This window comes from Salvia hispanica, chromosome 1 (genome assembly GCF_029641045.1).
Source record: "Salvia hispanica isolate PSC_SH4W2 chromosome 1, Shi_PSC_v1, whole genome shotgun sequence".
NCBI classification, from domain to species: Eukaryota; Viridiplantae; Streptophyta; class Magnoliopsida; order Lamiales; family Lamiaceae; genus Salvia; species Salvia hispanica.
In genome coordinates, this window is record NC_142692.1 from 62,589,562 (window position 1) to 62,661,650 (window position 72,089).

General features: G+C 36.1%; 4 protein-coding genes across 7 annotated transcripts; 2 read left to right on the top strand and 2 right to left on the bottom strand.

Annotated features, from left to right (window-relative positions):
- Positions 1 to 23,453: 23,453 nt before the first annotated feature.
- Positions 23,454 to 30,981, top strand: LOC148934332 (protein ESMERALDA 1-like). 2 transcript variants are annotated; one of them, XM_089068950.1, is made up of 10 exons: positions 23,456 to 24,007; positions 24,624 to 24,693; positions 25,777 to 25,844; positions 25,938 to 26,026; positions 27,372 to 27,569; positions 28,157 to 28,361; positions 28,442 to 28,609; positions 29,314 to 29,481; positions 29,593 to 29,783; positions 30,224 to 30,981. In XM_089068950.1, the coding sequence occupies exons 1-10, from the start codon at positions 23,651 to 23,653 to the stop codon at positions 30,393 to 30,395; spliced, it is 1,686 nt and encodes a 561-aa protein (XP_088925076.1). In that variant the 5' UTR covers positions 23,456 to 23,650; the 3' UTR covers positions 30,396 to 30,981. The 2 variants fall into 2 exon arrangements, with proteins under 2 accessions (XP_088925078.1, XP_088925076.1); XM_089068952.1 differs by lacking the exon at positions 30,224 to 30,981 and having other exon boundaries at positions 23,454 to 24,007; positions 29,607 to 29,777.
- A 100-nt stretch (positions 30,982 to 31,081) lies between these two features.
- LOC148934333 (uncharacterized) lies at positions 31,082 to 33,382 on the bottom strand. 2 transcript variants are annotated; one of them, XM_089068965.1, is made up of 4 exons: positions 33,071 to 33,382; positions 32,701 to 32,982; positions 31,878 to 31,957; positions 31,082 to 31,453 (listed from the first exon to the last, which is right to left on the bottom strand). In XM_089068965.1, the coding sequence occupies exons 1-4, from the start codon at positions 33,159 to 33,161 to the stop codon at positions 31,154 to 31,156; spliced, it is 753 nt and encodes a 250-aa protein (XP_088925091.1). In that variant the 5' UTR covers positions 33,162 to 33,382; the 3' UTR covers positions 31,082 to 31,153. The 2 variants fall into 2 exon arrangements, with proteins under 2 accessions (XP_088925091.1, XP_088925088.1); XM_089068962.1 differs by having other exon boundaries at positions 32,701 to 32,985; positions 33,071 to 33,375.
- Positions 33,383 to 36,984: 3,602 nt separating this feature from the next.
- LOC125211027 (uncharacterized) lies at positions 36,985 to 40,772 on the bottom strand. 2 transcript variants are annotated; one of them, XM_089068970.1, is made up of 7 exons: positions 40,622 to 40,772; positions 39,769 to 40,038; positions 39,593 to 39,648; positions 39,424 to 39,502; positions 39,199 to 39,337; positions 38,411 to 38,524; positions 36,985 to 37,497 (listed from the first exon to the last, which is right to left on the bottom strand). In XM_089068970.1, the coding sequence occupies exons 2-7, from the start codon at positions 39,936 to 39,938 to the stop codon at positions 37,291 to 37,293; spliced, it is 765 nt and encodes a 254-aa protein (XP_088925096.1). In that variant the 5' UTR covers positions 39,939 to 40,038; positions 40,622 to 40,772; the 3' UTR covers positions 36,985 to 37,290. The 2 variants fall into 2 exon arrangements, with proteins under 2 accessions (XP_088925096.1, XP_088925092.1); XM_089068966.1 differs by lacking the exon at positions 40,622 to 40,772 and having other exon boundaries at positions 39,769 to 40,615.
- Positions 40,773 to 50,752: 9,980 nt separating this feature from the next.
- LOC148934334 (kirola-like) lies at positions 50,753 to 51,636 on the top strand. The gene is made up of 2 exons (XM_089069499.1): positions 50,753 to 50,962; positions 51,215 to 51,636. Exons 1-2 carry the CDS (start codon positions 50,791 to 50,793, stop codon positions 51,484 to 51,486), a joined length of 444 nt encoding a protein of 147 aa, XP_088925625.1. The 5' UTR covers positions 50,753 to 50,790; the 3' UTR covers positions 51,487 to 51,636.
- Positions 51,637 to 72,089: the final 20,453 nt, after the last annotated feature.

A 72,089-nucleotide genomic window follows, 5' to 3' on the forward strand; every position in this document is an offset into this window, starting at 1 on the left:
TTTCAAAGAGGCTAGATGTGTTGCTCAGACGCTAAAAGATTTTCAAGGACGTTGCTCTGATGTTCGGGGCTAAGTGGCATAGTCCAACGAACTACATTATTGCAAGTGATGACGTTTGGGCTCGGATTATGAAGGTATTTGTAATTTACTATACATTCTCTTTGTATTCGCTTTGCCTAACAAGCCTAGGCCACTAAGGGTCGACAATACATATCTAAATTTGGCCAAAACCAATTTTTTCTGCAGTATAATTGGTTTGCGGGGGCATACTTTTAGAAGGTAGAACTTGAGTACGACCGACTCGAGTGCTTATTCGCCATGGCTGACGTAAAGGTTTTGGAGCAAAAGCATGTTATTGTGCTCTCTGATAATACGGAGAAGCTGCCAACCACAACCTTGAGGTTTATGAAATAGAGGTAGATAATGACGAGGTGAACAACCCGATAGTATTCACCCCACCTACTGTCCGGCATAAACTTTCGACGATGACTTACCACCGCCACCTACAGAACGAGAATCAACAAATGATATGGGGGTACGCTTCATTGACTTGAACCCAGATGGCCAACTTCGACCTAGGTATGAAAAGGGTCGAGACCTGCCACAATCCCAAAAAATTTAACCTCCCTAGTTCGCGTGCGAATCATGATGTTGTTGGGTCGTCAACTAGGTCGGCATATGGAAGCTCAGTTGGTTCGAACTCACCCATTGGGTGGTTGCCGAATGTGCCAAACTGAACCATCACATCTTACCTTAAGGGGGGTGCTAGTCCATATGTAACCACGTAGCATATGGATGGTGGACTAGTGTTTTTGGTGTGTTGAATCTCCTCTTAAGAAGCTTAGTTTGTGCTAGTTAACCACATAGTATATGGCACAAGAAGAAGGGATTTGTTCGTGTGATCCAAATTTTATGTGAGCTCCACTCAGAATGCCCATGTTGTTTGTACTCCCTCCGTCCCCAAAGAGTATGAACTATTTCCTTTTTCGTCCGTCCCGAAAAAGTATGAACTTTCTAATTTTGAAAAATTCAAACAAACATATTATCCCTACACATCATTTTATTTACATCTTATACCATTTCCATTAACTTTTATACTATTATAATCATGTGGACCCCACTGTCCACTAACGTTATTTCAACTACCCTTTCTCTCTCTCTCTCTCTCCCTCTTTTACTTTTCCCCTTATTTATCAAAACATGTGCCGAACCCAAAGTTCAGACTCTTTGGGGATGGAGGGAGTATTTTATTTATTGAAATTCAAGACTTATGGTTTATGACTTGATAATCCGTACGCAAGGCCTTGACTGTTGGACATGAATAAAAAGTTTTACACAAATAATTGTTGCAACAAACTTCTAATACAAAATACACACATATATAACATTCATATGGAAGCACACCCAAAAAAGTTATGGGGTATATACGTGGTACAACACATACGCTGCATAACACATTCCAAAATATAGCACACTACTTTTGGCTGCATTACACACCGAAAAAGCGGTCACTAATAGCTATAGTTGAAATTTTTTATACATAACCAAACCCAATCGCAGCTCCAACCATCAATTGATGACGCGATGTTGGCTCAACCGCCTCTTTAGGTACCCCAATCGAGCATGAGGAGGCATGTTGATGAAGACCCCTAAGTGCTACGGTTTGTCACCTAGTATGTTGCATGGGTCATACCTTTCCTCAAGAGATAGTCCTTCAACGATCCCAAGTTTGTCGAATACCTCTTGTCGTGCCTTACCCAAATCAAACTTATATCTGATATTTGAAACCACCAAATCGAGACGGGAGTTTTTGTCTAAATGCGCTTAGCCATAAACTCCATCATCCCCTCGTCGCTAGTCACAACTTTGAGCTTATTTCCAGTGCACTTGGTCGTAGATGTCACTCTATCTTCATTGGCAGAACCGTCGTCGTGAAGGTCAGTGTAGGCGGGGCCTCCATGGGCCTCAGAATTTGGAACATCATCAGCAGAGGGTGGGAAGTTGTTCTCATTGCACTCACTCATAGGGAGTCGTTGTGGGCACAATTCTGCAGAAGCTTTGTCAACTTCTTCAAACCCACTTCCGCGAGCTCGATCTTCGAAAAATCACCGGCCATGTTCCCCATAGTGGCCACCATTTGGTCCGCATGTTCCGTGCATTCTTATCGACCTGTCAGTCATGAAATGATTACTTCGTTAACCTATTAAAGCACTCCCAAGATCTAAAACATAACTATTAAGACACCAAATACAAACAGAAACAAAACCATGACTATTTGCACCCATTACTCATCACCGCAATCGATCTTACAAGTGTCATCGTTGTGGAAACCAACCCCGGTTCTTGCAAGGATGTTGCGGAAACTGGTGTAACTTTTCTTCCAAGCAGAAATCTTGGAAGTTATATGTGGAGTACCCTGGATGTTAGTTTTTGGGTATTCAATGCGGAAGCTGTCCTCAATTTTTTACAGATAGCCAACACGAAAACCTTTGTCTGATTTCCAGCCACCAGCAACAAGTTCAACCGAACAGCTAGCCAAAATCTCCTCTTTCGGTGGTGTCCACATTCGGCGCGAACGATCTCCTTTACAAAACTTTTGTCGCGGTGTGGCATTAGCCCCTATTGACTCATGCTAAATTTGCAATCAATATGTCACCCACAAGTGTATGGGGTATGTAGCACGTGGCAAGTTGAAATTATCGATCCTCGAATACTAAATGCCGGCTTGAGTACTACGATGCAACTTTGAACACTATCTAGACTAATAAAATGGGTTTTTGGTTTTTCTTAAACTACGAACTAAGAACAAAGAACAAGTAAGCAAATAAGAGCAAATAAGGAAACTAAAGTAAATAAAAGGTAGTTTTCACACGAATTAGGAAAGGTAGAGATATGGATCTGTTGGTATGGATCACGGGTGTCACCTAGGGATCATGCTCATCTATTGGGTCTCATGTGTGGCTAGGAAAGTCGGGTTAATTGGTTAGACACCCTCTCGGGTGCATCTAACGCATTGATCGGCCTCTAATGTCGGAGTGTCCTCCCTACACTTCAAGACCGACTCCTAAGACTTACGGACCCAAGCCCTCTCTCTAGCTATGCATCTCTCGATAACATAAAACGCACAGAGTTGTTGATTATTTAACAATCTAATCAAGCATTTCTCAATGGCAATAATTAGAACAAGACATATCTAATTGGTAGCTAAGCAATTAGAGAATGAAAAAGCCCAATAACCAACAAAACCATCACAAAAGAGATAGATAAGCACAAATCAAGGTTTAACCCATGGATTCCATACAAACTTCACCAATATCCCTAATAAAGACTTAGCTACTCATAGTGAAAGCTATACAAAAGTAAATACAAGAACAACAAAGGAAAACATAGTAGGAATGGAAAATAGAACTGCCTAAGGTGGACTTGATGTTGGGGAGAGTCTTCTTCTTCAATCTCTTGAAGATGGAAGCCTCCTTGCCTTCAATCCTCTTGAATCTCTCGATTTCTCTCTCAATTTTGCAGTGGGGGAAGTTAGGGTTCAAAAATTAGTGATAACCATTTTATATTCGGAGTAAAAATCAGGATTAAGTGAGCAAGTATTCAAAACACCCGGCCGGGTGATCCATAAGTAAAGAAACACCCGATCGGGATTTTCTTCTGGAGCTCGCAAATCTGCTACAAAACACCCAACCGGGTTTTCTGGGAAATAGGAAACACCAGGTCGGATTTTTCTTCTGGAGCCCGCAAAGTAGCTACAAAACACCCGACCGGGTTTTCCGGGAAATGGGAAACACCCGGTCGGGTTTTCTCTCTGGAATCCTCCTCAAAATTCAACTTCGGCTCGTTTCAACCTGTTTTCATCACAAAACTACGACAAACCTATATTAACCACCTTAATCATAAAAAACACTCTCTAATCACCTATAAAACAAGCCTAAACTATGAGTTTGTCACCTACACAAGGAAAACAGAATTGAGGTGAGCAGTAGTCAAGCTTAACCATTGGCGTATTTGAAGTAATATAAACAAACCATCGGTGGTAGTCCCAATTCCTTGCAAGGTAGATGGTGGCTTTAGGTTCGACATAACCTATGAACACATCAAATACAACAAACATTTGAGCATACGAGAACGGAGCAACCACTGGGAATCCTTGGAAACATTAGGAAACTATTAAATTATTCTTGTCCATATCATCTAGGAATAAAATATATCCATAGATATGGTCAATAATCTAAATATTCCTAAAATCTAGAGAAATCATCCCAAAATATTTTATTTCCATTAAATAATAATATTTTAATGATATCTTTTAATTTAGGAATCAAATAATCATTAAAATAATATTTCATCAATATCTCGTTGATCGTGGATGACACGAATCGACAACGACGAAAATCTACCGGCGATCATCTCACCGGAACGGTGATTTCGCCGACCAGCTGCCGCCGGCAGCCCGCGTTACGCGCGGCTGCTTCCTTCTCCCTCTCCGGCACCGAAGCGCCGCGACATCCCTCCGTCGATGTCGCCCATTGCGCGGCGTCTTCCGCGCTACTCCGGACGATCATCCATCTCCAGCGATGAGCTCTTGGAATCCAGCAGCCATCGCAAGGCGTCGCCTCTCCGGATTTCCCGTCGCACAGTCTGGAAGCAACTAGAGTTAGGGTTAGGGTTTCTGGGCGGTAGAACCGCCGCTGCTCTCAGACGAGCAGCGGCTTCTGTCAACCATCGCCATCGTCGACTGCCGTGTGTTCCGAGGAGAGGGACGCTGAGGTCTTGCCGGCGGCGTGGACGAGCCTTGCTCGCATTCACGTCGCCGCATGATTGCACCTTAACTCCCACTCAATCGGAGCGATTCCTTGGAGTTCGCCGGTACCGGTGGTCACGCCGGCGGCGCGCACATGTCCACCCTCGTCCGTACGTCGCCGGTCGATCACCATCCGTACTCCCACTCGCTCGACAACCCTAATTGGATCGCATGTAGTGCGATTCGTCTCGGCGCAAGCGCCGACGAATCGCACGTCTCGTGCGTTCCAAATATTTGTGTTCTTTGTTTCGATTGTTCTTGAGTTCATCATGCATAAAAAAAATAACAACTAAAAATAAGAACATGCTTCGAAAATAAAACGCATGCATACATGAATTTCGCGAAATTTAAATCCAAATAATCAGAGCCAAAGACTGGCTCTGATACCAATTGAAGGGGTTGGCAGCTGAAGCGCTCATATAAATCAATTACATAATAATTCTGATCTATTTAGCGGATTATTTAGACAAATTCTATTCGCGCAATTATCACATGTATCATGCTCATAACTCAAATAAATCATGCTTTAAATTAATTAAATCCTAAAACATGCTTTTCTACCGTTTAGCTATTTTACCTTGATGATTCTCCAAAGAATTGAAGATAGCTAGCGCCTTCTCCACGTGAAGATCTTTAGTATTAAACCATGGATCTTCTGTCTGGTTGCCGGGCTGTGAACTGATATCAGGGTGGGCTGATCTCACCAGTATACTAGGACTTAAATAAAGAAGACGGAAAACCTTTCTCACGGAGGAGAAAAATCGTCCCTCACATTATAGGAGAGGGGGGCGAAAATTTTTATGAAAAAGAAGTGTGTTTTCTGTCTCCTTTAGTCTCCTATTTATATTAAGTCACATATTGGGCCCAGACAGGGATCTATGGAAGGTTTTGGATATGAGCTCCTCCAATTAGCTTTTTACTAATTAAATTAAACCCGATTTAATATAAGCTTATAATTGGAATATTACGAGCAGCCACTACAGAAGTAATATTGCACTCCCCATCCAAATTCGAAATTATAAGTACTCCGGGTTTTCATTGCTTGATATTTATTTCCCACGCTTAAGATAGAAACATCTATTAATTAATTATTGTCTGCTATGAACTTAATTAATTAATATCTTATTTATTCCAAGAGTGGTCTCAGCAATAAATTCTTATTTATTATTCATAGAGTAATCAAACTCCAATTAGTTAGGTTCCGAATAATAAAACCTTATTTCAAGCTCCTTCTGAGGATGTTATCAAACGAGACTCACCTCGCGCACGATTCAACATAATAGCAATCCTAGCACCGCTAGATATTAATCACCACTACCCAATATACCAGGTTTATTGGGTTGCGAAAAACCCGCACCATTTGGTAAGTCAAAGTAGTGCATAATCAATACCGTATGCTCAATGCTAACGTACATTGATTAAGAAACAATAATTTACAAGACCTCGTCTTTCAATAGATAGCATAAAGACTGTCTCGCTGTTAGATCCATTCAGTTCTATACCACACGAACGTCATCTTATTTCAGTAAGGCTTAGAAATAATCGGACTGACATTGAAACCTTTCACGATAGGTAGTCTAAGCCTATCTAGGTTGTGAAATTCTTCGTTTTCTTTGTTCAGAACTGACCGTGTTAACTTAAAGTGAATGACGCCCACAACCGGTCTACTAAAACAAAGACTTAGACTTTGTTAAGTTACTTATACATTTAAACACATAATATGATGGGGTTTGGAGCCCCTTGCACAGCGGAAGACTTGTACAAAACAAATAAATCAGACGTAGGATCTATTTGACCGATTATGCGATTAATCAATTCACATGTTAAATAGATAATTGCATGCTAGAACGCAAATAATTCATGCTTAGAAAATATAAATTCTAAACATGATTTCTACGGTTTAGAGTTACCGATTTGATTCTCCAAAGAATCGTCGATTGCTCGCGCCTTCTCCACGATGATTTTCAATACTAGACCACGGATCTTCTCTCTGGTTCCCGAACTGTATCTCGATATCAGGGTGGGCTGATCTTATCAAAATACTAGAACTTGAATAAAGAAGACAGAAGAAATCCTTTTGGGAATAGGTGAAGAATTCGGAATCCTCCACAACTGGAGAGTTCGAAATTTTCGAAAAATTTGAGAATAAAAATTGTAATCATTCTGTCTCATTTATTCTCCTATTTATATTAAGTTCCTTTTGGGCCCAGACAGGGATCTATGGAAGATTTTGGATATGGGCTCATCCAATTTACTTTTTACTAATTAAATTGAACCCACAATTTAATATAAGTTATAATTGAAATATTACGAGCAGCCACTACAGAAGTAATATTGAACTCTCCCCATCCAAATCCGAAATTACAAGTAATCCGGGTTTCCGTTATTTATATTATTTATTTTCCGCGCTTAAGATATAAATGTCCATTAATTAATTAATGTCTGCTATGGACTTAATTAATTAATATCTTATTAATTCCAAGAGTGGACTTAGCAAGAAACATTGGCCAATTTTCTGAATAATAAAACTTTGTTCGAGCTCCTCTTGAGGACATTATCAAACGAGAATCACCTCGCGCACGTTTAAACATAATAGCAATCCTAGCACCGCTAGATATTAATCACCACTACCTAATATATCAGGATTATTGGGTTGCGAAAAACCCGCACCATTTGATAAGTCAAAGTAGTGCATAATCAATACCGTATGCTCAATGCTAACATATGTAGATTAAGAAATAGTATTTTATCAAGACCTAGTCTTTCAGTAGATAGCATAAAGACACGTCTTGCTATTAGATCCGTGCAGTGCTATACCACACCAATGTCATCTTATTTCAGTAAGGCTTAGAAATATGCGGACTGACATTGCAACCTTTCACGACAGGTAGCCAAAGCCTATCTAGGTTGTGAAATTCTTCTTTTTCTTTTGCAAAGCATTGCATAGATCTGACCGTGTTACCTTAAAGTGGACGACGCCCACAACCGGTCTACTAAGCAAAAGGCTTAGACTTTGTTTACTTCTTATGCATTTAAATGTTTGTAAAACATCTTATAAATGCACAAGCAAACACAATGTAATAATAATAGTGATTCTATTCGTTCGAGACTGCTCGAATAATACTGAATCGGGTTAAAAGTGGATTGTAGAGTTTTACGTATACAAGCAAGATTCTATTCTCGCGAAACTTGCTCGAAACATGTTTTTCAGTATACCAAACCTAACATAATATACATCCATTAAATGTAAAACATAGCAACATTATGACAAAAATAATCTGTTTATTCCTTTGGAAAATAAAATAAGAGTTTTAATAGTATTCAATCACTCGAAACGTGATTTCTAGTATACAAACTCTAACACAAACAAATCCGTACTCCGCAGAAACAAGTAAAAGTGGAGAACTAAAAAAAAATTCATATTAGAATTCAGATAGATGAATGACCCTACTATTGACACAGAGTAACACAAACGAACCCGCCAAATGAAAAATAAAGACGCAAATAGAAGTTTAGATCATACCACCACCCAATTGAAATGTCGTTGAGAAAAAAGTAAAGTGGATTTCCTGAAGAAAGTAGTGCGGTCGCGCCCCCTATTTGTAGCGGCGAAATTGAAAAATTTCCAAATGAAGGCGCCTACTTTTCGTTGGGCGCGTTCTGCTAATTTTGGGGAAATTGAACAGGGGTATTTATGTCATAACATAATTTTTTTAATCAAAATTTGCATTGTATATACGTCCCAAACCCATCAGCATTAAAGAAAGGCGAACACTATTTAACAGCCGCAATTCTGTGGGCCGTACATTCCCATTTCTGGTCACGATATATTTCCTTGCATTTCGGATAAAAGAAAGCGAACGCCCCCTAATACTCCTATTTATAGGGTGGTATGAACCAAATCCCTAGGGTTACTCCTTTTTTTACTTGACAATTCTGCCCTTTAGGAACTCCTAAGTTGGTCTCTTTTTCATTCCGCTTCCCAGGTGTAGCCTCTTGACCAATTTGCACAATTTTTTTTCTCTGTTTGCCGCTTTTTCACTTAACTTGCTTTCAGCACCCCTTGTGCGAATTTATGCTATTTCATGCACATTTAACAACTAATTTGCACATACTATATGTTAAAACGCGGTAAATTGGCCAGTAACCAATGCACAAAACGAGACTCAGTGTAATATATATCTTGCATATTTTCTAGAAAAAAAGCCTAATGCAATATTACCAAATCAAAGAATAAACCAAATATCAAAATGTTTATTTCCTCGTGCAGATTACAATATATGTAGAGTTCATTGCTTAAACATTCACAAACATTAACCCAATCTTGGTTATTTACAAATTCCATAAACTATTGCAATATGTAATAACACAATTTTTATATTTCTAACAAAGTAGATCCCAATGCTAGTGTCTAGCATGACACTGTCATCAGAGTGATAATTTGGCTATAATACATATAGGGGTGGGTAAAAATGTCGAAAAAATGATACATCGCACCTATTGTACAAAAAAATACTGAAAAGTTATTGAATTTTCGATATACTGTAACTTTCGGTATGATGCGATACCGTATCGTAAGTTTTCAATACGTTAACAATATGAATTTTCGTATAATGCGGTATACCGTTGTATATCGAATATACAGTATTTATCGATATTATTGGTATACCGAAATATATTGAAAATCAATATGTATTGTATTATCGGTATATACCGTATATACTGATATATATTGAAAATCCATGCGTATTGAAATTATATTTTTCCGTATACTGGTATTCAAAACGGTACGATATTTTGGTATATAATACTGAACTTCGGTATACCAATTTGAACGGTATAATGAAGTTCAGTATGATGAACCAACATATCGATAAGGTAAGGGTATTGATATTATTCATACCGAAAGTTCAGTATACCGAAACTTTCGATGCGGTAACGGTATGAAATTCTTTCATACCGAAACTTTTTATACGATATACGATACAACATTTTTGGTACGGTGTATCGTATCGTCCCAACCCTAATATGATACACATCGTCTAGGTGCCACAAAATCATCATGTCGTCTCAAGTTTTTTGGTCATCGGAAAATCTCGAGTGTATCTAATATAACAATAATTTATAGGTAAAACATATCTAGATTCTAGAGGTTAATGTGATTCTTCATTATTGATTTCATGTTTTTTGTGTTTTTAAGGATTTTCCTCTCGTAATAATTCAACACACAAAAAATAGGTTATTCCAACAATTGGATAAAAAGGGAGAGGATGAAACGAAAAGTGATGAGAGAATGTGTGAGAAGTGAATCACCAACCCATCAATGCAAACAAGCAAAGCAAATCTAGACAATTTTCACTGCCACAACAATATGCATTGGCTCCTTAAATCCAACCACATAAAATAGGAAATGCATACCTTAACTTAAATTAATGAGACATTAAAACAAGAATTAGATATTCTCAAAATTCAGACTCCACTGACTCTAACTTATCATGAAATTTTAAAAAGTCAAAACAAATTTTGGCAACACTAACTTTAACCTTTTTCATGAAATTTTAAAAGAAACAAATTGAGCCACATCTCCCTACAAATTCTCAAAAATCTCTAACTCAACTATAATTAGAGATTTAGAGGCCATGATAACATTAAATTATGTTTAAAGGTATAAATATGTAATGGACCTCGATGAGGACAAATCCTCAGCATAATTCAATTCAATAAGGCGTCTGAATCTTAGTGGCACACAAGATGATCACCAAAAATTGGCTTCTAAATTAGGCACAAAGCTCTATACAATGGATGATCAAATAATATAACCCTCATCAAAGTTTAAAGGTCCAAGCACAAATGTTCTTTATCTTCAATCAATGCATGAAATCTCGGACAATTCGTGATTTAACTATTTACGTCAAAAATAGTACTACCTTTTGAAATGTTTTCCTTTTTAAAAATTTTCCATTAAAAATAAAATATTTCTTAAAATAAAAATAACATCATCTTTACTTTTTCATCCATCTTATTTTACTATTTATTCATTAACTCATGAAAAAAAATATGGCGGACCAAAAAATCACCTCTCACGTGTAAAATTATGGAATATCCCCTGTAAGATCAAACAATTACGTCAAATTGAGTGTGATTGTATGTCTGATTGCATTACTATGATAGAAGTATCAATGAATGAATCTAACTATTGCAATTGCTCAGTACATTTTTTTTAGCTTCTAAAGTCATTTCTTAGTTCAAGACCCCTCTTACTTGAATTTTCATATTAGATAGTGATAGTAACTTATTAAAATAGAACGTTCAAATAAAAGGAGATAGACTACTGAAATACAGAGATGTAGTAACCGAGGGCACTATCATTTAATCTAATCTTTCTTTATTGATATTCAATTAAAAAGGTAAGATTGGGGAAGTCATAAAAATAAAGATCAAAATATATTTCAAAGCAAGGGCACTAAGATAACATGTTATCCATACAAACAGAAGTTACAACATGAAAAAAAGAAGACACTCCAAACTCAAAAGTGGCCCTCAATCACCCTTTGCTTTACTTATACCCTATCTTTTTGGTCTCCTTTCTATCATGATAAAATTTATACTACTATAACTCAAAAGGATAATTTTACTTAGTCTTCACTCCTCATCACGTTGCATCTCATATCTCCTTTACTTCAATCACAAAGCACACAACTATATTCAACCATGGCTACCTCCACACTTCACAAGCTATCTTCAACACTAGTCTTTCTCTCCACAATTCTCAACTTTCCGGCCGCCACGACGCCTCAGGAGTGCCCGTATCCGTGTTACCCTCCGCCAATAGGCCCCGGAGGCGGAGACAACAACCCTCCAGTGACTACGACGCCACCATCTTCCACCACCACGACAACTCCTCCGGCATCTTTCTCCCCTCCTTCCCTCTCCACCAATCCTCCCGCCGGAATATTCCCGTACGATCCGCCAACGCCTAATTCTTACGGCGGTGCACAGCCGCCGCCGGAGCCCATATTATCGTGGTTTCCCTATTACTACAGGAAGCCACCACACCAAGATCAGTCTTCATCAACTGTTGCTGGAGAATCAATTACAACTATCCTCATCATTTTCTTCATTTTTGGCTTCGGTTTTTTTGCATTCTAGCTTTTTTTCGTTTGAGATGTGCAACATTGCTAATGGTTACCTAGCTGTTCTATCTTCACAAAATTAAGATATCTTATTCAATTTTGTTTGAATGTGTTTGTTATTACAATCCAAAAGGCAATTAATGAAATCAATCATGATCATTAGAATTGTAATAAGATATAATATGGTTTGATTTGACATAAACAGATAACATTTTTTCATCCGACCAAATATCATACACAAATGCATCAGTTTTTACTTTTTTCAAATGAGATCAATTTACTCATTCGTCGTAAGAGAGTCGAATATTATTCGTACATACCGAAATATTTTGAAATTATTGGTTTAAAGCATAATTGAGAATACTATACGAACTAAGTTGGATGGTAGTATTAATATTGTAATTGTAGCAATATTCGTATCTCGACAAAGGAAAGGGAGAATTAAAGCTACTATGGCCTATCGTCTTTTTCACTTTGCAAATTCCAAAGGCGAAACAACTTTTTTAGAGCACTTACCATTTATTGATACATAGAATTTTGATCTTCTGTATATTCTGCGTGGACTCTTTAGTAGTGTGATAGAAATATGAAATACACACCTATTCAGCATGCATCTCAAGGTGTATAGGAAAATAGTTAGTGGCCAGTTGCCGAAAATAAGTGTGTAATTAATTTGCAATAACGGTGCACCCTTTATCATAGGCACTACCTTTTATTTTTTTGAAAATGTAGAGTATTAAAAGTAAGGGCTTCCGTTTTATGGCATCTACGTATTATAGTTTTTTCGTTTTATGGCATCCTAATTAATCAATGATAGTGATTAGTGTGGAATATTAATTTTAGTCATTTATTCCATATTTTTCTTACCTTATCCAAAAGTATACATTATAATCAAATTTAAAGATCTAATAAAAGTTAAAGGAGAGATTGGATCTTAAGTAAATTTGCAGTACTAATATTTTATGCATGTTGTTTGATTTGAGAATATACACTTTATCCTTTTACATTTGAGAGTTGAGAGTTTATACATACTATCATATACCATGATGATGTTCATAAATGCAAAGTAATATACGAATTAGTAGTATCTGGTTTCACTTATTAATTGTTTTGTTATGGGAATATAAAGTTTTTGTTTTGATTGAAGCAATATTGTATTGTCTTAACCTCTTATGCTTTACTTTTCTTTTAGGCGTTTTTCCTGGCATTATTAAGGACAAACAAATATTTAAATTTAGAAGTTGTAAAACCATGTATTTGATAGCCCAATATATTAAAGATGGTGAAATTCGAGCTCGATAGCCCAATATATATATACCCAAAAACAATGTGTAGAATTCTTTGCTCAACATTTTATTGGGCTACACCAATGCCTTTAATTGGCCTTTAACCAATGTTTTAAAAACCGGATCGGTCGGCGAACCGGCGTCATTACTGGTTCACTGGTTCAACCGGTTCATTGGTCGAACCACTGGTTGAACCGGAATATATAATAAACATATATATTATATAATATTAAATATATATAATAAAATATGTGAATAAAATATAAAAAAGGCCTTATAAAAATATCAAAAATAAAAGATTTGGGCCACAAATGCATTTAAACTATTTTTCCACACATTGGCATGCATGCTCGTTAGCTTGCATAAAAAATTTACAATAAATATTGAGTTCAAAAATCAAAAAGACAAATAAATACATAAGCAATGGCCCACAACTTGGGAAGTGGGAAGCTTGGGAAGTGGTTGGGACGCCTAATCTAAAAGCATAGCCCCACCACCCAAGTAAAATACTATTTTAATAAATAATTAAATATTTAAATGAGGTAAACCGGTTTTCGGTTAGCGGTTTAACCGGTTCAACCGGCCGGTTTTACCGATTCTAGGTGGGTCAACCTACAGACGGTTTTTAGAGGCAAATCGGACCGGACTGCCTTCCGGTTCGCGGTCGAACCGGTTGAACCGGACGGTCCGGTCCGATTTTTAAAACATTGCCTTTAACGGACCAGCAGAAAACTAAGAAGTAAACATGAATGTTGGATACGTTTGTTATACTTCTATTATAAAATCAAATTTATAAGATTCCACCCGGCCTCTTGTTCATATATCGAAGCTGGTTTGTGTTAAAATGACATCACCTCTTAAAGTGATACCGTGACACAACGTATCTAGCAATATTATAAACGCTACACAACAATAGTATAAACACTAGACATCAATCTATAGATTACTGCTGGCTGAGAAAAAATTGCTGTAAATTGCTGTCTAGTGTATTGGATATTGTTGTCTAGTGTATTGGATATTGCTGGCCGAGAAAATTTACCCTTGAGCATTTTTTACGATTGCCACATGGCAGCTGATTATTCGTCTACGTGTACAAATGATTGGCTAGGAATGGTGGTATGATGTTACTTTAAGAGGTGTTGTCATTTTAACGCACCCCTAAGCTTCTTCTAAGTTCTAAGTATTGACATGCTTTAAAGCTCTATGGATGTCATTTTGGAAGAGAAGCATGGCTTCGCTCGATCCGCGGCCGGTCTGCCTCATTTCACTGTTGAAGAGGCCATTGAACCTTTGGATATCTTCACTTGCTCGTCTGAAATGCATGCGATGCAACTTCATACTGCGTAGAACAGTTCAATCCGGTCGCTTAGCAACTTCATACTATGTTGAATATCTTCCTGGTCTGGTTGGTTCCCACTATCGAATCTTCTAAAACGAGAACCCACACCGTGAATAATTTCACTGTCTCGGCTGGGGAGTACAAATTGCTGACATTGAACTCGAGAACGTCGTCTGATTGAGCGTTACCGTCTGAAAGTTAGGACAGCGACTGAGTTGGGTCGTGGTTGAGCGTCGGGTCGATCGTCCACCCCCGAATGGCGCGCCGGTATGTTGCATGTCTACCATATAAGATCGTTAGACAAACTCAATTGGAGGTTGGGATCCAGACAAGCCATCGCGAATCCATGGGTACCTGGTGATGGGTAAACTTGTGTCAGGTAATCAAGCGTCGGCGTGCTTGGATGATGGATGTTCGTCGAACATATTTTGCACAATTGATTACGAAAATGTATAAAGAAAAATTAGTGAGAGAGAGAGTTTGGTGCGAATTTTTTTAGATGAATAAGTGGGGGTTTAAAAAAATTAAAAATTAAAAATTGAAAAAATTGTAATAAAAAGGTAATATTTGGGGAAGTGAAATTTTCTTTTAATATTTTTTTTGAAATTTTCAAATTTTTCTAATTTAAAAAAAAAAATATATATAAATTCTAATGGTCAAAATGACACCTACTCGCAGGGGTAAGTGGGCGTCACCGCGCACTCCATACGAGCCACATGTGCGGCCACAAACGGAGTTGTGGTCTACGTAGCGAGGGGCTATCTGCGGCGAAACGCATGCAACTGAAATGAAATAGGCTAGAATTAGATTAATATGAGCTATTTAGTTATAGTTAGGCTATAATTATATATATTCGCGACTCCATTGGCCTAGAGCCCATGTGGCTATTCATTTATCCATTCTGATGTTTATATTCTCCATGTGGAGAACATTAAATATACAAAAGAGAGAACGAAAAAGTCACAGTAATAGAATACGCTAAAGTTTTAGAGAGGATTTCATAGCTTTCATCTGTAGAACAATTGTAACGGGAATATTTCCTGCATCGGATCGAAATATACGTAGACTTCGATAGTGGTGGATTCAACCTGCATGATTCGATCAATCGTGGGAATAAACTACAAGTAAGATCTACAAGTAAGATTTACTCTCGTTGTTTTTACATGTTCAACTTACAACTTGATTATGAGTCTAGGTATGTTATTCATGTATGCTAATTTCTGATGCACTTATTAGATGATTATATGAATTCCTAACGACAACGACATCCCAATGGCGGCTTGTCCCGCCGGGACATGACAACTCGTCTGATCGAGCACCGTTGCGGATGCTCTAACTAGTGATCAAGAGTTTTTTGTTACAAATGATATTTCATTTTATATTCTATAGAGCATTCACAATGGCTCGGACTAGTGTTAAGATTAGTGGTCGGACTAGTATACGCCACATCAGCATTTCTTAGTTCGGACTAGCCTCCTGCAATGATGCGGACTAGTAGCTGCCCTTTCAATTTTATATTTAATTTTATTTTTTTTTGTTTTCAAATAATAAATAGCAAAATATTATAAAACACAACAATTTAAAAAAAATACTTACTTTAATTGTAAAAAACACCTACATTACTTAAATTAAATTTATATCATCATAAAAATATAAACATGATTATAGGAAAAAAGTATAAATAAAAAAGAATCGAATAAAATCAGAAAAATATACTCCCTTCGTCCCATAAAAGTATGGGCAATGGGTATAGCACGAGAATTAAGATAAAATTGGTAAAGTAAGAGAGGGGGAATGGTATGGTAAAGTGATAAGAATTCCTATGGTTGAATCCTTCCATTTCCCAAGATATGCCCAAAATAGTGTTTGATTTCATTTTTTTTTTTAGATAAAAAGGATAGAGGTGAGCCTAGCCTCAAAAACTAGACTCAAAATGGATTTGGATGGAGAAAAAGAGATGGATAGAGGTGTGTAAAGAAGGAATATGAACTTGGGTGGGCACTAGATAATCATTTACCCTTTGCCCTTGGTGAGGAATATGAACGTTTACCCACTAACACTTTTTGTAAGTCTTTTTGTGTTGATGAATTTGTAGGAAGCAAAAGTGAAGGCACAAAAGTGGAGCATCATGTTGCACTTGGCTTGGAAACTATGCCACCCGTGATGGATCAAGAGGAACAAGGGCAAGTCGAGAAACTCCTTGCCCAAGGTTTAAGTACACTATCTTTGTCTCCTTGTAAAGCCTCATTGACTGTGGTTGGATTAGAGAAGCCTATTTGTGTTGATAAATTTGTCATTGTTGATGAGAGTGATATGTGGCATCAATAGCTTGAATTGTTAAATCATGAACCCATCTTTGCATCGTATGTTGATCATTTCTTGATAAATCCATACATCGATAGACATGAGATTTTTCTTGTGGATTCTATCTTAAATGTTGGAATGACTTCCTTTCATGCTAAGATGAAGCTTGCATTTGTTGGTAAATTTGAACTTCATGAATATGTGGATGAGAATAGTAGGACCAAGAGAAGTGAAATTATTGATGAGTTTAGAACTTGGTGTTTGCTATATTATCATTGCAAAATGGTTAAACCCTTCAACGGGATTGGAATGTTTATGGCTGTTTTGTGAAGGATTTTGCCACTCATATGTCACATGTGGATTGTGTTGTGATTAATGGCATAACAATGTACGTTCTCATATTTGAGTTCATGTTTTGAAATTGTTGGGGCAATTTAGTGAAATCCTTTTTGATAAAATTGGTTTATTGATTGATATATCTTCTTCTAAACTTGTTGTGAATTGTGACGAATCTACTCTATCTGTTGCATGTGAGTTTGTCAATTTGTGGAATAGCACTTACTTGAGCGAGAATGATGTGTAAATGGTTGTTGATGGTCTTCTCTTGCATGATCTTGAGAATAAGAATTTTGTAATTATGCCTATCTTAGTTAATTTCAACTTTGCACATTATGAGGACCATTTCTTGTGTATACCTTGTCTTGATGAAAATGTCAAATCTTTTGTAAATAGGGGCAAATCCAGCATATTGGCAGCTGGGGCATTTGCCCCTCCTCATCCTTCTTTTTCCATTATATTTCTATATACACATCTTCAATCAAATACACTAAATGCCCCTCCTCATATGCATAAAATTTTATATTTTGCCCCTCTTCAAGTAAAATTCTGGATATGCCCCTGTTTGTAAAGATGTTCAAGAATTTGGACATAGATAGTGTGGGGTTGATCAAGACAAATGGAAACAAAGTGCTTGGTACATGTGTGTTTTGGCATGTTAATTGTTTTTATTGCATGTCAATCAAGCCTTTCAATGCAATTGAGATGTTTTATGGTCTTTTTGTTAAAGACATTGTTTCTTATGGTTTTATTTGGGATGACATTGAGGAAAAGTGTGTAGACTTGAATGCATCCACTTCTAATGTTTTGGAACTATTTGAGTATTGCTATGAAGGTCATGTGCATGAATATACTCCATTGTTTGATGTAGCAACACTTTTTGGAGGTTGTTGTGGTTTTAATCCCTTTTATCGTCCTATGATACTTAATTGGTTTGTGTTTACTATTGTAGGTACGCAAGGACGGGATTTGAGGACAAATTCTTTCCAAGGAGAGGAGGATGATATGACCACGTATGCCGGGCATTAACGGTCACTCCGACGACGTGAGTCGTGGATTGATTGGGGTCCAAGGATGAGACCGAAGACACTTCAAGGACTCTACAAAGCTCTATGGCCTCCCGAGGATGATAGGAAAGGAGAACGCTCGGATTTGAAGACAAATCCTTTCCAAGAAGGGAATGCTGATTTTACCATGGAAGCCTTGCATCAAAGATGTCAACTGGATTCAATCAGTAATCGCTTAATGAAGACGACGTCCAAACACTCTCCAAAGACAATCAATGTCTTCGTCTTCGAAAGAGGATCGAGTGAGTATGTTGCACGCCTCAATCAGAGTCCGGTGGAGAGAGTTATGACCGATTTACTAAAGTCACGCAGAAGAGAGAGCGAGTCCAGAGAAAACACGCGGGCGGGTGATTTTGAGTGGCAAAACACGATCGAGTCCAGAAGAGAAAGCGAGTCCAGAGAAAACACGACCGGGTGTTTGCATGCTGAGCACGATCGGAGTTCCAGGAGGTTCACCCGGCTGGGTGAATTCACTTCGCGAAAACACCCGACCGGGTGATTTTAATGTTTTAGACGATTTTCACTTATTTGGGCCCTTTTCTTGGGATCCCAACCCTAGCTATAAATACTACTCCCTTCGTCTGCCATTAGGAGTCTCATTTATGGGTGGCACGAGTTTTAAGAAATGTTAAGAAAAGTAGGTGGAAAAAAGTTAATGGAATATGGGTCCCCACTTGTATGTATTAGTTTTAAATAAAATATGAGTGGAATGAGTTAGTGGAAGGTAGTTTTAGATTAAATCAAGTAAAGGTATGCATTTATGGTGTGGAGCCAATGGAGTATTTGATTTGGTGAAAGTAGTCTAGAGTTGCATCCATTTTCTTGGGGGAAGTCTTAGGTCCCAAAGAGGATTGCTCATTCTTTACACATCTCTATCCAACTCTTTCTCTCCATCCAAATCCATTTTGAGTCTATTTTTGAGGCTAGGCTCATCTCTATCCTTTTTATCTAAAATAAAATAAAAAATTGAAATCAAACACTATTTTGGGCATATCTAGGTATCCTTTTTGGGAAATGGAAGAGTTCAGCCATAGGAATCCTTGTCATTTGGTATCAGAACCTAGGTGTCTAGCAAGTGTTTGATTATTTGTCTCTATGAAATTTCATTTTCCTTGTTTTAGCCTATGTTTGTTTATTGGTCTATTTTTGTTGGATTGAGCTGATTTTTGGTATGCATGAACCTTGATATATGAAATATTTACCTAAAATTCTCGGCCAAAAATTCCATCATTTGATAGGTCAAATTAATGTGTGAAGTTGCTGCCCTGTTTTGCGCCCTAGTTTGACAGATTTGGGGAAAACGTAAAATCGAGGGTCTTCTCAAAAACCTGCTATATTGGGAATATTTTTCCCTCATTCTAAACCCTTTAATCTTGTTATCTACCAAGTTTCATCAATTTTGGGGTTGGGTAGCCATATCAAAAAAAAATTCTAAAGATCAGCAAGAGTTACATGAATTTTCAGCTCAACTAAGTTTGTTAGTTAGCTTCCTTAGCATTGAACCTTACTTTTATGAGACAAGGGAGTAATAAAAGTCAAAATTAAAAACAAAATGTTGAGTTTCGGGTTTGAACCCACAAACTCTATGACACATCTACCACTAAACTAAATATAGATTTTGTATTGAAATAATACAAATGTTTACATAAAGCAATAAAAACTCTATTATACGTGTAAAACTAATTGTCCCGCATCGAAATCACAAAGAAACTTGGAGTTGAAAACTTATCTATAAAACAACCATTTATCCCACATCAAAGTCAAAGAAAGTTGGAGTTGAAAACCTATCTATAAAAGGTTTAATCAAGCAATGCAAAACTTGCTCATTTAATTTAATTTAAATATAGATTTTTAATTAAAAATTGAGTTTTTTATAATTAAAAAACCAAATTTTATAATAAAAAATTGTTTTTTTAATTAAAAATGTATTTTTATGGTCCGTCCATCCGTGCTCTTGTAGTAGGTGGACGAGAATACGGATGACGCCATGACGGTCGGGTGCCCATTGGTCTGCGCTTGAAAGTTCATTCGGACAGATCGTCCGTGCGCTCGTTCGTCGGCCTGCAACGGTTGGACGAGCGTGGATGAGGTCGCGGACGACCGGTAGTCCAAACGAATATCAAGCCATTGTGGATGCTCTTACTATGATGATTTCTCTAGACTAATACGTAGGGGAGAGGAAAAAAACTGAAAACCGAATATTCTAACCAAACCAAACCGAAATTTTGAAATTCGGTTCAGTTTTTTCGGTTTGGTTCGGTTTTAAAAATACAAAATTTTCAGTTTTTCGGTTCGGTTCGGTTCGGACGAAAAAAAAATTGAAAAACTGAATTATATTTTAAATAGTACTATATTATATCATATACTCCCTCTATCCCACTAGAAATGAAACGTTTTCCTTTGTGGGTTGTCCCATTAAAAATGAAACGTTTCTTAAAAAAGAAATAACTTTATCTCTATTTTTTCCCCTCTCTTACTTTACTCTCTCTTCTTTAACTCACAAAACAACACTACATAAAATCTTGTGCCGAAAAGTAAACGTTTCATATTTATTGGGACGGAGTATAATATATATTCTTTTAATATATTTTTATATAATACATATTATATATATTCTATTAATATTATATTATATATATTTATATTATATTAGTATATATAAAATAAAATAAATTATAGTATATATTAATATATACTATTTTTTTCGATTTTTGGGTTTATTTTTTAAATTTCGGTTTTTTCGGTTTTTTAAGTTCGGTGTTCGATTTTTCAGTTTTCGGTTTTTCGGTTCGGTTTGATTTCAATTTTAGCCTAAATTCGATTTTTCGGGTTTGGTTCGGTTTGAGCGAAAAATCGAACCGAAACCCGAATGCACACCCTTACTTATACGTATACTTTTAATTTATTCTATTTTCGGTAAAATTATGCAGAATTTTTAGTTATTTGATTTCGATTTTCACAAGTCAAAATTTCTTGGCTGAATATCTCTATTCTTCATAGCACGATAGAAAATGCAAAGGTACATTTGAAATGCTCCGAAAATCCAAATAATAGCTTCCAAAATGGCAAGAATCCAAATTTCAGCAAAAAAGAGTATTTAGAATTTTATGACAACAATAGTCAAAGAATAACATTATGAATACCATTAAAAAGGTATATCATCGAAGCTTTTCAATAGTACTTTCAAATTGCTCATCAAACCCCAAAATAGTTGAGATCTTTTTTGGTGTTCGAACACACCGGCAAATTGCACTTCAATGCGTGGTGTGACAAAAATACATGATGTTGGAAGTAATTTCTTTTTGAAAAATGTGGTCTTATCAATATGTAGGTAGTCCATAGTTTGCAATTAAGAAACCAACTAGTTATAATTGATTATACATTTTCGAATCTTCGTCGGAAAATGTGGTCTTACACGAATAATTTAATTATTGAATACTTGAGCCATATACATAAATTGATGGTTATCAAATATCATTCAGTTTTCGATCAAAATATTTCGTGAAATTTTGAGTGTATTTGATTATGGTCATTCATGTTTTGATTTCCTGAAGCAGTGTGCTCGTTCTCAAAATGAGGATTACCGTATTGGAATATATTGTGGAATGTATTTTGATTTTTTAATGTGTGAGTATTAGATAATGGAGAAGTTATGAGATTAGTTGTATAAGTTAAACGAGGATTGAATGAAATCGAATATAATCTCACAATGACTAATTAAACAAGAACAAAGACCTAGTAAATAAAATTTAATTACTTGAGACATGCTTGCATGTTCTGCCTATTTGACCGTTCATATGGTACTCACACTCTATTGGGTGCAACATATTCTTATAACGGAATCAATGATCTTCTCTTTTTATTATATGTGTTTTTACATTAGTTTATAAGTTAGGAGACTATTTTATGTGATTATACATTTAACATTCATGTTGTTAGATTATGAATCCAAAGATCCACAATTCCACATCCATTAATAATTTGGGTAAATAGTCAATTTTATTCTATTAGCATACGTTTTCCTCAAAAATATGTATAGATGTATATTCACATGTGTCACGCTCATGTCCAATTTAGATATCTCGATATCTGATAAGTTTTAAAGATTTGTATATGAATCTGGTGAATATTACTAATGCAAATAATTAAATAATCCTTATTGTAAGGAGGGATATTATATTTGGCCAATAAGGATAATTTTTTCGGACAAATATATAGTAGTATTTCACAAGACTGTTGATGTCTGATCCTGGAGACTAGGGTCTGCTTACCAATCGTTAGTTTCCTCAATCGTTGAGCTAATTGAACTGGTGCAGTGAGAGCTGTTTTTGAAGAGTATAGATTGGCTTCGTCTCCCATGCTTGATTTTGGCTCCCTAGAGCTACCTACAAGGTGTTGAATAGTAATATTGGTGAGATCAGTGAGATGAAACATTTCAAATTATAGTGAAACTCTCAACTTACATTTATACACATGTAAAATGATGAGGATGAGTAAAAAATATTAGCAGTTAAGCTATCAGAAGAATCATGGATGAACTGGAGCATAACAATTGAGAAATCAATGATTTGATTCTTTGGGTAGAATTTAGTTAAATCAGTATAAAGATTTAAGGTAATCTTTTCCATATACCAAACTCAATTATCCTCCAAATACAACTCTCCCTGTTATATATATTGTGCAAGTACTTAATAAGAAAAAAAATAGTATTACAAACTCAATTCTCCTCCATTTACACTAAACTTTGATACTTGATCCATATTTTTAAATAACGGAACAGGAACTCAACTCTGAAACAATATAAAGTTTATTATTTTGAATCAATCAACTTTTAAAAAAACAGTACACACATTTAGGATTGCTTGTGCTGGATATACTATATCTTATTCTGGATAGCAGCGACTTTTAGAAATCTAATCAAGAATAAAATTTATTATTAGTTGTTTCCTAATACTATAGTTTTGCAAACAAGGAAAACTTTGGCCCAAATTAGCAATTTAGTCTTGCATTTAATTATATAATAGTAATTAATAATTAATGAATTAGATGGAAAAGCAGAAGTGAACCGATCTATTTCAATACTAGAAGGAGGACAGTGCAGTCACCCAAACCTAATATCGAAGGCGTTGACCAAATAAAGTCAAAATCAATTTGATTGAATCACACACCCATCTCTCTCTGTTGTCATGTCTGTCAATTGTTCACGTCACGTGCTCCAGCTCTCCTCTCTCTCTCTCTCTACCTACACACAGACCACCACGCCTGCGCCTGCACCTGCACCTCTACATTATCACACCAATCGCTGTTGGAATCTTTTTTCCCCTTTTGAAAAATAAATTATCACATTCGTCATTGCTACGATGTGAACAATAACCGCGATGCATCGGCTCCCGAGCAGCGGACAAAGCAGCCCTCAATCGCCGCCCTCCTCCCCCCCGCTCAGCCGCTCCCCGCGCTACCGCCCCCGCAGCTCCAAATCCGCCCGCCCGCCGCCCAAGACGCTCGCGCAGCGCCTCATCTGGATCTTCCTCTCCTGCCTCCTCAAGCGCCAGGGGATTCTTATATTCGCGCCTATTCTCTACATCGCCGTTATGCTCTTCTACATGGGGACTGTCTCCTTCGACGTCGTCCCGGTCATCACTCACAGGCCTCCCCCGGGCTCCGTCTACCGCAGCCGCCAGTTATATCACAAGCTCCTCCCCCAAATGGACTCCGATAATTCCTCTGCCGATGCGGTCAGTCCCAAAATTAAATGCTCAAGTGTTTAGTTACTATGATTTGAATTAGGAGAGGCTTTACATTCTCTTATTGATTTCGAAACCTCACATTTCTACTACCGGCAGATTTAATTGCATTTGTGAACAGTTTATTTTAACGGCATTGCTTTTTTGCCTTGAGATTGGGGAATTCGACTGTGTTTCACATTCGTTTAGCTTTGCGAATTGCCCAAGTATTTTGCCGCTTGCACTCTAGAGCTGCTGATCTAAAAATTGGAAAAGCTATAGGCTACTTTGGAAAAATATCTTGTGCTAGCAATGTGAGGTACTGGGGCACACAGAGGTTTTTAGGAGTAGTGAAGCAACTACTTGGTTTGTGGAGTAGTATTACAATTGGCTGTGCACTAGGCAGAAGTTCATATTCTGAAAGGGCTTTTGCTGTTCTAATCGGCAAAAAGGATAGTAGTATAATAGTATTATCTAGTAGATTCATGTTGTTCATTCTCTTATAAAGGGCTTTCATCTGTATGCTTGTCTTTATATGGACACACACAAACTAAATCGGTGAGAGAAATACTGAATTGATTATTTAATGAAAGTTTTCAATCTTTTATTTCTCTGATGCTGAATACAGATATCAACTATATGGAAACATTCTTATAAAGTTGGTGAATGGAGACCATGTATCAACAAGTCTTCTGAAGGTATGGAACTATCTTGAGCATAACCATGACATTCAGCATAAATTAGGTAGCAGCATATTGCTCATATTTCAGCAGTTCAGATTTGTATTACCTGAAAACAATGCTGAATTTGATAAACTCACGGAATCTATGGAATTTTATGCACCGCAACACTTTGCCACATTATGTGGTATAATTAACTAAACGTTTCTAACTTATAAATTGAACATTAGCTCAGGTTCATCTATTACTTTTTGCTTCTAATAATCATAGGAATGTACTTAAAATGCATGAATGGACTGATAATAGCAGGAATGCTTAGTAGTAGCCATCTTCCTGGGCACACTGTTTACGATCTCTGAAATGACAATATGCAAGAATAAAATCATGGGTATTCTTAATCTTGATAAGATAAGAAAAGCTTGTTAATTTTCAATTCTTGGTACTTCCATCACATTACGCATCTGAATTCTGGTATCACTTTCGTTTCATTGTGAATGCTTGGGGTGTAAAAGTAGTGGTTCACTGATGCTAATGGGATCAGTTAGTTTTATGCATCTATCTAAAGCATAATATCCAGATGGATGATCGGTACAGAAATAAAATAACATTGCTCGTCTGACCATAATTGTCATTCCTATTAATGGTCCAAATAACAATGTGACTGCTAGTGTGATTAGTTAGTTTTATGAATGTGACAGCACTTGTATATCATTCATCTGCTTTATCACCACTTTCTACATTTTATCTATAACTAATATCATGGCCCATAATTCTAGGTTCGTTTCAAAACTGCTGTTCACTGATGAAGTAACTTATGCATTTGATCTTCAGGACTAATTATAACTACACAGTGTAATTTTTTCCTCCCCCTACCCAAAGGCCAAAACCCAAAATATAAAATAAAATTAAATTTAAACAAGGTAATCACTGTCTATTATTCTCTCTATTGATAAGTGACACTGCATCAATGTGTCCTGTTGACTTCTTTTAACTTCATAATTTTGTGTTACCATAACTGTTTGCTTATCTTCCTTATGGTTGAGGACCTTGAGGTTCAGCTGAGAATATCTGAATTTTATAATAAATCTTTGGCCACCGCAGGCTTACCCGAGTCAAATGGATTTATATTTGTTGAGGCCAATGGTGGTCTAAATCAACAGAGAACATCGGTACTTTTTTTTTTGTTTCTTTTTTATATTTTATGATGAGTTTTTTTACTGTGGGCTTAGCAGCACTCTTTATCATTTTCTTGATGCTTCCAGATATGCAATGCTGTTGCTGTGGCTGGCTACCTTAACGCAACTCTTGTGATTCCAAACTTTCATTATCACAGTATCTGGAGGGATCCGAGGTGAGTAACACAGTCATCAACAATATCTGGCTAATTTGTTGACTAAAATAATTTCTTTTGTTTCTATCATATTGATGCGAATATGAAATTTATGCTTCTATGATCTGTACCTTAACATACGCATGTTCATTCATTTATTTCCAAGTAATTATTTGGTTTGATTGGTGCTACTAATGATTATTGGGAAATATAATTAATAACACAATCCCACAGTCGCAAAACTTTGAACAAGGGTTTAAGAAATCTAGTGTTATCAGTATTGTGAGTGGAGAAAGGTCCACTTTTAGTGTTGTTTGTATTATGAGTGGAGACATGGAAATGGGCCTACGTTAGGGGTATTGTTATGTTAAATGTTGTAAACAAGTTGTGATAGTAAGGCTATTATTGCAACAATTTGTGATGTGGTAGTGTGCAAAAAAGAAAGAAAGAAAATGCATATGATTTTATTGGACGGACGAGAAAGAAACGTAAACACGTTTTTATTTGACATCGCCATAGATAGGGAGTATTAAATTTCTTTGTTTCATTGCATATACTGATTAACTTACCATTGCTTTTGTTTTTGTAAAGACATGATATGTCTTGTGTACACTTTCATTCAGGGCCCACTTCCTGTGATTTTGTAAGAGATTCCAAACAAAAAAATAAAGCACAGCCCTGATGTTTAAAGTTATATCAGATCTCCCTTAATGCTTAATTATTGTCTGAGCTTTATATGTTTCTAGCTAATCCATTCTTAAATACACCTTTAACTGTCGACAACTAGGTTTAAGTTGCTTTATGATACTTTACATAACCTAGGATGTCTTAGCTCATGGTTTTTCAATACCAAGTTCCATCAAGGAACTGATTTCTGGGTTGAATTACTGAGTGGTTAAGCTTTTTTCAATGTAAGGTGCAAAAGGCATAACCTTTTGAGTTATATTTAGGTCACAGACTCACAGAATAAATGGGTACATTATTTCTCCACCTATGATTCAAGTGGCATGTTTCATTTATGTGAGGTGTATACAACAATGTTTCGAAAGCAAGCATTGCTTCAATGACATTTTCTTTTTTTAAACACAACTTCAGCCTATATCATGAGATTAGAAAAATATGTAGCTAAGTGTCTGAATGACTATTTGGATAGTGTTATATTGAGCTTTTGATTATGTAGACTCTTAATTGTGATGAAAAAAGTGCATTTTCAGAGTGGTATGCAATTGTACCTAGACCACATTGGCAATTGATCATTTTCATTATGTTGTCTTTCACCACCATAGTTGAAATGCTTTTTTCCTTACATGGATGACATATTTTCATTCCAGAGAGCGAAAGTCTAATACTGCTGTTCTATATCCAGTAAATTTGGTGACATATATGACGAAGAATTCTTCATTAAAACCCTTGAAAATGATGTTCGGATAGTGGGAACAATTCCGGGGAACATAATGGAGCGATTTGACCATAACATGAGCAACGTGTACAACTTCAAGATAAAAGCCTGGTCGCCTATCAAATACTATACAGATATAGTTCTTCCAAAGCTACTTGAAGAAAAGTGAGTTTCCTCTTGCTTGTGCTCATTTCTTTTTAATTCTTAGTCAGTCTCCATCACACACCCTTCTTAATGGTTTTGTACGATTTGTTTTGATGCCTATTGCCTGATTAATGGATCTTCATAAATACCCATATAAAGAAGTTTCTTTGTCATTATGGAGGTTGCTACTGCTTTCTATGTGATATTGTGCTTATACAAGTGCGTGAACTCTATTGCTGCAGTACTTGACGTGCAACTCACGTGAATGATATTCTTCCAAGTGAATATTAAATATAAGTTTTAAAACACATACTTTAATAATTAGTCATTATAATGGCTTTCTGAATCTGAAACTGTAGAGGTAATTGCTGAGGTTATTTTGAATTTATTTTCATACAGCCATACATTATTCTTGTTAGATGATTTTCCCTTTCTCTATTCAAAATTCACTTGTTTTATGGAAGTAGATATTCAATAGGAATCACCATTTTCTGTACTGTACATATTACTTTTCTCATTTCGTGTATTCCTATTCACTTCTGATGCATAAAAAGTTCAAACTCATTCTTCACTCTCAAAGTTGTAACCATTGAAGTGGACCATCTCAGGATTATAAGGATTTCTCCTTTTGCAAATCGATTGTCATTTGATGCTCCGCCAGCTGTACAACGACTCAGATGTTTGGCAAATTATCAAGCTCTAAGGTTTTCAGACCCAATATCAAGTTTGGGTCAAACTTTGGTTACAAGGATGAAAAAGCTCAGTGTAAATAATGGTAGCAAATATATCTCTGTGCATCTTCGCTTTGAGGAGGTTAGTTAGGATGTGATGAGATTTCATCTGCCTGCAAATGTTGGAATAAAGATTTCATCACTGATTATCTTCTTCTATAGGACATGGTTGCATTTTCTTGTTGTGTATATGATGGTGGAGACAAAGAAAAACTAGACATGGATGCTGCTAGGGAAAGAGGTTGGAAGGGAAAATTTACTAAACGTGGCAAAGTCATTCGGCCTGGAGCCATCAGATTAAATGGGAAATGTCCATTAACACCTTTAGAGGTACTATATCATACTACTATAAATCTGTATATTCTGAATTTTTTCAACTATATAATACTCCCTCCGTCCCATAAAAATACACACTCGTTCCATTTCAGTACGTCCCATAAATATAGTCTACTTCTATTTATGGTAACTTTTTTCTCTGAGGTGGGTCCCATTGTCAACTAACAACACTCCAATAACTTTTTGTTTCTATCTCTCTCCTACTTGACCAATTGTGCATTAAAACCCATGCCATCCCAAACGTGTCATTTTTTATGGGACGGAGGGAGTGTATATCCACATATTCTGAAGTTTGATATGGCACGGAGGGAGTATATATCCACATATTCTTTTTCTACCCCTTTCATGGGGCCTTCTTTCATCATAAATTTGTTCATGTAGTCTAGAAGTATAGTAGCACAGTGTGGTGATCATATGAGCAAAGGGTTCATCTGTTGTTGAACTTCATGGACTTAATAGACAGTGTGCAGAGTACTGTGATTTCATGATCTATATTGTCACTGATGTGCAGTTGGAAATTCTGAAGATTAAATAAAGATTAAATTTGATCCATGTCTTCGCTGTTCTAAACCCTGCTTTTGGTTTTTTCTCTTTTGAAACTTGCTTTTGCATTTCTGAGTAAAAAAACAGATAAATGGGTGTTGCGTAATCTTATAACAACTTATATCGTTATCTCCTACTGTTGTTTTATTGGTCAGGTAGGTTTGATGCTCAGGGGAATGGGCTTTCACAAAAGTACATCAATCTATTTGGCATCTGGAAAGATATATGATTCTGAGAGGTACATGGCCCCATTATTGGAAATGTTTCCATTACTACAAACAAAAGAAATGCTGGCTTCTGCTGAGGAACTAGCTCCATTCCAGGTGTGAATAAAGAACTACTTTTCTATGTGATTTTTTTCTTCGGATCTTTTGTGCCATTTCAATTCTTGTTCACATGTTGTTATGTGTTTTGACTCCATTACTTATTTCCAGAATTACTCTTCCAGAATGGCTGCTATAGACTACACTGTTTGTCTTCATAGTGAAGTCTTTGTAACAACTCAAGGAGGAAATTTCCCTCAGTTTCTTTTGGGGCACAGAAGATATTTGTATGGTGGTCACTCCAGGACAATAAGGCCTGACAAGCGGAAGTTAGCACTATTATTTGATAATCTAAATAACGGGTAATGCATTTTTCTTGTCAATTTTTTGTGCGATTCTTTGGAACATGTGGAGTGTTTGTGCTGGTTGTGCAGTCACTAAGAAATTTAAATTATGCAGTCTGTCAAGTTTTACATAATGAAATCTTAAACACCATAAACTAGTATGAATTGGTCTACACTTTCCCTAGGATTAGAATTTGTTTTCTAGGAAATTCATTACACGAGCAGATGAAACCAAGTTTTACTTAGCTGCACCTGTGAGCTTACTGCTGTTGTTTACTTGTCCTCAGTCTCCATTGATGACTTGAGTTTGCGTTAATTGTTTTTCCTCTGCCCTTTTTACCTTCTTTTTTGCTGTAACGATCAAGGGCAAGGTTCCAATGGTTTCCTCTCACCTTTCATTATAAGTTCTCTCTTGAACATGTCCAGTATAACTTGATTTCTCTTGGATGGTTTCCCAGGTGGAAAAGCTTCAAGCGTCAAATGCTAAATATTCGAAGTCATAGTGACTCGAAAGGTATTGAGCTCAAGAGGCCGAATGACTCGATATATTCAGTTCCATGTCCAGATTGCATGTGCAAAGTGAACAAGACTGAGGATTCAAGATCACCATCATCATCATCTGCAACGTAAGGGATCCTTCTGCTAACCAGATATCTTGATACTGATTCTTTGATTATTTTGGCTCCCCCTCGGGGAGAGGGCACAACTCTGCTTGTCCAGATTGTGGATAGTGATTTGTAGGAAGAATATGATTGTTAGCCGGGTATTCATCTGCCTTTGTGCAAGATGCAAAGAGTAGGTATAACCCCAACCATATAACTTACTGGAACAGCACAAAAAAGTCGCCCTACGTCAAATTTTACGCTTAGCTACCGCATCATCTGACTCGTTGTGAATCAATCGACTGAAGAGGCTCCAGCAAAAGATTGTTTGTAGAAGAAGCTCGGACGAACATGTCCATGTTTGTACTGTACATTAGTGATTCAGCTGTACAACACCCTAGAGCAGGATCAATTCATTCAAATTGTTCAAATTGTAAAATACATTGCATTTCATCCATCCCCTTCACATATATTCTTCTCCATGTATCAATGCAGGGGAAAAAAAGAGAGAGAATAGTAAAAACAAAACAGATGATTTGCATGTGTTGTAAGAAAACAGATTAAAAGTTGTGCAGTGTTCTTGATACTGTTGTGCAGTGTCTGGTTTCAGTTAATGTGTCACTTTCTTTCTTCAGATTCTGTCGAGATTTTCCATTCGAGTAAAAAACACTAGATTTGGATGGTTTTGTATTGGCTGAGTTGCACCAAGTTAAATTAGTTTTCAACTTCAACATTACTGCAAAAACCAAAGTTACACATGAAACATGTTTGTTGTACTCAGTACCATCAGTTTTTGGTCGGAAGAAACTCGAAAAACTGATTAGGAACTAATTTAGTCGAAACATAAACATTGTCCACCTCTTCCTTCGTCTTCCCCAAACCATTGCGACTCAACGGAAAGAGCTCAAGCGTTGGATTTTCATCGATCCTGTATTCGAAATCATCGTTCTTCTTCAGGCCATTTTCTTGAATAACTTTATTGTTGGGAGAAGAAGACAAATCCAACTTAGCTCTACAGCTTGTTTCTCTACTATTTTCTGTTACACACTGTTGCTGCAATTCCAGTTGTGCCTCTCCTCCATAGTACTACAAAAAAAGAAGAAGAAGATGAAGAAAGAGTTAAAAACTGGTGTTTTGATTAGATTCCTCTATAGCATTTCTATATAATGCATGTTTAATAAAAACACAATCAAGATAAAGAAAAGAACATAGTATTGCAGCTAGTGTGTTAAAATTATTTTTGATAAGAAAAAAAGAGTAAATGAAGATGCACTCTGTCCAAGATGTTTGAAGACAACAGAAAGCATGACAGTGTGCAGCTTTTGGGGCTCATTCTTTCTCCATCATACAAAAGGGTAGTAGAGTTTTGCATACAAGCTTGTGACCTTCATGCTGCCATGTTAATCTAATTAAATAGGGTATGTCTCCTAAGTCAAATATTATCGACTTTTGTGCACACTTATTACTAAATAATTTTGCAATATACTGCATAGGAGTCTATATACTCTACCTTTGAAGCTCTGCTGCTGCAATTTGACATTGTAGCCACTTTCTTAGGATGCTCCCTTTCCAAGTATTTCCTGCTTAATTCTGCAAGGTCAAATCACCCCTATATCTTCAGAATATCTTCACTTTTAATTTATTAGTATAATAATATTGAATACGTACAAATCAAAACGTATTTGACCTTATTTGTGTAGGGGTCTAGTAAATGTTCAATCTATTTGGAATCTGAATTGCTAAGCATCAGCTACTGTGCTATCAACATCATAAACATTCACCTACCAACTGCCTTGAACACCGTTTATGTTTTAAAATAACTATGTTTCCTAACATGCATGCACTATAAAGAGCATTTTCTACAAGTTTTGGTTTGAACTATATCCTTATTGCTGCAATAAATCATGTAATATTACAATAAAGTACTTCTTCCATCCCATTTTAAGAGTTCAAAATTTTCATTTTAGTTTGTCACACATTAAGAATGTCAGTTAGAATATTCTATAAATGGTAATAGACAATACGTTCCATTAACATTATTCCACTCACATTTTATTACTCCTAAAAAAAACTAACATATAAAACTTTATTTTATAATTTTTAAAATCCGTACCAGACTTAATTAGAACTGGGATGGAGGGAGTATTAAATGGAGTAATATAACTATCATATGAAATGACAACGTACATCTAAATTCTTGTATTGCAATTTAGGAAAAACATGACATTAATTTCCAAAAGAAAACAAATGTTACTACATGTTATTAAACAAAATTTTAAAAAAAACATAAAATCACATTAAACAACACACAAAAAAAAGGTTTAAGAAAAAACCTGATTGTGGGATGTGATTGTGGTTGGCAGCTAAGAGCTCGAGCTGGCGTCGCTTCTTCTGTCTGTCTCTGGCTTTGTGGTTTTGAAACCAATAAAACACATTCTTTCCTTCGATCTTTCCAAATCTCCGAAGCTTTGCCGCAATCTGCTGGATTTGCTCAGCCGACGGCGTTCGTGTACCGCGGCGATACATGTCTTCAAGCGCCTGCACTTGCTCCGGCGTGGGATTCCACCTGGAGCTCACCAGCGCCGCCCCTCTATTCATCTCATGACCTGCTGCTGCTGCTGCCACATTTCAACATAACAAAAATTAGTACTCCAGTAATTATTTATGTGTTTAAAGAATTAATTAATGATATTGATGAATTACTCCATGAGTTGAGTTTAGGGAAGCAGAAGTGAGTAGGGAATGGGCGAGGCATCAGAGGCCGAAGCGCCCGGGGATCGCTGGACGATGCCATTGTGTTTGTGTAACAAGTTATTCTACTTCTACAGATATAGATGAAGACTTATAAATAAAGAGAAGAGAAAGACTTGTGTTTTATATTACTATTGGGGATATATAAATGAAGTTGAGTAGGGCATGCATGAATTATGATTTATGAATAATGTATGTATGGAATGGAATGGGATTATGGGGATGTATGAGTTTGATTGTTTTGACATTTCACATTCAAAACAGAGAAGAAGGTGAAAAGGACAAAAGGGGGCAGAGCAGAGAGAAAAACTGAACACAAACATGGATGATGTGAAATTCTGGGAGATTTTTTTATGGTAAAAGCGACGTGACAATGATGACCTTATGACGACCACTGTCTCATTCGGATATCAACTATAATTCCATCCCTCTCCTTTTCCTTTTTACACATTTTTCTAATTTTTGCTTTGTATTCCCAATCTACATTAACCATCCTATTTTTATATTCATTGTTCACGGATTTATCTAAACCCATTGCTTAATCAACCACATATAGGTATGAATACATTACGATTAATATCTCGTCTATATATTCTTATTTTTCATTTTTCAAACTTGCAAACCATTATGCTTTTTAATTGATTTTAATTTTCCGACCTAAATTGGTTCTGCACTAGAGTGCCAATTCTACCCTACTGCTACCATTTTATATTTTCGGATGTATTCAATAATAACAAAATCTCTTGTTGTAATTAACATAGTACTACGTCCACGATTTAAAGTCTCACTTAAACTCATTATAGGCTTTAAAAAATATGAAGAAAAGTTGATAGTTAAATTTAGTGGTAGGTGGGTTCGTTTTTTATATACTCCATCCGTTCCATATTATGTGTCCTAATTTTCTATATTGGTTCATCCCTTATTACTGTCTCATTTTATTTTTGTTATTAATAACAGTGGATATCATATTCTACTAACTCAATTTACTCAAATTTTATTATAATACTAATATTTAAAAATAAGACTCACGTACCACTAATTTTTTCAACTCAGTTTTCTTTACATTTACAAAAACTCATACCGGGTCAAAATGGGACACATTGGGGACATAGATACTATGGATTATGAATCTAATGATTTGATGGAGAGTGAGGTCCATTTATTCAAAATATAAAAAAGAAAATAAGACTTTGAATTGTGGATAATCCGAAATCACAAATGTGACATTATTTTGCGGACAAAATGAGTAACAAATGAATAACAATTATTTAGTCATTAGACCGGAATATCTTCATAATATTTCAAGCATAATGATAAATACTCACTTTGTCTGTGAATAGAAGTCTCATTTTTCCATTTTGGTTTGTCCGTGAATAGGATTTCTGGTTCATTTTTACTATAAATGATATAGGTTACACATTCTACTAACTCATTCCACTCACATTTTATTTAAAAACTATAGTAACATATCGCTAACTTTTTTCCACTCATTTTTCTTAACATTTCTTAAAACTCGTGTCAGAAAGAAATGAGACTCCTATTCACGGACGAAGGAGTATGTAAGTAACAATTAACACAACTTCGTCTTATTGCCCAATAGTCTTACTGTCTTACCACTCATAAAGTCACTTGCCTGCCGATGCTAACGATCGTGTTGAGATTTGGCATCACCTAAACCCATGTCTTATAAACTTCAATAGGTACATAATCATACAAGATTTTGTTTCAATAAATACTTAATTTGTTAGTTTTTTAGTTTATCTACCGTTGCTTAAGATTTTTTGGTTTGTTAAAAATAGAATGACGTAACTATGTAAACAAACAAACAAACAAAATTATGTAAAAATTGAAATATACAAATACTGACATATTACAAATGGAAAAAAAAACAGTTGGATATCAAAAAGTTTTACCTACGAACATCAATCTCTCAGTAAACACCATCTATGATAGTCTCCTAGTCCATGGGTGTTCGCCAATGAATTGTCGATAATCTTTGTTGGTAATATTTCCCGATGGTCGTTTATCCATTAGTTATTTCTATTAATGTTGCTTTCAACAACACGACTAGGTCCATTGGTAATTAGTCGATAAACATTATTGATGGATCACTGGAAATCATCGACTGAAGGGACCATCGGTAAAGCATTTTTTTAGTGAATATTGTGTGGCATATTTAATAGTAGTATGTTATCTGCAGGTTTGATTTGTAAAATTCTGTCCATGTGTGGGTGTGAATGCTTGTGTAATTTTTATTGTGGTGAATTAATGTCAATGAACTCATCGACACCAGAATTTAGTGTTTTTGTCTACCCAAGAAGTTGGCCATTAGTGCAGCAGTGCATTTAGTTAAAGAGTGATTTATCATTATTGAGAAATTATATATGCTACCTAGCTAAGAATGTAGTATTACACGTGCAACCATATTCTTTATTACACCCCTTTATTACTACCCATTTTTGTAACGACTAACCACATCAAATAGTACTACAAGTTATATCAACAGCAAGATTATAATTATTCTTAGCTTCAATGTTGTCATTAATTTATCATCTCCTTAATTAGCCCAAATCGTTCTTTTACTTGGTCGTCGCTCTTCTTCTAATTTCTCTAAAACGGAATATGGGTACTAACTTAAATGAATAGTACTATTTTAAATGGGAAATTTTAAATTGACTGCAAACTCACATGAATGACAATTTTGTAATAATATGCTAATCAATAGTCAATCAAATAATATCAAATGTGAAGGACATTACATTCAATCCAATTATCTAAGTAGTAGTACTAGTATTTCTTTTTTTAGAATTAAATTTTCTAACAATCAAATAATGAATTGTATTTTCAAAACTTCAAAATTAAATGAAGTAGTACAAAACCTACGCAAGTCACAAGACAAGACTTAATTATATCCGCAAATGAGATGCAGTTTTTACTTTAGATATTGTCATTTTTATCATAGTTCTTTGCCTACTAATTTTTGTTATTTTGTAACAACTGTACATATTACTACTATAAAGAGGGTAGTCAGTAGTGTTAAAGTAAATCCAAATTTTATAGCAAGATACACTAAGGTTAAATGTGGTATAGTAAATAAAAAAAATATGTAGATCTAAATTTTCTGTGTTTATAATGTATACATGAACAGAACATTGAAAGGTAAAATGGTCCAACTGACAATTTACAATAAATATACATATATAGTTGAAACTATACACATTTTTCGGCATTATACACAATGTGTTCAGGGCATTATATAAAAGTAAACAATTTTCTCACGAAAACTTCAACGTCGGATTAAGCCATTTCTAATTCTTTCTCCACCACATTTTTTCTCAGATGAAAATTCTCACACACATAAATATTAAAAGCATCTCTTGCCACTGCTACAAAATGAACAACTTCTTTCTATACCTCGGTATGTCATCGACAAAATATCTTCCAAATTAGATTACTTAAATAGATAACAAATAAATTGCGATTGCTCATCTTGTTAGGACTAGCTGACTAGAGCAAGCTGAAGATTAGTGGTAATTTTGGGTGTCCCTATAGCATTGATAGATTGTGAAATAGTAATAAATTGATCTTGCATTCTAGCCACCCGAAATTAAAGCTATCTTAATTACAATCCATGTTTAAATCAATGAAATGCGCCACTCATTTTAAACAAAACTCAACCATATTCAAACTGTTTACACCTGCACAAATCAATGCCATATCTTTTATTTCTAAATTGTGCTGTTTAATGGCATTCAACACGGACAAATTCTGATGAGATTGAAATTAATTAGGGAAGAGAGACTAAAGAAAATGTAACATTTGGCTGATGATTCTTGACCACATGTTAGTCACTGCATTCAAGTACATACACACAATCAATTCCACACGCATATATCATATAATGTGAACATTTTATAATTACAGCTCAATAAACATCAACTGTATAGCCCATAACAACAATCTCATGGAATAAAGAATATTGATTTTCATTTAATTTTCACCTTCCAAAATTCCTCACTTCCTCAAAAGGCAGCAAGGTCTCTCAACTGCAGTTATCCTTGGTGGTTCAGTCAATAATGACATGGATACTCTTATGTGAATGGAATTGTGCTTCTACTATACACAAATTCTAAGGCTTCCAAAATGCATGTACAAAATGATTTTTCGGCAAATTAGGAGGTGCATTCTTGCTCCAAAAGTTTGTTGCAAGTGCCAACTCCAACGGCAGCAGCAAGATGCCAAGCAGCGTGTAGATATGGTGTCTCGGGAAAATAGTCTTCACAAATGAAAAGTGCGCCACCTATTGCTGACGACATTTTATGCACATTATGCGCCACCCTGAGGTCTGGATCTTCAACAGCTCGCTTTGCAAAGGAAACCTAAATCAATAAGCATATGTCATACCTGTTAAAGGCCATGATATTGGAACCCAAACTTCACTAGGGAACGGAGAGAAACAATTCTGATTTTCTATTACGACAGCATACACGTTAATAACTAGCAAACCATGAAATGAAACGGTCATTAACGTTACCTCATTAGTGCGTTAATTCACGATGAGTTGGGAAATATGATAATTTTATGATGAAAGAAAGGTTGGTTGTGCATATGTTGGTCAAACCATGAAAAGAAATGGTCCTTAACATTAATATAATATTCTCGGGTGATTAAAAAAGATCCTCAAGATTGTGACCCTGAATTCAAAAGCTTCTAAGTTCCAATGTGCAGATAAGATTGGCTGATGAGTCTAATATTTAAAAAAAGTAACAAAAATATATCTATAGAGAATGGAATATTCAGTCTAAAAACGCAACAAACGTATGCTTCTACATTTGTAACAAATATCATGGTGTCAATTGTCATGCTGCTCTTATCTCTCTTTACCTCTAGCACCAAAAAAACTCCTCCAAAAACTAAAGCCATTGCCACAGGGCTAACCATAATCTAGGCAATGTATATCACCATCCGACACTAATCTCACAGAGAGGGAGAGAGCATACAATTTTTGAAGTCACCCTCTAATCATCAACGTTATGTAGGTATGGGCCAAGTAATTAGAGCAACATACAGAAGGTGCATGCCAAATTTACTATTTGGAAAAGATTTCTTTTATGTAATTTAGTTGTTACCATAACTAAATGGTGCTCTTTTGCCTCTGTAACGGAGACATTTTTCTTTCCCCTGAAAACTATAAGCAGCTCTAGAATAGGTCACAAGTGCAGACAATGCTATGATACAGAAACATCTACAATCTCCATTGACTAAAAAATTGTACATAAGGATGCAAGCTACCTCCATTAATCCTGTGTGAACTGTTGTCACCATCAGAGGTTGTATCGGTAGAACCAGAGCAGAAGTGGCCATCAACAACATTGAGTTCTCACTCCTAAGTGCTCTTGTTAAACACTGAAATGAAGTATGTGCTTTAAGGTGAGCTAAGAAAATAAAGCGTTAAAAGAATTTATGACGTTACATGTAATTTTTCACAAATTTTTCATTGAAAGGATTAGGATGTTCCTAAATAAAACATATTTTGTTTATTATTCCAGGCGATCGTTTATACTAGTATCTTTTACATGTGAAGTTTACCATTCTTAAATTATGGGTTCTTGACTGGTTTTCGTATCTAGACAATCATGAGTATGGGCATTCAGTAAACTTTTTCCTGGCTTAATATTGCAACAGTTCAGAAGCGAGACAGACAAATCACCATACTGCACTAGTAAATTCATCGGAACGACACACCTTGCTTATTATCAAACTATAGGTCACAGGAATGTGTTCTGTGGCAGGGACACGTCAAGCAAGTAGTGAATTATATTATGAACTCGTCAACGTTTGGTATCAAATTTATTTCTTGTATACGAAATTATAATTGAACATAGCGTGCCGCAGTTGAATATGAAAAAGCTTGTTACACTAAAAACGTGTTAACCGAACAGAACTCTGTAACAACTTTTAAATATTCATTTAGCTTCTGGCAATTTTTTACACTCAGCAACATAACGTATTTTGTAGAAACAAGACTTAAACAGAGCACCATTAGATTTTTTTCTTTTTAAGGATAGATCGTAATTTACCAATGTTGATGTGGCAATCATCGTGTAGTCAGCCCATCTGAGATACTTCCTCCATGTCCCTCTTGAAGAATGGTACAAACTTGATGCAACTCCTACCCCAATTAGAGAATTCGCGTATATTTTACAATTAAGATTTCTCCTGCACCAGCCAAAAAAAGTGTTAACCAACCTCATAATTTTGTTTAACTTTCTGCTAATTTATCTGTGATAATATGACATAATCACCTAGGGGCCTGAATCCCGAGGGCAATGAATGGAAGTGAAGTAAGCACATTGACAACTCTTTCCGCAAGGCTTCTATCTCCTAAAAGGAGCAAAAAACTATTAGTTCAGAAACTGAAGGCCAAAAGTAAAATGAGGACAAGTTGGTAGAACTTCAATTAGATTAAAGTACCATTAGTACAGCAATGGATCGGCCTTAGGAAAGCTGGTCTTTCCTGCCAAAGTTTCCTGATAAAAAATGTACCTAAGGTTAGCAACAGAATAACTTATTTACTACTAAGTTTGCATATAAAATGGCGCATAAGAAACAAGACCAACAATGAATGTGAAATTTAAATACAGACTCACAGAGGTACTGGCACTTGGCTGCGGCTAAGGCTGGAAGTTCCACAAGCTGATCGATTCAATTCTCTATGTGGCTTTATCTCCTGAACTGTAAATGGCGAGTGAGGCAATAAGTGAACCCCGTGCACTCCATTCAAGGCCTTACTGGGCTTCAATGAACCCTCGGGACTCATTTAATATGGCAAATTTGGCAATCAGTCGAGAATTCGCTGATTGCCAAAGGTGACATATAAGCCTCAGTATGGAGAAGGGGGGATTCACCTATGCTTTCCACTACAATCCATTCAAGCATAACCAAACTTCAGTCAAAATATCAAAACTCTACCAAAACAAACAAAAATATTAAAAGGGAAAGATTCATCCATGAAGAACAACCAACTGAAACTTCAATTTGCATAGTAAAACAGCAAGTTAATTAATAACCAAAAAAAGGAAATACTAATTCTCTCTCCTTTAGCTAGTATCCTGCTCCGATTAACACATTTTATGTTTTACAATCCAAATAAAAAACTAATCTTTCAGTGAGTTTCCTAATAAACAAGATAAAAAAAATCACTGCAGGTGACAAGAGTTCAATTATGCAAACAGATTTCAGCTATCCTTATTCAGATTCAACTCAGCAGATCAGAGCAACAAATTTCCCCAAAAAAAGGCGAACAAAAACACTGTAAAAATAGAAAAGTTTGTGATTCAATTCAGCACATTGTATGCAGAATTAATATGATGGCAGTAATCCATCCAGCTAACAAAAATAGACATAAATCATCGAAAATAATGATAATTAAGCTTTCCAATCCCAGAAATAACAAACACAATTCTACAGAAAATTGTATAATCAAGAAAGAAAAAAAAATACCGCATGAATCGAGGTTTGGTGGAAACAATGGCAGAAAAAAGGGATTTATCGTTGTTAAATTGAAAGGCCCTTTTCTAATTTGGGGACAACTATGGTCCATCAATTTGGACATAGAGAATCAATTATTTGCATGACAGCATATACCCTTCCTTGCTTCCAAATGCGTCTACATTATAAAAATATCTGGATATATTTATTTGGATGAATCCAAAAATCGGTCCAAACTCCAAACAGTGATTGAATTGTTTATGAAATAATACTCCTACAAAATGGATATGAGTACAATTTGACGGAAGATACAAATTTTCGTTTGGATGAATCCTACTGCATGATGCAGCGTAGTGTACTCATCGTTACAGTAATAATTTTGTACTGGAAAATTTTCGTTATTATAGGTATTTTGAATTATAGATTTGAAAGTATTTCCAAATTTTATAAATCATGAAGATCTAAGAGAGATGCGTTGGCGAATGGATTTATTGTACTGGATTCAAATATGAAATAACACAGGGCAGAAATTTCAGATTTCCAAGTCGGTTTAAAAAAAATCGCAAATACGTAATTCATTAGTTGTAGGGACTAGATATATAGGAAAAGAAAAAAAAAATTATATAGAGGTATTTTTATGTCACTGTTTAGTTTATTACTACTTCATTTTAATAGATTTTGACCTAAAATGATCTAACAATACATAACTTAAAATTAATTAATAATAATATTCTGTGTTTTTAGTTAATTATTGACTATCAGATTACTTAAAGAACCACGATTTGGCCTGCAATTCTATTTTTTTTTTATCATTTCCCTAACATCCTTCACTTTGTTTCTTTATTTCAATATTATATTTAATTTTATAAAATTAAATTTTAAATTTTAATTTTTAAATATCAATAAAAAATTTTAATTAAAACTATTAATTAATGGACACTATAAATATTGATTAAAACAATTAATTTTTGTTATATAAAATAATATTCAGCTGAATTGAAGAAGTACAGATTAATCATGATGGAAAAATAAGAGTTATTCTATTTAGCATTCGTTTGGTTGTTATACTTGTTTGTAATTAAATATTATGAAGTTGACTAAAAATTTGATACTACTAAAAATTTGATATAGGAGATTTTTTGTTGAAATTTTCTAATTAATTTTGATTGTTTTCAAATTAATAAACGAAAATTATATTAGTCTTACATTAGATGCATATTTGTTCAGAATAAATCGTGTTATATGATATATTTATAATTAAAACTATTAGAAATTGATTAAAACTAAGGCATCGTCGTACCTTATTGATTAAATATTAGACACTATCAAATATTGATTAAAACTATTGATTTGTTATTTAATAGTAATTTAATAATTAAAAAAATTTATTGATATTTAAAAATCGAAATTTAAATTTAATTTTATAAAATTAAATCTAATATTGAAATAAAGAAACAAAGTGAATGATGGCAAAAAGAAAGAAAAATGATAATTTTGAAATAATATCAGATTTAGTACATCACTGAAATAATATCAGATTTAAAATGTAACAAGACCAAATTGCCCAAACCCCCCAAAACCCCCCAAATGGGTATTTTCGTCATGAAACAGTGAAAAACGACCATTTTCCAGATAAAGACTTAGTCCAGGGTTGTCTGGGGATATTTTGAAAGTCTAGGGTTCATTGGCGAGATAAACGCATAGTCCAGGGACTATTTTTGAAGTTCACTCAAAAAAAGAAAAAGAAAAAAAGAGTGAACTACATAAATGGTCCTTGGACTATGAGTTTATCTCGCCCATAGTCCTTGGATTTTAAAAATATTGCTAATAGTCCCTGGACTAAGGGTTTATTTCGAAATTGCTCCTTTTGGCTATTTTTTTTTATCCGAAAATGCCCTTTTGAGCATTTGGGCCATTTCTTCTTTTCTCATTTTAACTGTTTCAATATGATATTATTTCAATGATGTACTAAATATGATATTATTTCAAAATTATCTTCTTTTTCCCTTTGTCATCCTTCACTTCGTTTTTTTTATTTCAATAGTAGATTTAATTTTATAAAATTAAATTTAAAATTTGGATATTTAAATACCAATAAATTATTTTTAATTAAAATTATTAATTTATGTGTTCTTTCTCGCCTCATAGCTATATATATATAGAAATTAAACTATGCAATCAACTCACACAAAACTCTTTTTAATAAATACATAAATAATTTTTAGTCTCTGGCTAAAGGTTTATTTCGAAATTGGTCTTTTTTGCTATTTTTTATCCGAAAATGCCCTTTTAGCATTTGGACGATTTCGTCATTTCTCATTTTAACTGTTTCAATATGATATTATTTCAATGATGTACTAAATCTGACATTATTTCAAAATTATCTTCTTCTTCCCTTTGCCATCCTTCACTTTGTTTTTTTAATTTCAATATTAGATATAATTTTATAAAATTAAATTTAAAATTTAGATTTTTAAATATTAATAAATTATTTTAATTAAAATTATTAATTTATGTATTCTTTCTCGTCTCATAGTGATATATATAGAAAGAGTGAACTACAAAAATAGTCCCTGGACTATGCGTTTATCTCGCTAATGAACCCTGGACTTTAAAAATATCCCCAGACAACCCTGGACTAAGCATTTATCTCGAAAATAACTCTTTTTCACTGTTTCGTGACAAAAATACCCTTTTGGGGGGTTTTGGGGGGTTTGGGCAATTTGATCTTTTTATATTTTAAATCTGATATTACTTCACTGATGTACTAAATCTGATATTATTTCAAAATTATCATTCTTCTTCCCTTTTGCCATCCTTCACTTTGTTTCTTTATTTCAATATTAGATTTAATTTTATAAAATTAAATTTTAAATTTTGATTTTTAAATATCAATAATTTTTTTTAATTATTAAAATTACTATTAAATAACATATTAATAGTTTTAATCAATATTTGATAGTGTCTAATATTTAATCAATGAGGTACAATGACACCTTAGTTTTAACCATAAATAGATCATATAAAACGATTTATTCCGAAACAAATATGCATCTAATGTAAGACTAATATAATTTTCATTTATTAATTTGAAAACAATCAAAATTAACTAGAAAATTTCAACAAAAAATATCCTATATCAAATTTTTAGTCAACTTCATAATATTTTTAATCAAATTCTCCTATACATTTTATTTCGGAATAAACCGTGTTATATGATCTATTTATGATTAAAACTATTAAATATTGATTAAAACTAAGGCGTCGTCGTACCTTATTGATTAAATATTAGACACTATCAAATATTGATTAAAACTCTTAATTTGTTATTTAATAGAAATTTTAATAATTAAAAAATTTATTGATATTTAAAAATTGAATTTAAAATTGAATTTTGTAAAATTAAATCTAATATTGATTAAAGAAACAAAGTGAAGGATGGAAAAAGGGAAGAAGAATGATAATTTTGAAATAATATCAGATTTACTACATCACTAAAATAATATCAGATTTAAAATGTAAAAAGACTAAATTGCCCAAACTCCCCAAAACCCCCCAAAAGGGTATTTTCGTCACGAAACAGTGAAAAAGGACCATTTACGAGATAAACGCTTAGTCCAGGGTTCATTGGCGAGATAAACACATAGTCCAGGGACTATTTTTGTAGTTCACTCATATAGAAATAAAACTATGCAGCCAACTCACACAATACTCTTTTATAATAAATACATAAATTATTTTTAAAATCCAGGACTCTGTGCGAGATAAATCCTTAGTCCATGGACCATTTTTATAGTTCACCCAAAAAGAAATTATACTTAAAAAAAAAAGAGTAAAATAACACGATTTGGTTCTAAAGGTAAGTCATACTTGATCCATCTTCCCTCATTGCATTTGAAATCTTCACTGCATATTTTATATCTAGACCCACGTAAATCTAAAAACACCAAAAAAAAACAAAATATAAAAAAAACATAAAATATATACATAGAGTTTTAATCAATATTTATAGTTCCATTAATTAATAGTTTTAATTAAAAAATTTTATATAACAAAAATTAATAGTTTTAATCAATATTTATAGTGTCCGTTAATTAATAGTTTTAATCAATATTTATAGTGTCCATTAATTAATAGTTTTAATTAAAAAAATTTATTGATATTTAAAAATTAAAATTTAAAATTTAATTTTATAAAATTAAATATAATACTAAAGAAACAAAGTGAAGGATGACAAAAGGGAAGAAGAATGATAATATTGAAATAATATCAGATTTAGTACATCACTAAATTAATATCAGATTTAAAATGTGAAAAGACCAAATTGCCCAAACCCTCCAAAAGGGTATTTTCGTCACGAAACTATGAAAAAGGACCATTTTCGAGATAAACGCTTAGTCCAGGGTTGTCTGGGGATATTCTGAAAGTCCAGAGTGTTAGAGTTTGTATACTAGAAATCAAGTTTCGAGTGATTGAACACTGTAAAACTCTTATTTTATTTTCCAAAGAATAAAACAGATTATTTTTGTCATAATGTTGTTATGTTTTACATTTAATGGATGTTAATTGCATGTTTAAATGTATAAGTTAACTTAACAAGGTCTAAGTCTTTGTTTTAGTAGACCGGTTGTGGGCGGCGTCCACTTTAAGGTAACACGGTCAGTCCTAAACAAAGAAAAATAAGAATTTCACAACCTAGATGGAATTAGACTATCCATCGAGAAAGGTTGCAATGTCACTCCACATATTTCTAAGCCTTACTGAAATAAGATGACATTGGTGTGGTATAGCAGTGAACGGATCTAACAGCAAGACTTGTCCTTAGGCTATCTACTGAAAGGCGAGGTCTTGATAAATATTTGTTTCTTAATCAATGTAGGTTAGCATTGAGCATACGGTATTGATTATGCATCACTTTTTCATTACATTTCTTAAAACCCGTGCCAATCAAAGTGAGACAAACTATCAGCGACGGAGGGAGTATTTGATTTCCGACACAAAATTTTATATATTATTGTTTTGTGAGTTAATGAAGTGAGTGTAAGGAAAATGTTTAAAATTCTCTCTGTCCAAAATTTGACCATAGTGTATTTCAAACAAATCAAATGTCATGTATAGAATTACAATGACTGAATCTGACACGTATCTTCCAAAGTCAAACCGCTGCACTAATCAATCAAACGACAAAAAAACTCACTTTTATTTAAGTACATAAACACACCATTCCTTGTTAAGAGATAAGTCCAATTTATTAGTAGTATAATTTTTTAAACACACACCTCATCAAAACTGAATTACCCTAACTAGCCCTGAACCCTAGCTACGTTACAAAGGAGAAAGAGAAGGATTTCTTGGAGAGGAGCAAACAAAAATGGTACTGGAAAATCACATTTCACAATGCTCTCCTTTTCAACCTTCTTAATATTTTGTTGGATCCGGCGATTAATACGCAACCCCCATTCCCTCAAATCACCAACTAATTAAACTAATTGAAAACCCATAATTTATTTACATTTCAGGTCCGAATTCTGGTAGATTGTGAGGAAGGAAAAGGATTCGTATAAGAAGGTTCCATGAATCAAGGGTCAATATATCATGTGGGTGGACTAGAATTTTCCAAGTGATCTAATTAGATATATACTTCATTCGGTGATATAAAAATACTTACATTTTTCATTTTCGCCCGTCAAATAAAAATATGGACATTTTCATTTATAGAAAGTTGTCCCCAACTCATTGACCATATAATTAATTTATTTACAACTTATACCACTATGACCCACTATTACAACTCATTCAACAGTCAACACTAATAATGATATGTGTTCTATTATCCACTAACACTACTTTAACTACACATTTCCTCTTCTTTTCACTTTATCAACTGTGCATTAATTCAGGTGTTATTTCAAATACCACATATTGTACTACCACTACACTAGTAGCTAGACTATCAGTATAAACGATATCTTCTCACCCACACCTATTTCATTCTCTCCAGCTCTAATATAACCCACATTCTCCACCATATTCCATCTCTAAAAATGACACTTCCTACTAGAGGAGAGACAAGACTCCATCCCACTTCAACAATTGCTCTTCTCTCTCTCGGTTTCCTCTTGATTCTTTCCCAACTTTCTTCCTTATCATACGCCGGGAGGATCCACGCCTCCACAGCCTCGTCTCCGCCCCGAAAAACCCGGTTTTTCGCCACACCGCAGCGCGCCACCGGTCCGCCCAGACCGGATTTTATTGAAGAGGAGAAGAGATTGGTGCACACTGGCCCAAACCCACTTCATAACTAGCTGACAAAAAGCATGAGCCTTTGCTACTATGGATTCTAAATTTCTAATGTCTAATTTTGGATTTCTGCTAGAGAAAAGTTTGTGTAAGTTTATTCCACTATTAGCCCTCCTTGTCTTTTTTTTCTGAATAATTAGAATTTATGGTCGCAATAGCAATATGACTGTTCTTGGTCAGAAAAAAAAGGGATTCTTGATTGCTAATAGCTTTTCATCTCATATTAGAATAGGAGATGAAATGATATTTGCAGCATCAAGTCTCTTACTTTAGGATTTTTTTAAGTGATGTATGCATGTACCTTCTGCCAAGATATTAGTGTTGTTGTATTAATTGCTGTAGTTATGTTATGCATCTACCCAATTTTTTTATAAATATATTGTTTGCTAGCTGGAATTTTACTTGGCAAAGGAAAAATGGGGCATTGACCAAATTGAGCAGAAATTGCAGTGTTAAGAAGCTGCAATATTCACTAATGAGGCTATAATGACTTTCTGATCAAATTCTTGAATTTTAGGGGACAGATTTGATATTTCACAAGCATGGTGAGATTAATTTATACTGTAAAAGTTTCTCGAACTCTGTACGTCTATTGAATCTAGAGTCTATCTAGCTAGGCTACGTATCTTTTATTCAGACAAGTGCTTTATAAGGCAAAGAAAATAATTGAAAATATGGTAATAAAAGTTACAAAGCACCCTACATTTTTGCATGGATACTAGGGTTCACTTTTTTAAGAGATAGGTCAATGTATATATATTTTTATAATAGTTGCTCAGATAATAAAATGAATGATTTTATTTTCATCATTGTTCACTGATTGCGCCGGTAGGATTTGTGCTCATCAGTATGTTTTCTAACTACAATGAGGGAATCACGGAGCCACGTACACTCAATCTCAATGATACTCCCTCCGTCCCACATAATTATGCATATTTTGACCCGACACGGGTTTTAAGAAATATAATGTAAAGTGTGTTGAAATAGTTGGTGGGATGTGGGTTCTAATTTTAAAGTATTAGTTTTATAATAAAATATGAGTAAGAATAAGTGAGTGGAATATGAGGTCCACTACCAAAAATGGTAAAAGTGAAATGAGTAAAATTATGTGGGACGACCCAAAATGGAATATTGGGTAAAATTATGCGGGACGGAGGGAGTATTAATTTGTGTACGTTATTTTGATTTTTTTATTAAAGCATAATTTTTCTATAATTTATACTCCGTCCCAAGGTAGATAGTCCCGAGGTAGATAATTAAGACATTTCTTTTGGCTACGAGATTTAAGAAATTTGTGTGTTAAAGATTAAAATAGAGAAAACAAAGCAAGAGAGTGAATAAAGTAAGCAAGATGAAGAGTGAGAGTAAAGTATGAGAGAGGATAATTTTTAATTAAAAAAAAAGGAAATAACTCAACTACCTTGGGAGAACTCAAAAAAGAATACGACTCAACTACGTACCTTGGCCCCTTGGGACAGCACGACAGAGGGAGTATTTAAGATTATTACAAAGAGTACCTCCATCGTAAAAGAACAACGGTTGTTTTTGAAAAAGAAACATGATATGTTATGTTGTTGAGCAAAACGATGAGATTATAAATTCGAGTGTTTTTTTTATTGAATTAAATGTTTCTAATAAATGATCTTATTAAGGAGGAGATGAATGTCCATCTCACATGGCCAAAATGCATTCTTAAGATTTTGAACAAGAACCATATTTTTCAGGCGTTAATGTATACTCCCTCCGTCCAAAAAAAAAATAATCTCATTTCTGGACGTAACGAATTTTAAAAACCAACAAAAAAAAATATTAATTTTGCATCTCCCCCTAAATAATTACATGTGACAAATGGTTTTTATTTGAACTCCAGCGTTGGAGCCATAGGAAATGTAATACTCCGCTGCTAGTTCAGTGTTGAGAAATTTGTGGTTTACAAATTAAAAGAATTGCATGTTGTTTCGATGACACTCTTTTGCTTAAACATTGCAAAATATGATAGTACTATTAGTTAAATTTATATTCCACATGAAGATTTAGTTAGACAGTAGTAATATTATCGATTTCAAAAATGAGAAGAAGGACCAACACAGGCTGGTAGAATGGATTCCTTTATGATGATAGCTATAGTAACCAATCAAATGCATCCCATATTTATTAATGCCTACTAATTATTACTCCATCAATGAGGTCACCTTCATTCCTATATATCGACATCCATAATTTTATTATTTTTCATTTCACACTAGTAAAACTGGTAAAATCAATACGCATGTGTGTGTTGCATGTGCATTATTATTTGATGTTGGATATATATAATTTGTTTTAAAAATGTAAATATTTCTTATAATTGGATACTACCTAATTTAAATTTTAATCTATGGGGAATTTTCTTTTCATAAATACAATAACAATGCTAAAACACAAGTTCTCATCAGAACTTATGCGTCTCAAAATGAAGAGCCCTCTACTAAAAATGTAGTGAGATTTTTTTTTGAAAACCAACTGTAATTAGTCTTTTAATTTTACATACAAAAAATAACCATTTAATTTTGCAAAAAAGCATAACATTTTATCAGCTTTACAAAGTTTAACAGCAAAAAAAGTTTGTTTAACTATCTCTGAATACACTGGAGTGCATTATCTAATTTCATTATGATTATATGCACACGCATGAAAATAGAGTATGAACGCTGAATTGAGGCTAGAGTTACGATAATTAGATTGATTAAATGCGCATGATTAGATAAGGATTAAATTATCAAACAAAGTAATAATCAATTAAAGTGAAGGCTAGATTAATCTATGTTATATTTATTCCGTCATAAAAAGTGAACAGATCTGATCTTGCTCAGAGTGATCAAATAAATTGCTGAGGCTATCCCAATTTATGAAGGGAATAGGCTATAAGGTCCACTTATTTAAGGACCAAATAGTATGAGGATTAGTATCATCACTGTGTGTGTGTGAGGGACCAACATCTGCACAGTTAAGACTTAACAATGATAAATAACAGTGAAAAACAAGGACCACTTCAGATTGTAATAATTAGCCAAGAAAAGGATCTATACCAATAAAAGAAGAGAATTTTGGAACGACATTCGAAATCCAAGTTTTACATCCGACTACTTTGAAATAACAATGAACTACGCAAATGGTTCCCATTTTGCACGCGAATAATCCTTATTTAAAAAATATTATAGGTAGTCAGAACTAAAGTGTAATCACATATTCATATTCATGGTATCTTTTAACTATTCATCATAATTTTACACCAAAAATGCTCCCATGGCATAGAGGATTTGGACATTTTTGGACTTACATAAAATAAGATATCTTGGTCTTTGATATAATATTTTTCTATATCTATCTATAGCATTGGGTATGATATTTTAGTTTGAGTACCTAAAATGATATTTTTACTTCTTTTTTTCGGTCAATTTATATCAGATTCCCCATCTTTCTCTTTCTCTTAAACATTTAGAACTTAAAAAATTAAATAAAAACACTATTATAAATTTTTTAATAGATTAATTATAAATATTAATATTATAAATTATTATAAAAAAAACTTTGTAACTAAATTTAATTTTAATTGTAATTCAATTATATTTAATATTAAAAATTATAAATTTAAAAAATAATTGAATCACAAATAAAATTATTATTACATTTTTAATTATAATTATAATTATAATTATAATTATAATTTTAATTTTTATCTATCCATATCTTCACGTCACGTGCCGACAAGCCCTAAAAAAGGATTCTCTCTGATGCTGAGATAAAGCATTCTCCCATATTCTTTTCTTTTTGGGTGCACCGATTCTATATAGATAGATTGTTTGCAAGAAGTGAGACTAGTGTTTGGTGTGAAGAAGAAAATGGGGAAGCTAGTGTCTCAAATAAGCATAAGGTGGAAAGGAGATGTTTTCCAACTATTTTTATCTCCCAACCATTTCTCCAACATCTGCCCCGACATCATCCATAGTGTTGATTTGGTGGCTGGCCAATGGGGCACTGTCGATTCCATCGTTCTCTTCAACTACAGTATTGGTACACTAATTCATACATCTCATTCATATCTTATACTATTAAATCACTTGTGGGGTTACAAACCCATTCCATTCCGGAGAACAGAAGGAAGTTGGAAGCAGTATATAAGTGCTGACCAACCCCAATTAGTTTCATTTTGGGAATGACCCGAAAACAAATCTGTGCGGACTTGACCCAAAGCAATAATATCAAACTAATATACAGTTGATGATCCTAACATCACTATGATCATTATCTATGGTATTTGAACAGGAGGAAAAAGTGTCGCAAAAGAGATAATTGAGGCTGTTGATAACAAGAAATCAATAAGGTACAAGGTGATTGAAGGGGATCTGATGCAAGTGTATAATGAATTCAAGCTTTGTGTGGATGTGCACGCCATTACTGAAGAGGACAGCCTAGTCACTTGGACTATTGACTACGACAAAAAGAGTGAAGCAATGCCTGAACCTACCTTCATCTTGGAAGCTTGCCTTGCTATGACCAAACATATTGAGAATCATCCCATCATCTTTCCTAATTAAGATCATCATTGTATAATGATTAATGCATCCCATATAACTTTATAGTATTGTAGATGCACTTTTGTGAATTAGTGAATAAGACATTTTAAATGTCGAATCTTCATGTATTGCATGTTCCATTTTCCTCTATAAATGGTTGTTTTGTCTTTAGTGTCTTCTACAACAATAGTTCTTTGTTAGCTATGAGATATTGGCTTAAATTTTTTTGTTTCAGCGTATTCATTTTCAAACAAATTAAAGTTAATAACCAATTTAATACAAATGCAATAGTTTAGTGACCATTTATGAAATTAATTAACCCTTATGAAATGCCTCAAATATGCATGCCACCTTGACTCTATCTAGAGGGGTAGATACACGTATATTTCAACGCAATCCTTCTACGAGAGTACATTCCTATCATTATACATATACCTTTATTTAACAACGTAATTTTGATCAATTTTCGGAACTCCATCAAGTTTACAAGTATCTAGAGAATTTGTATAGACCAATTGAATCGAATCCATAATCCAACATAAGCATACATTTTGTGAATGCATACATTTGGAAAATGAGATAAAGTTTCAAATGAGGTAAAGCTCAAATATTCCAATTGAGTGGAGTCTTATGGAAAATGAAATTATGGAAAGCTCACATATTCCTTTTGAGTGGTTGTAGGACAATGTTAAGAGCCTCCTGCTCCTAACGTAGAATTCGTGTCCGTTGTAACTTGCACACTACGATTCCGGCGCCCTCGTGAAGGGCCGGCGGAGAAAACGCAAAAAACTTGCGTGGAGAACACTCCGTCAGCTGCGGTAGAGAGTTTAGAGTATTACGCAAGTAATGTTGGGCAATTAATTCTTCATTGATAAAAAAGACGGCACCAATGAATAGCCCTATTTATTTATAGACTACGGACCCTAGGATTGGTTCGACTTAATCTAAGCATCAGGAAAGAACCAACAAAGAAAATCCGACGGAGCTTATAAAACGCTCGACACAAATAAGTTCAAAAATATTTTTAAAACAAAATAAAGTCAATAAAATACACGCCTATTTGGCGACAAAATTCGAGAAACGCTCCAGCGGTTTGAGTCATCTCTCAGCCTCAGAATCCTGCTCGTTGTCACATTCTCTTCCCCTACGTCCAACTCTTCCGCATCCGTTGGCGAGGTCTCGTCCTCGCCGGTTTCCTCCTCTTGCTGTTCCCTCACGTCAGTTGGTGTAGAAGTATCCGTAACAGAAAAGTAAAAATTGATATTGCCTTCAGGAAAACAAATCATCTTATTTTCTTGCCAACCATTCATAATCCAGAGCACTTTGTCCCTTAAGAAAAAACCTTTTTAAGATCGACACAAGTTTCAATATAAAATTAATAATATGAGATACTGAAAAACAAAAAATAGTTGCAATAATAATAAGGGTTTTTGGCCTTAAAAACCATAAACTTTCCCCGAATTCCGATTTTTCCCACGAACTTCAAAATTTGTTTTTAAAACCACCAACTTTCGATCCGTCTGCAATTTCCCACGGCGGGTCAACGGTGAAACCCGGCTTGTATACGTGTCATATTTAATCCTAATTGAGCTGGATCCTATTTGGCAGAATTAGGATGATATGGAAATAACTTTAAATTAAACTAAATAAATAATAATAATACATAACAACTAAACAAAACAAAACCCCCAAAAACTAGGGCTTTCTTTCGTATTCCATTACAATTCCTCCATTTGTCCTTCTCAAGAAACCTAGGCGGTGCAACATATCTTTTGGGATTTACAGTTCGTAGCGTCGATTCTTGAAGAAGGTGGAAGTTGGAAGTTAGTTAGCTAAACTCATCGACAAACACCCAAACACCCAAATTTTGAAACCAAAATACCCAAACATGTAAAAAAGTAAACAACACAAAAAATCAGAGAGCAAATATCAACCAAGAAGCAGGAAATCTGGCCAAGATGGAATGAATTGATTAATAGACCTACCTGGAGTTGAAATCTCCAAGATAATGCACCAAATCATGTGTCTGAGGGCTTAAATCGGGTGGTTGGAGCATGATATGTGTTTTAATAAGGGTTAATAATTAGGGTGTGCACAAAACGACGCCGTTGCACAATCATTTTTTCGGCGTCCACGTTGGACGATTTATTGCTGGAATTTTAGTCGAAATTGCGTATTCGGGACGGGTTGGGAAATTGCAGACAAATTGAAAGTTGGTGGTTTTATAAACAAATTTTGAAGTTCGTGGGAAAAACCGGAATTCGGGGAAAGTTTATGATTTTTAAAGCCAAAAACCCTAATAATAATGGATAGATAGTACTCCCTCCGTTCCGCGGTAGTAGAGGCGTTTCTTTTCGGTACGGGATTTAAAAAAAATTGTGTTAAGTGGGTTAAATAAAGGAAGAATAAAGTAAAAAGTGAAAAAGGTAGAGAGATGAAGAAAGAATAAATTAAGAGAATAAAGTAAGAGATAAGAAATGTGTTAACTTTTGCAATAAAAGGAAATGTCTCAATTACTATGGAACGTACCGAAACGGCAAAATGACTCAGCTACCGCAGAACGGAGGGAGTAAGACCCATATATCATTAGTAGTGTAATATATGGTAAAAATAAATTAAAAATAGAAGTAGACTAATTTTGTAAGACAGACCGAAATGACAAAATTGAGCTATTTTTAAATAAGGTGATTAAGGTAGTAAGTACTACTTATTTTATTTCGATTAAGGTAGTAAGTACTATAGTTTGAGGTCATTTTATTTCTGCAGCTGCATTATTAGTAACTTAGTATTCTGACTAGTAACTTAGTAAGTCTTACTGGACGAGATTTTGTAATGTCCTATATTCTGATCATGCGTCACTCGGGTTAACACTCCACTTTTTTGAACCCTAATCTTCGAACCTAAAATTTTTGCATTTAATACTTTGAAAACTGTGGCGTCCGTGAATTAATTGTCGAGTAAATTTCAACACAAACATAATAAGAAAACATAACACAAACTTCCATAGCTAAACGATTACGAATTCAACAACGATTTAACAAAATAAGGCCGAGCTTCGAACATCGAAGACTAAGGGAATTCAAAAGCAGAAATTAAAACTGAAAGCTGTAAATTGTTTCTTTGCCTCGCGTAGAGACGATGGTGCATGACGGTGATCCAACTACGAACCCGAACCCCCTGAATTTGGTAACCTCTAAGTGTGTGTAGAAGTGTGAAAAGTGAGCTAAGAGCGATATAGGCGTGGAGTCGAATCTTCTTCTAGAATCTTCTTTGAATTTTCTTTCTGCCCTCCATCTAGAATTCTCCTCCGTCTGGTAACTTTTTCCTTTTTTCTGCTCACTTTCCCGCCAGACCCCTTCACCAGGTAATTTCCTTTCCACTTTCTGGATCTGGCGTTTTCCTCTACACACCTGGCTTAAAAACTGTTAGACCCAGGTAATTTGCTGAATTTAACCCCATAAGCCTTATCAAGCAGCCCCAAATCTCTTCTTTTTTTCTCCCCAACGTCGTCTACTCTCTGTCTCTAATCAAAACTAGGAGAATTCCCACTTATACTCATCCTCTCTCTCTTTCCCTTCAAGCCGAAGCTGCCGCCGAAGTCTCCGGCGTAATACGATCAGCCTTGTCCTCCTTCTTCCTCATCTCACCGGAATGGCGCTGCTGCACTCCATCACCGCCAGTAGGTCATCGCTCGTCGATTTCGGACTCATGCCCCGATCAGCTTTACTCCTCTGTCTCTCTATCAGTCACCGTCTCACTCGCAGCTGCTGTCCGCCATTGCCGCTACTGCTCTTGATTCCGAAACTTGTTGCAGATCGTGCCGCCGTGCAGCCGCGGTTGCTGCTGCCAGCACAGAGCCGTCGTCACGCTGCTTTCGTCTTCCGTCTCTCCGTTCTCCGTCGCCCGGTTAGATCCGATCTGTTGTAATTCCAAACCTGCCGCTGTCTGCCCTCGTCTGTCGACCTCTCTCTCTCAATTTGTTCTCAATAACTCGCCGCCTACATTCTCCTATCCCTCGGTTTCTTCTCTCCAAAATTGGATGTGTTGAACGTGCAAGTATATAGATAATTGCTAGGGTTTGCTAAACTGATGTGGGAGGTAATATATATATATATATAAATATATATATATATATATAGGGGTGCGTTAAAATGACAACACTTTTAAAATGACACTGTGACACCACGCTAGACAACAATATTATATATGCTAGACTGCAATCTATAGATTGTAGTCTAGCGTATTGGATATTGCAGTCGGAAAAAATTGCAGTCTAGTGTATTGGATATTGCAGTCCGTGAAAATTCATCCTTGAGCAATTTTTATGATTGCCACATGGCAGCTTATTATTCGTCCACATGTACAAATGATTGGCTAGGAATGGTGGTATGGTGTTACTTTAAGAGATGTTGTCATTTTAACACAATCCTATATATATATATATATAGAGTTGTGATCAATGTCGAACCAATTTTAAAGACCGAACTAGAGACCAAATCTGGGCCATTAGATCTAGTTTTTTTGATGAGATGTGCTGCTGTGAAAATTTTTTCGGCTTCATTACAAGCCCATTTTACTTCATTATATAGGTTTATTACTTCATTCTGTACTTCAAATGCTTCTACACATACTTCATTCCAATAATTTATTACATCATTCCATGTGTTTATTAAACCATATTAGCGCCATGGCGTTGGTGATAGATATTGTAGAGAGAAAGAACGGCACGCGACGGCGAAACCACATTTACGTACTGGAATGAAGTAAAAACCTACTGGAATGAAGTAAAAACCTACTAGAATTAAGTAAAAACCTACTAGAATGAAGTAATATATTCTGGAACGAAGTTAAATCTTCGTAACATGTTAGCATGACTTATATATAGGGGTGTATTAGGGTCCTTCACAACTCTTTAGTGTTAAGCTTCAAACAAATCACAGCCATTGGATCCTTGAATTGAATGGTTGTGATCAATGCATTATTAGACTATAATGTTGCATTATTAGTCAGTGTACATTATTAGAATGAAAATCTACATTGTTATATTATAATGCTACATTATTAGTCGGTGTACATTATTAGAATGAAAATGTGCATTATTAAATGACACGTGACATTAATCTAATCGTTAGATGACAAAATCGTGGGGCTGAGATTCAGTTGAATGTTTGAACAATATATAGAAAAAGGATATGAATACATCTCTATATATATGGTCTTGTTAGGATGAGATTTTTAGGCATAATTGAGAAATGAGATGCAATCTCAGTCACTAATTCACAAGATTAACTTAATGTCAACAGCTATCACATTATGTCAACAAGGGAGTATAATTGGTTTTCCATTAAATTGTATTTGAAAGCATTTTCTAAAACCCTCTCTAAAACTCTAGCGGCAAAGTCTTCAAATCTTCAATCTTCAAATCTTCAACATTAAAATCTTCAAATATCTTCAAATCTTCAACATTCAAATCTTCAAATAACATTCAAATCTTCAAATCTTCAACATTCAAATCTTCAAATCTTCAACGTTCAATAAAATAACACTTATTAAAATGTCAACAACTAACAAATAACACTTATAATTCACATATCAATAGCGCGAATATCGAATGTCAACAACTCGTATAAAATGTCAACAACTAACAAATAACACTTACGATTCACATATCAATAGCGCGAATATCGAATGTCAACAACTAACAAATAACACTTATAATTCACATATCAATATCGAGAATATCAAATGTCAACAACTCATATTAAAATATCAACGACTAACAAATAACACTTATAATTCACATATCAATAGCGAGAATATCAAATGTCAACAACTCATATTAAATGTCAACAACTAAAAAATAACACTTATAATTCACATATCAATACCGAGAATATCAAATGTCAACAACTCGTATTAAAATGTCAACAACTAACAAATAACACTTATAATTCACATATCAATACCGAAAATATCAAATGTCAACAGCTCGTATTAAAATGTCAACAATTAACAAATAACACTTATACTTCATATATCAATAGCCAGAATATCAAATGTCAACAACATGTATTTCTCCTTCAAATTGCACGAATCACAAACTAAACTAAAACAATTAAACCTATTGAGATTTTGTCTATACAAACATTCTCTAAAATTGTTGAATAAAAAGTAGCCAATGTACATTATCAATTCATTTTTATCATTTCACGTGCAATCTAATCCAGAAATTCATTGGGGAAATGACATGCTCAACTTTCAAAACTTCAAATCGTTTAAAAAAAAAAAGTAACAGCCACACCTTGACGAATGGGTGATTCTCTGACAAGAAAAACTGAAAGGACGATGGATTCCGCTCAAAATCAAGTCTAGTGAGCAAACCAATCAGCGAGATCGATTGCGGATTGGATGAATCCTCGAACGCGGACAGCAGCTCCAACAATCCATAAGCGAGATCAAATTTCTTGTCCTTGACGAGGCAGCAGAGCTCTCGAGTGGAATGATCGACCACCACTGCAGAGGCGGAGCGGAGGCAGCGGCTGACGGTGCGGAGTGAAATTTGCTGAAGATTGAGGCGACAACGAGCTTCTGGAGCGAAAAATTCGCCGATTCCACCTCCATCTTCCCCGCTCCGTTGACCGGCGCCGGATCCTCCTCATCTCCGGCGCATCACGCGGCGGCGCCGACTGTTTTGATCTCCCTCTCTCCGCGGCGACGGTGGTGTCGACGGCGAACAGGTGCTTAGCGTGCAGGAAGAAGGTCGGGTTGACCTTGTCCATCTACATTGATCAGAATCGATCGATTAAGTGAGATTTCAATTTGATTTTGATTTCGATTCAAGTGACGGAGTATTTTCGAATTTGGGGATGAGTTTGCGGAGAGCTGAGCGGCGCTTATAGGCTTCGCTGTGGCTCTTGAAGGCAGATTCTGAAAGCAAATTACCATTCTACCATTTCATAATTAATTAATCTAAAAATATTTTATATGTGGCAAATTCTGGACCACTTACTTAATAAAAAATGAGTGGCTGAAAATGGATCTCAATTCTCAATTAGGCTAAAAGTTCTCAATTGATCACAACACTATATATATATGATATGTGTAACATCCCGGATTTTAGAACCCTAATTTTTGAGCCCTAGAATTTATTGTTGATGACGTGGCATCGAGAATGCAGTTATTTCACGAGGTGATATGGTCAAATTAAGTTTAGGGTTTGTGTGAAAGTTTGAAAAGTCAAACTATTTGACTTTATGATGTGGCATGTGATTTATTTATTTGTGTGATTTATGTGGTAATTTAATTGTTTATGGGTGAGTGAGAATATTAGAGAAAATTTCCATAAATACTTGTCACCCCAATTCTTGCAATTTTCGAACCCTAGACCCCTTGGAGAAAGAATTTCTATTTTTCCGGAATTTATTTAATCCTTGGGATATTTATCCAAATTAAATTCCAAGAGCCAATTATTTCCTTGTTTAGAGATGTAAAAATCGAGCCCCCTTGTTTTTCTAGTGATTTTCGAAAATTACTTAATTATGGGAAGGAAAGAATTATTTTATTTTAGTTAATCCCTTGTTTGATTTCCTTCCATACCTAGAATTTAATTATTCTACCAAATCTTTCCATACTTCAAGAGATCTTGCCTTACTTTATTTTAGTCAATATTCAAGAAATCCATGCCTTATTTAAAGGGCATAGAAATCGGCCCCTACCTTGTTTCATGGAGGATTCTCCTTATTTTTATTTTGCTCCATGATATTTTATTCTATATGGAAAAATACCAAAAACAAAACCATGGCTAATTACCTAGCCTAATTTTCGAAAATAAGGAGATATTGCCATCTTCTATTTTTGTTAATTCTTCTTCCCTACTTCACAATATTATTTTATTTATTTAATTAATTGGGAGAATGAGATCTTACCAAATATTCTATTCTAATTACCTAAAGATCTTGTTGAGTACTATAAATAAGAGAACACCCCAACCCTAGCCCCCAAAATTTTCGGCCCCCTCACCCCCATTCACTCTCTCAATTTTTCTTCCACTTTACTCCATAAATCCTTCATCTTTTGAGAAGAAATCGAAGTTTAATCCGAGGATATTGAAGAACCAAGTCTCTACTTTATTTCTACCGATTGATTTTCTCAAAAAAGGTATTTTTGCTTAAGAGTTATGTTGTTCTTCTTCTACCCCTTCTTTTCTTTTTCTTCCAACCGATTTAATCGGTGTTCTTGAATCTTCATGCATATTAATTGAGTGAAAAAGGGATAAGAAGGGATATGGGAACATGTGTGTGTGTGTGTGTGTGTGCCGAGAGTGTGTGAGGTGTGTGTGCCGTGTGTGTGTGTTATGCGTTTGAGTGTGTGTTGTGTAGTGTGTGCTTGATGGCTAAATACTTTTGTATGACATATGATGATAGATCTAGGGTTGAGATGCTAAGAAATATACGTATGCTAAGCGTGACTTGAAATTAGTAATTTATGATGAGTGTGACTTGAAATTTATAAGTTATGAAGATTAAGGTGAATCGATGGGAAAGAGGGAAGTAACGAGACATGCATAAGTTAAGAGTTATAATTGAACCTAATTTGTGAATATGTGCCTATGTGAATTTAAAGGTGAAACCTCGGTTGCGAAGCCAGATAACGGAAAAGCGAAACTACTTGAAATCTAAGCAGTCGAGGTGGGCTTTACTCTAAAAAACTCTCTTTTATTTTGTCAAAGATAATTATCGGAGCTATAAGGGTGGTTTAACTGTTATGCCATGCCTATGTTTGTTTTATTGTGAGATTGTGTGCCTGATGCCTAGTTTGTGAGTTCGTTCCATTGGGCTATAGGGCTATGGATATGATATACGAATTCGGGTCTGAGTATGGGCCGCAAACCCTACCAGGCTGTGTACACGAGGGGATCGGGAGCCGTCCTAGCTAGTCGGCCGGTCTCGTGGGCGAAAAGCGTGGCCACGCTTTCGTCGCACCATGGAAAGATTGTGATATGTGATTGTGGAATTTGATGAGAAAATGGGGAGTTACTTTGACTGGCCAGTCTATGGAAAATATTTTGTGATACTCGTGATATTTCTCTTAACTGTTTAAAACTCGAGTTCACTTGGTAAGGGTGGCATAACTTTTGAATAAAATGTTTTGGAAACGAGCTCACTGAGTATTTCAAAATACTCAGCCCTGCATGTGTTTTTCCTATGTGCAGGTTGAATGATGACGAGCGGTGGCGGGTGTTGAGCAGCTCAATTAATTAATGGATATGTTGAACTCTAAGTGTAGTTGTGTCTCCATACATAGCTATGCTTTTTCTCTTGGTCGTTTTCCGCTAAGTTCTAGTACTCTGATATTGATTTGGTTGATTGGCACTCTTCTTCGTTTTTGAGGCCTTATACTTTTCTCGTGACGTTATCTTGAAACCTATGTCATTCTCTTAAGTTTTGATCGTCATTTATAAAACTCCCTTTTGTTTACCTATTTAAGTTTCTAGGTTAAGTTGTTGCATTAAATACTCTAATATTTCCTTCGTTTCCTTTGGTCGGTACTCTTTGAATGAAACCCTAGCCTATGTATTGATTGCTTGGAGTCGGTTTTGGGTAACAGCCGCCGCATTTATTGTACCCTAGGAGGGCGGGCTGTTACAATATGGGGAGGGATCAATTGCTAACTCATCATTTAATTGCTAACTACAACTAATTTAAGACCATATGATTTTAGAAAACTTGTGGCCTACAATTTGCCACATGTAATTTTCATTTATATTAATTAAATCGAAAATATTAAAAAAAGCCTACCAAATTAGGATCTTGGATGAAAATGTCAATATAGTGTTCGTAAATATTAACACAATGTTTTGAGAATGTTAACACATTGCTTATATTGACATTCTACATGTATTATATTGATATATTTTATATACTATGTTGATATTTGTGATGTACGAAAAAATTAAATATTTTTGAATTTTTTTTCAAATTTTGACGTTGGAATATATGCAAGTGAGATCTCGTTAGTTACAACTAATTTGTTGTAAATTAACCTATGTTGTGCGAAAAAAAAATTTAAATCGAGAAAGTTACATGCATTTTAAAGTTATGGGATATTTTTCAATAGTTAGTTACAACTAATTTGTTGTAAATTGACCCTTATACCAGTATTGACGTTTTTTGTTGATCGTATTGACATCTCGGGATTGATGATCTAGGCCCTTGATTTAAATATACTGATGACTATTATTTAATTGTAGTTAGCAATTAAGTATTGAGTTAGTTATATAACACTCCCCTATATGATATCTGTATATATATAAATATCGAAAAGGTATAAGTATGTGTGTGTAATAATGTGAATATGTGTATGGAAAAATAGTATTACACGTGAATATGTGCATGGAAGTGTAGTGTATATATACACATTTTCATATACATGTACAAAATTGAACGTGACTAGTGTCCTAATTATTAAGCTATGTTTATATATTTATATATAATATATGAAATGATTTTTTAAAGTAATCTCCACCTCACTACTAAATATATAAGTGACACATAGCGCTAGTACTTAACTAAGAACATGCCATTTGGAGTTAAACTATCTAATTTCCATGCATGAGTCGGCAACTGACCGATGTGAATGCTTATAAATTATTATTCATATTTATGCATAAATATAGATAAATATTTAAAAAAAATAGATTTTGAGGAGATTTCAGTGGAAGAAAAAAAAAAGTGAACAAGAAGGGGAAGAAAACTTTCGGCAAATAGCATCACATGTTGTGGAGCGAGAAGCAGGAACAAGTTTTCGCCTAGATTACTTATCGTAGAGGTGTGTATAAATCACACTTTTAATTTTACATGTTTTATGTGTTTCTTTGCTAGGTTTTTATATAAAATGAATAAATGGACTTTATGATGTGACTCTGATATGATCATGTGTTACTTGATATCAAGATGGAATAAGGTATTGATATTTAATTGATGCAATTGATATGTTTGCATATGGTTTTGGAATTATTTGAATCATTGGATTAAAGAGGATTGTCATGTCCTAGGTCTGATATCAATGGCAATGGACCTACGGGTCATGTATACAATGACAATGGACCTTCGGGTCATGTATATGTATACAATGGCAATGGAACCTACGGGTCATATATACAATGACAATGGACCTTCGAGTCATATATATATATACAAAGGCAATGAGACCTATGGGTCATATATACAATGGAATCCCAGACAGATACCAGGCTTGATTTGTCACATAATAGTAAACTGAAATAGTGGCATATGCATATGTATATGGAATTATTTTTAAATATTTGTTGATTATTATTATTATTATTAATCTTATTATTATTATTTTATATATATATATATATATAGGGGTGTGTTAGGGTCCTTACAGCATCTTAGCGTAAAACACAGCACAAATCACAGCCCTTGGATAATTAGATTGGATGGCTGTGATTTGTTACATTATGATACTAAAAATCTACATTATTAGGCGAGGTACATTATTAGACTAGAAATGTACATTGTAAGACTAAAACTGTACATTTCTAAACTAAAATGCTACATTATTAAACTAAAATGCTACATTATTATCCGAGCTACATTATTAGTCTAAAATTCTACATTATTAGATGACACGTGGCATTAATCTAACCATTAGATCATATGATCCAATGGACTGCAAGTGTTTTGAGTTTTATTTATACTTAGCGTTCTGACCTGAATACATCCCTATATATATATATATATATATATATATATATATAGGGATGCATTCATATATTTTTCCTATCTTTTGTTCTTTTTCCTTTCGAATCTCCACCATCCATTATTAAGATCTAAGGGCCGAAATCAGGGCCTGATTTAATCATTTTTATTCATTTAAAAAATACAAAAGGGTGTTTAGGGGATACATATTTACGTTGGTTATGGAAATCGGTGACTTGTGCGTGAAACTTGATGCTTTTGGAAATATTGTGAACGAGAAGCGATGCTTCTTGAACGATGATTTGTGAAATATGAGAACTTGTGAAAAGCATGCCTTATGTGCTAGAAATATTATGAATGCGAAGCGATGCTTCTTGAATGATGAATTATTGAAAGTGTCGTGTGAGAACTTGTAAGAATTGTGAAATACGAATGTGATTACGTGAAAGCATGTTGAAACGTTGCGATGCTTAGACTTGGACTTTTGGAACCTAGCATGACTTAGCTATACGATCACAACGCTTGTATTAACACTAGGAACGTGGAAGGACTAGGATAGGGCCGTTAGTGTATGTGAGAATTCGACGAAACGCGAACAGAAAACGCACGAGTAGTTGTTTTAGGGACGAGAACTTTGACGCGACACTACGCTTCGAACCATCACCCTTTGGACTTTTATACACTTTCGCAGCACCGTTTGAGATCACACACTTTCCATTCTTTTCCACCTTTTGAGACGGTGCTGACTTGTTCCTTTTCCCCTTTTGTAGATGGTCCAACCCTATCACGCCCTTATGCGACATCGTTACGCTAAGAATAGGAACTTTCCCGTGGAGCGCTTTAGTGAGATGGAATGGGACGGAGAGCAGTTCCTTCTGAACTTCGTCACCGACTTCTATGGTCATTGGCTGGACGCCTACGCGTACGGAACTACCCATCACGAGGGAATCATGCGACTTATCCATATACTACCTTCCCCTTGGAGCGAATGGACCGCTCAAGCCTCAGTATCCTACATTTGGTTTAGCCCTCCCAAATACACGCCTCGAGGAGACTTCGTCGGCCTAATGGGAGTTCTACTTCCGGCCATGTCTACCGCCGTTGATGGACCTCCACTTCATCCGCCAACGCAAAGGTACTCGCCAGGAGCAGCACGTCGAATGAAGTATCACGATGATGAGGAGCCGCACGTTGCTCGCGTACCCCGTAGAAGGACCTTTAGGATGCGCGTATCAGCCCCTCGAGCAATCATAAGAGAGACCGAAGAGATGCTTGCTTCGATTCCGTCGCCCCTAAGCAACGAGGAGAAAGACGAGGAGATGAGAACGTTCGAGAGAGGAGAGAGTTCAAACGCGGAGAGTGTCGGAGGGTCGGGAGAACCCGAAGAGGACGAGGGCAGAGATGTCTAGTGCCCGAATAGGAATTTTTTCTTTCCCTTTTCCCCACGTTTTGTTTTGAATTCAGAAACTTCTATTTTGTTGTTATTTTCCTTCCGCGATTGAATCGCTCTTTTCATTCATTGTACCAAGACCTTTTGGGATCGTTTTTGAAAATTAATGGGGAATTCGTACCTTTCTTTCTTTTACATGGCAATGAAGCCGTCTTCTCTCTTCTCTATCCTTATCGCATGAATATACTTGCTTGCCCCATTATCTTCCAACTGTTTTCCACCTTATCATACGATTTTATCGTGTTCTTCCATACACGACTGATTTCCACCTTATCATACGATTTTATCGTGTTCTTCCATACACGACTGTTTTCCACCTTATCATACGATTTTATCGTGTTCTTCCACACACGACTGTTTTCCGCCTTATGGTGCAATTTTATCGTGTTCTTCCATACACAACTGTTTTCCACCTTATCATACAACTTTATCGTGTTCTTCCATACACGACTGTTTTCCACCTTATCATACAACTTTATCGTGTTCTTCCATACCCGACTGTTTTCCACCTTATGGTGCGATTTTACCGTGTTCTTCCACACACGACTGTTTTTCCACCTTAGGGTGCAACCGTATTATGTTCTCTGTTTACCTTACAACTGTTTTGCGTGGTCTTTCTTTAGACCCTAATTGTGAATGAGTCAAAGACTCCTTTTCCTTCCTTTCAAAAAGTACCCTATCACTGCCTTGAGTTTTAAATAAGTACGCTAACGATTCGAGTGTGATAAATCAGAATGCCGCCTAGACGCAACGTGAGGAACGAGGAACCTACCTCCCAGGCTTCGGTAGAAGAGAGTGTGACCCAACCAAGACCGCCGTCGCCACCACCACCTCCACGAGTAGATAGGGAAGTAGCCTTAGAACGCATCTTCCGAACCTTAGTGTGCAACGATGCGGAGAAGATGATCTGCGTGACGCATCAGCTGACTGGATTCGCCGATTTTTGGTGGGACACCAAACTGAAGACCATGTCCCAGGATCGCATAGATGAGATGACTTGGGAAGAATTCAAGACCGAAGTCTACAGCAAGTACGTACCCAAGAGCTACCGCAAGGCAAAAGCCGCTGAGTTTCACAACCTTACCCAAGGACGTCTGACCGTAGCCGAATACGACCGTGCACTCTGTGAAATGACCCGTTATGCGCCGGAACAAACCGACACCGATGAGAAGCTGGCTGAGAAGTTTCGTGAGGGCCTTAGGCACGAGATTAGGATGGCGTTAGCAGTCCGCGGAACCCTTACGTACGCCGAGGCGCTAGCCCTCGCCCTTGATGTGGAGGCAGCGATGCCAAAGGAGAGGAGCGCGGGGAACACCGCAATGATATTACCCCCGCCACGTCCTAATCACGATAAGAGGAGATGGGAGGAGAATAGGGTCCCCTACGACAACAAGCGATACCGCCCCACTCAGAGCAGGCCGCCATACGGAGGAGGACAGACTTCGTACAACCCAAGGAACAACCCCCGTGCCAGACCGCCACAGTGTAACGTCTGCGCCAGATACCATTTCGGGGAGTGTAGAGGACCGAACCCGACTAGGTGCTTCAACTGCGGAGGGAACGGTCATTTCTCTAGGGAGTGTCCGAGTAGGAACGTAGGAACCGGGTCAAGGCAGAACCAACAGAGTTTCCGTCAGCAGCCGAGGGAGCCACCTACGGGCTCAGGAGCGAACTGGAACCAGCCACTGCGGCTACAACAGCCTGTCCGCCCCAGACTTCCCGCCCCGGCTAGAGCGTACGCTATAGAGCAGAAGCAGCCCAAGGTCGAGCAAGGAAAGCCCGAGAGTGGAAATCTAGCAGGTATAGGCGAAATCCTTGATACCCCTATTGTTGTTTTGTTTGACACGGGCGCATCTCATTCGTTCATCTCTGAGTTATGTGTTCATACCCTTAGCTTGCCTACTAGAAAATGTGAACATAGGATGACGGTGTCCTCACCAGTAGGAGGACTAGTAGAGATTTCCCGCTTTTGCTTGAACATAGAAATCGTATTAGGAGAACTTAAGTTAGTTGCTCACGACCTGCGAGTTATGGCGATGAGAGGCGTTGACGTAATCCTAGGAATGGACTGGTTAACCGCGAACTTTGCGACGATTAGTTGTAAGAAGCGACAGATAACCCTACAAACCCCGGGTGTGGAACCCGCCGTGTACCACGGAATCTCGATGAACCGACGAATCGCTGTAGTCTCTGCGTTACAAGCCACTGCCATGTTGAGGAAAGGACGCCCGGCCTACCTTGTCTATCTCCACGGAGAAGAGAAGGAGGAAGCGAGGCTTGAAGACGTTGTTGTCGTACGAGAATTTCCCGATGTCTTTCCCGAGGAGTTACCCGGACTGCCGCCCGATAGGCAGTTAGATTTTACGATCGACCTTGAACCTGGAGCCGCACCCATATCAAAGGCGCCGTACCGCATGGCACCGAAGGAGTTGGAGGAGTTAAAGATACAGCTGCAAGAGCTCATGGACTTAGGTTTCGTTAGGCCCAGTGTTTCGCCATGGGGCGCACCGGTGCTCTTCGTTAAGAAGAAAGATGGGTCAATGAGAATGTGTATCGACTATAGAGAGTTGAACAAATTGACCCTCAAGAACAAATACCCTTTGCCGAGGATAGATGACCTGTTCGACCAACTCCAAGGAGCCGGAGTGTTCTCTAAGATGGATCTGAAGTCAGGATACCACCAGCTGAAAGTGCGAAAAGAGGATATCCCTAAGACCGCATTCCGTACCATATATGGTCACTATGACTTCGTTGTAATGCCGTTCGGTCTGACCAACGCCCCAGCCGTGTTTATGGACTTGATGAACCGCGTTTTCCACCCGTATCTAGATACGTTCGTTTTAGTGTTCATAGATGATATCTTAGTCTACTCGAAGGACGAAAAGGAACACGCGGAGCACCTACGGATCGCGCTGGAGACGTTGAGGAAGGAGAAGCTGTACGCCAAATTCAGCAAGTGTGAGTTCTGGATGAAGGAAGTCAACTTTTTAGGACACATCGTGTCAGCAGAAGGAATCCGAGTGGACCCCGCCAAGGTCGAAGTTGTGCAACAGTGGAAGTCACCCTCGACGCCGAATGAGATCCGAAGTTTCCTAGGTCTAGCAGGATACTACCGTAGGTTCATAGAAGGGTTTTCCAAGATCGCGAGGCCGATGACCCAGCAGCTCAAGAAAGGAATCAAGGTGAACTGGACGCCGGAGTGTGAAGCGAGTTTCCAGCTTTTGAAGGAGAAACTAACCACAACACAAGTGTTGGCCGTGCCGGAACCAGGAGCGAATTACGTAGTTTACACCGACGCTTCGAAAGTCGGATTAGGATGCGTGTTGATGCAGAACAACAAAGTGACCGCTTACGCGTCGCGACAGTTGAAACCGGACGAGCTGAACTACCCTACCCACGATCTAGAGTTAGCCGCTGTAGTACATGCCCTAAAGATTTGGAGGCACCATCTCTACGGAGTAAGGTGTGAGATCTTTACGGACCATAAAAGTTTGAAGTACTTCTTCGAGCAGAAGGACCTGAACATGCGACAACGGAGGTGGCTCGAGCTGGTAAAGGACTACGATTGTGGTATCAACTACCACCCTGGCAAGGAAAACGTGGTAGCAGACGCTTTAAGCCGTAGGGACTATTCGCAACTCGCTGTTTTTCTAACGGAAGAGGAAGTTTTAGTGCGAGAGTTGAGTAAGTTGCGTATAGAGGTAGTTAGAACACCCGATACCGTGAAAGGTCGACTCGCCGCGTTAGTAGTAGAACCTGATCTAAGAGCGAGGATCGTTGCAGCACAACGGCTAGATGAGAAATTAGAGGAGATTCGAGTCGAAGTGAGAACCGGTGAGTCCGGAAGTTTTAGTGAGGCTTCCGATAACGCTCTTACCTTTGAAGGGAGACTGTGCATGCGGAACGACGAGAGTCTTAGGAACGAAATCTTGAGCGAAGCGCACGAAACCCCATACACTGCTCACCCCGGGAGCACGAAGATGTACCAAGATCTGAAGAAATCCTTTTGGTGGAACGGCATGAAGAGAGACGTCGCAGCTTTCGTGGAGCGCTGCTTAGCCTGTCAACAGGTGAAAGCCTTACACCAACGACCGTACGGGAAGCTACAACCGCTGGAGATACCCGAGTGGAAATGGGAGCACATCGCCATGGACTTCATGACGGCGTTACCAAGGACCCTCAAAGGGAACACCGCGATCTGGGTTATCATCGATCGGCTTACCAAGAGCGCGCATTTCATACCAATCCCCGTAACCCATGGATCGGATAGGTTAGCTCGGATCTACATTCAAGAGATCGTGCGATTACATGGAGTCCCAGTGACGATTACGTCTGATCGTGACCCGAAGTTCACTTCGAAATTCTGGATTAGCCTACAACGCGAACTAGGAACGCGCTTAAACTTCTGTACCGCTTTTCACCCCCAGTCCGATGGACAATCCGAGAGGACGATACTAACTCTCGAGGATATGTTAAGAGCCGTGGTGCTCGACCGAGGAGGAAGTTGGGAGACCGCACTCCCTTTGATCGAGTTCGCCTACAACAACAGCTTTCAAGCCACGATCGGCATGGCGCCATATGAAGCACTCTATGGGAGAAAGTGTAGATCTCCGCTTTAATGGGATGAAGTTGGCGAACGAAGAGCGCTCGGACTCGATGCAGTCGAAGAAATGGTCGGGATCGTTCGACGAATCCGCACGCGAATGAAGGAAGCTCAGGACAGACAGAAGTCGTACGCCGACGTTCGACGGACGGATCTACAGTTCCACGCTGGTGATAAAGTTTTCCTCAAGGTATCCCCGTCGAAAGGGATAACGCGTTTTGGAGTCAAAGGCAGACTGAAACCGCGATTTATCGGACCGTACGAAATTCTAGAAGATGTAGGACCCGTAGCTTATCGTTTAGCGCTGCCGCCCAGCCTTGGGAACGTGCACAACGTCTTTCATGTGTCGCAGTTGCGAAAGTATGTGTTCGATCCGAAGCATGTGATTCGTTACGAGGATATTGCTGTAAGCCCGGATCTGAGCTACGAGGAGCAACCCCAGTTAGTCTTAGATCGAAAGGTCCAAACCTTGAGAAATAAAACCACTGCCTTCGTGAAAATCCAATGGAGAAACCACGGGCCCGAGGGAGCCACGTGGGAGCGTGAGGATAAGATGATAGAGCTTTACCCGGAACTCTTTCCGTAAAAGGTACCAAATTTCGGGACGAAATTTTTTCTAAGTGTGGTAGGATGTAACATCCCGGATTTTAGAACCCTAATTTTTGAGCGCTAGAATTTATTGTTGATGACGTGGCATCGAGAATGCAGTTATTTCACGAGGTGATATGGTCAAATTAAGTTTAGGGTTTGTGTGAAAGTTTGAAAAGTCAAACTATTTGACTTTATGATGTGGCATGTGATTTATTTATTTGTGTGATTTATGTGGTAATTTAATTGTTTATGGGTGAGTGAGAATATTAGAGAAAATTTCCATAAATACTTGTCACCCCAATTCTTGCAATTTTCGAACCCTAGACCCCTTGGAGAAAGAATTTCTATTTTTCCGGAATTTATTTAATCCTTGGGATATTTATCCAAATTAAATTCCAAGAGCCAATTATTTCCTTGTTTAGAGATGTAAAAATCGAGCCCCCTTGTTTTTCTAGTGATTTTCGAAAATCACTTTATTATGGGAAGGAAAGAATTATTTTATTTTAGTTAATCCCTTGTTTGATTTCCTTCCATACCTAGAATTTAATTATTCTACCAAATCTTTCCATACTTCAAGATATCTTGCCTTACTTTATTTTAGTCAATATTCAAGAAATCCATGCCTTATTTAAAGGGCATAGAAATCGGCCCCTACCTTGTTTCATGGAGGATTTTCCTTATTTTTATTTTGCTCCATGATATTTTATTCTATATGGAAAAATACCAAAAACAAAACCATGGCTAATTACCTAGCCTAATTTTCGAAAATAAGGAGATATTGCCATCTTCTATTTTTGTTAATTCTTCTTCCCTACTTCACAATATTATTTTATTTATTTAATTAATTGGGAGAATGAGATCTTACCAAATATTCTATTCTAATTACCTAAAGATCTTGTTGAGTACTATAAATAAGAGAACACCCCAACCCTAGCCCCCAAAATTTTCGGCCCCCTCACCCCCATTCACTCTCTCAATTTTTCTTCCACTTTACTCCATAAATCCTTCATCTTTTGAGAAGAAATCGAAGTTTAATCCGAGGATATTGAAGAACCAAGTCTCTACTTTATTTCTACCGATTGATTTTCTCAAAAAAGGTATTTTTGCTTAAGAGTTATGTTGTTCTTCTTCTACCCCTTCTTTTCTTTTTCTTCCAACCGATTTAATCGGTGTTCTTGAACCTTCATGCATATTAATTGAGTGAAAAAGGGATAAGAAGGGATATGGGAACATGTGTGTGTGTGTGTGTGTGTGCCGAGAGTGTGTGAGGTGTGTGTGCCGTGTGTGTGTGTTATGCGTGTGAGTGTGTGTTGTGTAGTGTGTGCTTGATGGCTAAATACTTTTGTATGACATATGATGATAGATCTAGGGTTGAGATGCTAAGAAATATACGTATGCTAAGCGTGACTTGAAATTAGTAATTTATGATGAGTGTGACTTGAAATTTATAAGTTATGAAGATTAAGGTGAATCGATGGGAAAGAGGGAAGTAACGAGACATGCATAAGTTAAGAGTTATAATTGAACCTAATTTGTGAATATGTGCCTATGTGAATTTAAAGGTGAAACCTCGGTTGCGAAGCCAGATAACGGAAAAGCGAAACTACTTGAAATCTAAGCAGTCGAGGTGGGCTTTACTCTAAAAAACTCTCTTTTATTTTGTCAAAGATAATTATCGGAGCTATAAGGATGGTTTAACTGTTATGCCATGCCTATGTTTGTTTTATTGTGAGATTGTGTACCTGATGCCTAGTTTGTGAGTTCGTTCCATTGGGCTATAGGGCTATGGATATGATATACGAATTCGGGTCTGAGTATGGGCCGCAAACCCTACCAGGCTGTGTACACGAGGGGATCGGGAGCCGTCCTAGCTAGTCGGCCGGTCTCGTGGGCGAAAAGCGTGGCCACGCTTTCGTCGCACCATGGAAAGATTGTGATATGTGATTGTGGAATTTGATGAGAAAATGGGGAGTTACTTTGACTGGCCAGTCTATGGAAAATATTTTGCGATACTCGTGATATTTCTCTTAACTGTTTAAAACTCGAGTTCACTTGGTAAGGGTGGCATAACTTTTGAATAAAATGTTTTGGAAACGAGCTCACTGAGTATTTCAAAATACTCAGCCTGCATGTGTTTTTCCTATGTGCAGGTTGAATGATGACGAGCGGTGGCGGGTGTTGAGCAGCTCAATTAATTAATGGATATGTTGAACTCTAAGTGTAGTTGTGTCTCCATACATAGCTATGCTTTTTCTCT

Coding starts and splice junctions, on each gene's coding strand:
- LOC148934332 (XM_089068950.1), top strand. CDS start 23,651: ATGCATCGGCTCCCGAGCAGCGGACAAAGCAGCCCTCAATCGCCGCCC. Junction 28,610..29,313: donor GTCCATTAACACCTTTAGAG/GTACTATATCAT, acceptor TTTATTGGTCAG/GTAGGTTTGATGCTCAGGGG. Junction 29,482..29,592: donor AGGAACTAGCTCCATTCCAG/GTGTGAATAAAG, acceptor ACTTATTTCCAG/AATTACTCTTCCAGAATGGC.
- LOC148934333 (XM_089068962.1), bottom strand. CDS start 33,161: ATGGCATCGTCCAGCGATCCCCGGGCGCTTCGGCCTCTGATGCCTCGC. Junction 32,986..33,070: donor CCCTAAACTCAACTCATGGA/GTAATTCATCAA, acceptor GAAATGTGGCAG/CAGCAGCAGCAGGTCATGAG. Junction 31,454..31,877: donor GCAGCAGCAGAGCTTCAAAG/GTAGAGTATATA, acceptor CTTTTTTTGTAG/TACTATGGAGGAGAGGCACA.
- LOC125211027 (XM_089068970.1), bottom strand. CDS start 39,938: ATGAGTCCCGAGGGTTCATTGAAGCCCAGTAAGGCCTTGAATGGAGTG. Junction 39,649..39,768: donor AGCCAAGTGCCAGTACCTCT/GTGAGTCTGTAT, acceptor ATTTTTTATCAG/GAAACTTTGGCAGGAAAGAC. Junction 38,525..39,198: donor TGATTGCCACATCAACATTG/GTAAATTACGAT, acceptor ACTTCATTTCAG/TGTTTAACAAGAGCACTTAG.
- LOC148934334 (XM_089069499.1), top strand. CDS start 50,791: ATGGGGAAGCTAGTGTCTCAAATAAGCATAAGGTGGAAAGGAGATGTT. Junction 50,963..51,214: donor TCTCTTCAACTACAGTATTG/GTACACTAATTC, acceptor GTATTTGAACAG/GAGGAAAAAGTGTCGCAAAA.